At 47.2% G+C, this 71,184-nt stretch overlaps 1 protein-coding gene and 1 long non-coding RNA gene across 4 annotated transcripts; one reads left to right on the forward strand and one right to left on the reverse strand.

Moving 5' to 3' along the window:
- The first annotated feature begins 23,427 nt into the window (after window positions 1-23,427).
- On the forward strand, window positions 23,428-26,231 carry ACTL8 (actin like 8). Its single transcript, XM_053577421.1, has 2 exons — window positions 23,428-23,775; window positions 25,479-26,231. The coding sequence occupies exons 1-2, from the start codon at window positions 23,428-23,430 to the stop codon at window positions 26,229-26,231; spliced, it is 1,101 nt and encodes a 366-aa protein (XP_053433396.1).
- Window positions 26,232-53,583: 27,352 nt separating this feature from the next.
- On the reverse strand, window positions 53,584-59,552 carry LOC128575184 (uncharacterized). Of its 3 annotated transcripts, none has more exons than XR_008376942.1 (3): window positions 59,426-59,552; window positions 56,284-56,348; window positions 53,584-55,303 (listed from the first exon to the last, which is right to left on the reverse strand). It is a non-coding gene; the product is annotated as an uncharacterized LOC128575184 (long non-coding RNA). The 3 variants fall into 3 exon arrangements; XR_008376941.1 differs by having other exon boundaries at window positions 56,284-56,449; window positions 59,426-59,523; XR_008376940.1 differs by lacking the exon at window positions 56,284-56,348 and adding an exon at window positions 55,425-55,671 and having other exon boundaries at window positions 59,426-59,507.
- Between the last annotated feature and the right edge of the window lie 11,632 nt (window positions 59,553-71,184).

The raw sequence follows: 71,184 nt of genomic DNA on the forward strand, positions 1-71,184 counted from the left end.
GCCCTGGGGCAGTGTCCACACTCCTGGCTTCACGTCCCCCGGACCACAGGTTGATGGCCAAGATCTGAGCATCTGGACTGTGAAGCTTGGTGCAGCGGAAGGAACTCAGACGTCCACCTGGACTAAGGTTGGGGACTTGAATCTCTCCTGCCTCTCTGTGGTCCTGATTCTGGACCCTTAGTTTTTGCACCTCAACAGGCAGGACAGCAGTTGCCACCTGCTATGGCAATTTGAGGTGACACTGATGTGTCCGAGTCCTGCTTTGAGAGTGTTTGATGTATACTGTCTATGAGTCATACATCATATTTGGGCTCCTCTGTCTCTCCTATGAGACCATGATCACCTTGGAGCCAAGTACCCCTTTCCGAAGGACCTTGAACTGACTTTGTCCCATGTCGGCATTTCCCACGCTGTGTTCTGCAGACATGAGTGTTTCCAAAAGGCGTGTTCTGTAACCAACTGTGTGTGGGAGACGCTGTGCCAAATAGGCTTAGGGTTCTTAATGTGACAAAAAGCCCTGTGACTCTATAAGGGACACAGGGCAAGGTATACATTGTTCCTCAAACTAGTGCAACAGTCAGACCTTCCTCTCATTCTCCCAACAGAACACTGTGTATTATGCGGTTGAGAGAACATTCTGGAGCCCATGGGACTGGGGTATGGCTCTGGTGGCTTCCTCTACTTACTGGCTACATGTTACCTCTCTGAACTTTGGCTTGTTCATCTGTAAAGGGGGACAGGAATCTCCAGATTTCCCAGTGACTCTGAGAATTAACTGGTGTGATGGGGGTTAGTGCAGCACCTGGGCAGGGTGGGTGCCCAGCAAACAGAGCTAGTGCTCCCCATGGTGGTGGGATGTGCTCAGGGGAGCCAGGATGTGACCTGGCTGGGGACCAGCATAATTAAGAGGCTGAAATGCTAGTGGATCTCAGTGGGGTAGAGGATAGAGCTGAGGGAGGAGGTACCCCTCTCCCCAGAGAGGTGTTTTGAGTAGCCAGACCCTCAGGTAAATTCGCAATCTAAGCCACTCAGGTCTACATTGTAAGGGTAGTGGGTTTTCTTCCCGGATCTTAAAGACTTGGCTAATTAGGCCAGCTCTGCCTACAAGGCAGAGGTCACTCTGGTCTGTAATTCTGTGCAATGTAACTAAGGCCACTCTAATCATCCCAGCCTCTGCCTCTGTCTCTTCCTAAATTATATAGCAGAAGTGCTACGGGGTGTGGGTACCTGCCATCACTTTACTCCACCAACATTTGCCACTTCAAGGTGCCCAAGGAGCTCACCATCTAGGCAGGAAGACAGGCCAGCAAATACACAATTATAATAGGTAGCCAGGGTGGGGCTGGCAGCAGGTGGGGTGGGGGGGAACAGGGACCCACTGATGCTGGGAGGGAGGGACCTAGACTGTGCCTTGGGGTAGATGCCACGGTGCACCTGGCAGATGCTGAGCGTGAGCCTGGGGAAGGACATTTTAGGCAGAGAGAAATCACACACACACACACACCCTCCTTTTGAAAATGTCATGGAGTGTTCTTGGGAGCTCTATTGCAAGATTTTAGTCTGAGTTGTGACCTAATTTCTACCAGAATGATTGAGAAGCTTGAGATTGCCTCGCATTCATTCCAAACATGCTTTTCAAATGCAAAAAAAAAATATATATATTTTTTTCCCCCATCTATTTTTGTCCCTCAGGCAGAACAGATTCATGTCAATTCTACCATTTGTCTGGTCACAGGACCCTCTTATGTTTTCACTTTTTTATTTAAAAAAAAAAAAAATCTTTCGTTCCTGATCCCCGCTCGCTTACCCTGCCTGTGAGAACACATGTGCCTGGTTGACCTGAGATGTACGTGTGCTGATTCAACAGAAGTAGGCTCTTGCATTGACCGACGTCCCTAGGATTATGGTGTTAAGGCCTCATTTTATTTTACCATTTCCACTTAACACTGTTTTAAAGATGTGTCCATGTTGCTGTGAAGTCCATTCCAAAGTATGCTTTCCAAGGACACGTTCATGGTTCAGTTTCTCCCTGAGTGATACCCGCTCTTGCTGCATCTCCAATTCTCTGCTTTACAAATGATGCTGCAGGGAATGTCCTCGCAAAGTAACGTAGCAGGCGTGGAGGGCATGGTTTCTCTGGGGCATATGCTAAGCAACAGGAATGCCGAGTCACCAGGATATGCATATGGGATTTGCCAAGTTCCACCAGATGGTCCCACTGGGCTCACTCCCACCAGCAGGGCTGGGAGCTTCCTTTTACCCACATCTGCATCTGTCCTTATTGGTGATTTTCTAGTTTTTCAAATCCAGTGAGTGCAAAACATCTCATCGCTTTACCTGGTGTGGCTGATCAATGTAGAAGGTCTAACAGTTACACTCACAAACTCATACCTCATTGCTGAATATCACTATGGTCACCTTTAAAGCTATGCGCCAATGCCAGAGCCTAGTTTACCCTGCAAAGCAACTTTAGAACTATTTTTTCTGGAATGACCATTAGAGCTGTCATGGTACGGCACACAGAAACACGCAACAACAATTATGAACACCATTCAGCAAGACACTGCCACACCTTGACATGAACACAGCTATGAGGCGCTGATATACCAAGGTTATGAAACCTTCCCAAGTTGTTTGTACAGTGCTGCTGTACAATGTAAACACCGTGAGACGTTCACAAATTTAATTGTCAGACCATCGTATGATGACAGCGCTAATGGCCATTCCAGAAAATGAGTCCTAAAATTGCTTTGAAGGATGGATTAGGCACTGGCATCAGTGCATAGCTTCCCAAGAGGACTACTTTGAAGGTGACCATAGTGATATTCAGCAGTGAGCTGCGTTGTCCTTTTTCTAGGATGAGTTCATGAACTTAATTAACAGACCTCATAGGCAGTAGTTGAACATCTCTTTGTATGCTTCCTGGCTGTTTGGATGGCTGGTCTCTGAATGGATGAGTTACACGCCGTGTTCGTTTCCCCATCTTTTGGTCTTTATTGCCTTGTTGGTTTCAAAGTTCCTTATCTGTCACTTTAAGACACTGCTAGTGTCAGCTCTCATTTAATACATTTCTGTTAAATATATCTGTTTTCTCTCAACAGAAATTTATTAATATTACTATTATTTTTTTGAGACAAAGTCTTACTCTGTTGCCCTAGGTAGAGGGTCATGGCGTCATCCTAACTCATAGCAACCTAAAATTCTTGGGCTCAAGAGATCCTTTTGGCCTCAGCCTCCCGAGTTACTAATATTATTTTTATGTGGCTCCATCTCTCTCCCACCCATTCTCTCTTCCTCTCACCTTAGAAATTGCATGTATGTGTCGACTGTCTTGTTTTTAGAAGTCTTTCTTTACACCAAGGCCAAAAAAGACTCTCCCACAAGCTCTTCCCCTAGCTTTATAGTTTTCCTTTCTTAATTTAGTCTTTAATCCATCTGGATTCTATTCTGTGTTCTCTGATAAGACACAGTTACTTTTCTCTATACTATTAATCAGTTCCGCCCCGCCCACCGTCCATCCTTTCTCCTCCGGGAACCACCTTTCTGGGGCTGCAACTTTTCATGCACAGCAGGTGCTAGTCTGAGCTCTACCCAGCTGATCTGTGGGCCTGTTTTTGTAGGAAATCCTCAGCTGTTTGTAATACCATGCCAGAAGTGTCTCTTAATTTCTTAGAGGCCAGAGGTTTGGGTCTTCTTTTTTTAAGTTTGATCAATTGGCAGACGTTTCTGACATAGCATTAAAATTTCTGCATTACTTTGGAGAGTTAATGTATGAACAATGTTAAAATACTATTTAGATACTTTGGGGGGTCATTTTAATAATTTGAAACTTTTCTCCATACTTGGCCATTTGGGTCAACTCTAAAATAGTTTATATGTTTTTGATTGACAATATAAACTGCATTTATTTATTTATTTATGGCAAAGTCTTGCTCTGTTGCCCAGGCTAGATTGCAGCAGCATCATTATAGCTCACTGCGACCTCCACCTCCTGGGCTCAAGTGTTCCTCCCACCTCTTAAGTAGCTGGTACTACAGGTGTATGCCACCACACCTGGCTAATTTTTTGTATTTTTTTTTTTTTTTTGTAGAGACAGGGTCTCACTCTTGCTCAGGCTGGTCTCGAACTCCTGACCTCAAGAGATTCTATCTCGGCCTCCCAGAGTGCTAGGATTGTAGGTGTGAGCCAATGTACCTGGTTGGGATCTCAAGTTTTATTGGGATCTCAAGTTTTATTGTGTTTCTAGTTGGTTGTGGCTTGTGTAGAAGAATGTTATTAATTTTAAAGTTGATCGTTCTGAATATGTTCAGATTCTGTTGGATTTTTTCCTATAAATAACAGTATTATCTCACATGTGAACAGTGGCAGTTTCTCTCTTTTCCCAATTATTTTACATTTGATTTATTCTTGTCCTACCACATTTTCCAGGCCCTCCAGTGAGACTGTGCGTCGTAGCACCATAGTAAGGCTCCTTCCTATAGTCCCAGTCTTAAAAGGAATGAGACTGAGATTTTTCAGCGAAGGGTGGCATTTGTTTTAAGTTGTACTATGTAGCATGTTATCCAGTTAAGGAGATCATCTTGAATTTCTTGTCTGAGGTTTTAAAAAGAAATAGATGTTATTGTGTTAAGACATTTATATTCTACATTTAGTAAGTTTTACATATACCCTTATAAGATGCACCATAGGTGTAATCCCACTAATCACCCTCCGTCCGCCCTTCTTCCCCTCTCCCTCCCCTCCCTCTCCCCCTTCCCCATATTCTTAGGTTATAACTGGGTTATGGCTTTCATATGAAAGCCATAAATTAGTTTCATAGTAGGGCTGAGTACATTGGATACTTTTTCTTCCATTCTTGAGACACTTTACTAAGAAGAATATGTTCCAGCTCCATCCATGTAAACATGAAAGAGGTAGTGTCTCCATCTTTCTTTAAGGCTGCATAATATTCCATGGTGTACATATACCACAATTTATTAATCCATTCGTGGATTGGTGGGCACTGGGCTTAAGAAAATGCCAGGAAGGCTATGTTAACCAGTGTGATGAAAATATGTCAAATGGTGTATAAAATCAGTGTATGGTGCCCCATGATCGCATTAATGTACACAGCTATGATTTAATAAAAAAAAAAGAAAAAGAAATAGATGTTAAATTTGATTGAATATTTTTGTCAATCTATTGAAATAATTTGTGCACTTCTATGCTAACCTACTTTGCCTAAGAATACTCACAAAACTCTATGTGGCAGACTGTGTTATAGGTGCTTTATAAACATTAACTTCTTTAATCCGATAATAACATTTTAGAGTTAGGCACTGTTCTTACAGATCAGACAAGGTAGGCACAGAGAGGCTAATTAACTTACCCAAAGTTACACAGCTGGTCAGGCCCAACTCTTGAATTTGTGATGTCATGCGAATAGTACAAATGAATACACTTAAGCAAATTCTAAATATTTAAAGTGACAAAACAAATAAACTGTTAAAACATATTCTATCTTTCTATCCGAGAAGTATATCTCAATCAAGATAAACTGAACAAGATACCAAGATGACCAAATTTATTACTATACATTTTGGTATTCTGTTGATAAATCTGAGCTGTTGGGACGAGTAATAAAGTCATACAAAACTCATATTGTCTATTTATTCCATAAAACTTACTTTTCTTGCCTTCTATAAAATAACTAAACTCTGATGTAAGCAAGAGTTTCACATCGTTTGTGTTCTATCGATTGTAGTGATATAAAGGATTAAAAAAAACATAATTATGTTCGAACTATAATTAAACTTTTAACATCTAGACGTTAAAGTCAATGTAAAAAAAAGTCTTAAACTTTCAAAAAGTTTTTCATCTAAAATCCAGTAGTATCTGTAAATATTAAAAGGTAAAATATAAGCCAGCAAAGAATTTAAAATGAAAGTTATTAACATTTAAAGCGGAAATATAGTCACCCTTTGAAAATACAATTCTATTGTGGCGGGCGCCTGTAGTCCCAGCTACTCGGGAGGCTGAGGCAAGAGAATCTCTTAAGCCCAGGAGTTGGAGGTTGCTGTGAGCCGTGTGAGGCCACGGCACTCTACCGAGGGCCATAAAGTGAGACTCTGTCTCTACAAAAAAAAAACAAAAAACCCCCAAAAACAAACAAACAAACAAAAAAAGCTATAAAAAAAAAAAAAAAAAAGAAAATACAATTCTAGCATTTAGTGTCCTAGTTGCCGATACGTGTGTAAATTATTGGTATTGTGCTGCTTATTACATCCAGATCTAGGTGTATATAATACAAATGTCACAGTCATATGACTCATTCAGGGCTTTGCTATGTACCAGAGCTGTGACTCACTGCCGTCGGGAATACTTTCTCATTCAGGTAGTTCATGAGGGTCCTTACTCCTCCACACTGGAGCATGAAGAGAAACAAGAAACCCCCTGCCAGACCATCCTTGTCCTGGGGCCAGGTGGGAGATCCCAGGGACCAGCTGTCCCCTGCCCTGATGATTTGGGTCCTGGACATTGGCGTGTCCACTCTGGTCCTTGCGGAAGCTGGTTAAAGGCATCGCCTCTGCCCTTCCTTCTTTGCCTCCTCCCTCTAGGCTGCCAGGATCTTATTAGCCCTGTTTACATGGCCAGGATGTGGAGCGATTAATTTTTAATGGCTTGGTTTATTGCATGTTGGAACGGTTTATTGAGTAATTCCCACATTTAAGTGATTAATTCCCCAGAGTTCAGAACGACTGGTTAGTTTTACATTAATCGGGGTTTCTGAATGCCAAGAGACAATCAATCCTTCCTGCCAGGGAGAGTGATGTTAAAATACCTTAAGGTACAATGAGGTTAAGAAAAGGAGTAATTAAAACCCTGTCTTCCCCTCATGCAAATTTGATCTCTCTCTCTCTCTTTCTTTCTCATCTCTATCCCGGCTCTCTCCCCTTTCTTAATAAGGGGCCTCAATGGACCCAGTTGCTCATTAGGAAGATCAAATCTACCCCTGGCCCTGGAGGATCTGACTTCCCTGGTAGTGAGGCTCAATCCAGCAGTTGCTGGGAGGTGGGCTTGGCCACTCCTGGGTTTGGAGCTGGAGAGGGCTGTCGTGGAGTCCCTGGCTTCTGTCTGCCCACACTGGTTCTTGATTTGCAAGAAAGTTGGGTTACATCTGGCCTTGGAATAAAAAAGTCTGGTTATGCCATGTAGCCAGACAGAGCCCAGGTGAGCCTCAGGCATATCCCCACCCTCCACTGGAAATAGGGGAGGGTGTCTGAGAAGAGGCCTTGCCTACCAGCCCTTCCACAGAGGCTTGGGGTCTGGTCAGCATTGAGCAGGAGAAAAACGGGAGCTGCTTTTGCATCTGTTTGAGTCTCCTAAGGCTGTTATTGCAAATGACCAAATCAAGCAGCTTAAAACAGCCTGAATTTATTATCGTACCATCTGGGAGGTCAGATGCACAAAATGGGTCTTGCTGGACTATGTCAGGGCTGCCTTTTTCCTGGAAGCTCCAGGGAAGAACCCATTTCTTTGCTTTTTCCAGCATGTAGGGGCTGCCCACATTCCTTGGCTTGTGGCCCCTTCTTCCATCTTCAAGGCCAGGCGTGAAGCTGCAGCCTCACATCTTTCTCTGACTGTCTTCTGCCTCACTCTTCCACAATGAATGGACCCTTGTGATTACACTGGGCTCAGCTGCGTAAACAAGGATCCTCTTCCCCTCCCAAGGTCAGATTATTAGCAACCCTAATTCTGTCTGCAGCCTTAATTGCCCTTGTCCTTGCAATCTGACATATTCACAGGTTCTGGGGATTAGGGTTGTAACCAATCACAGCATTGATAGCATGAGCAACAGGACGGCTGAAAAATTGGGGGCATAGACTCTGGAGCTAAGTTATCCTGGGTTCAAGTTCTTGCCCTCCTTACTTTGGGGACTTTGGGGACTTGCCCTCCTTACTTTACTTTACTAACTGCTTCAGTTTCCTTACATATAAAACTGGAAGCTGATAATAGTACCTTCCTCACAGAGATATTGTACTAGGGAAATGCGGAGTGAATTGCTTGGCCTGGTGCCTGCATTTTAGGAAGTGCCTGAGTGTTGGCACAAACAGCAGTGCTGATATTCATTAACTGGGGTGGAAACTAGAATGATGTTTCCTGCTTCAAGAGGCTGTCTAGGGTTCAGTGAGAATGTAGACGAAACTGCTGAGCAAGTGGGAAATTCCCTGCAAATGTTTACAGTCATAAAGCAATTCGTAAGGACCTGGGATGGAGCTTTGATGAACAAACCCTTGAGAGCTTGTGTGTACAAATGCTGTGAAGAGTCGAGGGAGAGGAGACCCCAGGTCCACCATTACCAGGCGGTAGACAGCAGGAAGGAGCAAACAGGCGACTGGGTCTTGTCCAGATACGGTTCTGTATCTTATATCCTTCCAATGGTATTGCTAATCCTTTGAGCATCCATGAAAAGTATTTATTCTCATCTGAAAACCAAGGTTTAGAGAATTGATTAACCACTTAGTTAACCAGGACAGTGGTTAAGAGCTTGGGCTCTGGACCCACAGGCATAGGTTGGGGTCCTGGTTATACCCAAAGGTGGGTGGCTTCCTTCACTTCTCTAAGCCTCAGTTTCTCCATCCATAAGCTGGAGATGATACTGTGACTTTGTCACTGGGTTGTCAGGCAGATTGAATGAGATACTGTATGGAAGGTGCCATGCCCAGTGCCAGGCGCATAGTATATGCCCAGCAGGAGCTCTGTGTTTGTGGCGGTTAGAACAGCGGTTCTCAACTTGTAGACTGTGACCCACAGGAACTGTATGAAAGGGTCGTGGCATTAGGAAGGTTGAGAACCACGGCCTTAGAGGAATGAGCTCCTATTTGGAAGTGATCTGGCGTCAGAAGCTTTATGGAATAAGGTTTGGTTTGGGTCTTAAAGACGAGAAATGTGGAAAGTATTTTCAGCAGAGAACAAGATAAAGGACACAGTTCTCTAACAGCAAATGTCCCAGCGTGGCCGTGGCCTCAGGTGCGTGGAGAGGATGGTGGCTTGCGTGCCACGCTGAAGTTAGATTTAGTCTTGTTGGTGGTGGGAACTGTGGAAGGGCTTTGAGTGGGAAAGTAACCAGAAGCCTGTGTAAGAAACTCCTGTTTCAGGGACACGGGAGCAGAGCCCAGATGGAGCTGTCCTGCTGCCAGTGAGCCAATGTATTTTTAAAAATTTATTCATTCAACACAAACTGATTTAGCAAAAATATGCCAGTTACGTGCTGGAGATAAGGAAGGGAAATACAAATATGAACTTGTCTGCCAGGAGCCTACATTCTGGTGGCACTTGGAGAGACAGACCCTAGCCTGGAAGCACATAACATAATGATGTATGGTAGTAAGTGTTATGAAAATAATAAAATTAGTGGATTTGGTCTTGGCTTGGAGTAGAGTGGCCAAGGAAGGCTTTTTTGGAGAGGCGAATTGAGACCAAAACAGTGAGAAACAGATGGTTTCTGGAAGGACTGGAGTTCTTGCCAGAGAGTAAAACAAAGGCAAGGCCCAGGGAAAGGAGTCCACTGTGGTCCAGGGACAAAAAGCAGAGCAGAGAGGCCAGTGAGCTGGGGAGAGGGCAGAGGATGATGCTGGAGAAGCAGGAAGAGGCTTAATCACAGAGCATCTAGATTTAATGTAGCTTGTTCTGATTTTATTCAACTTTTTTCCTCCATTAGATTATTCCCAGCATTATAAAACCTTACCAAATTCTTTATCTTAAAAAAACTCCAGATCTCCCAGGGCTCCATCTCTCTTGCAATATGCATTGTTGTCTTTCTTTGCTCCCTTTTAACAGCAGAACTCATCAAAGTTCTCTCTACTTGCTGTCTCCAAATTCTCTCCTCCCATCCTTTCTTTTCCTAAAACCTTTTCATTTTGAAAACCACTCAGACTCAGAGAAGATGCGAGAATAGTTCAACGTATTCTCGAACACCCATCATCTGCATTCATGAGTTATTACCTTCTGACCACATTTGCTTTGACACTACTTCTATACACACATGCGCTGGTTTTTTTCTTGATCTAGTTGAAAGTAGATCGTATGACATTGTTCCTATAAATACTTCTTCACGTATCTGCTTAAAATCAAGGGTATTCTCTTTCAGAACCACCATAGAGTGATCAAATACAGGAAATGTAACATTGAAAATATAACCCGTATTCAAATTCACCATCTGTCCCCACAACGTTCTTTAAACATTTTTTACCTTAAAAGTTAGATGCAGTAAAACCCAGTCTTTTTGATGTATCATTCCAAGTGCTGACAGTTGAATGAATCACCACGATCAAAATGTAATACAGTTTCACCAGCCCACAAATTCCTTCCCGCCTGTGTCCTTTAGTCTTCCTTCTGCAACCCCTAGAAGTGACCAGTCTGTTCTTGTGACTTAGTTTTGGCTTTTCCCGAAAGTCATATAATTGGGAACATTAGTATGTAAGTCTGGATTCTTTCACTTAGTGTACTGATTTTGAAAGTTGCATGTTGTGTGTATTTATCAGTAGTCCCATTTTACTGCTAAGTAGCATACGTTGTATGGACGTACCACTATTTGGTTATCACGTCACTAGCAGAAGAACATTCGGGTGGTTTCCAGCTTTTGTTGATTATGAATAAAGCCTCTAAAAACCTTGGTGTAAGGATATTTGTGTGAATGTAAGTTTGTATTTCTGTGAGGTACTTAGGAATAGGATTGTTGGTTTGTATAGTAAGTATATGTTTAACTTAAAAAAAAAACTTCAAAATTATTTGCCAGGTTGTAACTTTTTATATTTCCACGAGCAGTATAATGAGAGTTCCATTCCTCCACATCTTTACCAGAACTTGGTATTACCCTTAAAAAAATTTTCCAATGTACTCAGCCCTACTATGAAACTAATTTATGGCTTTCATAGGAAAGCTGTAACCCAGTTATAACCTAAGAATAGGGGAAAGGGGGAGAGGGAGGGGAGAGGGTGGGCAGAGGGAGGGTGATTGGTGGGATTACGCCTGCCGTGCATCTTACAAGGGTACCTGTGAAACTTAGTGAATGCAGAATATAAATGTCTTAACACAATAACTAAGAAAATGCCAGGAATGCTATGTTAACCAGTGTGATGAAAATGTGTCGAACTGTTTATAAAACCAGTGTATGGTGCCCCATGATCGCATTACTGTACACAGCTATGATCTAATACTAATAAAAAAATAATAAAAAAATTTTTTTAGGGTGGCACCTGTGGCTCAAAGGAGTAGGGCACCAGCCCCATATACCGGAGGTGGGTTCAAACCTGGCCCCGGCCAAAAACTGCAAAAAAAGAAAATATTTTTTTTTTAGCCATTCTAATAGATAGGTAGTAGTCTCTCATTGTGGTTTTAATTTGCATTTCCCGAATGACCAATGATATTTAGCAAATTATTTACCATCTCTGTGGTTTCTTTGATGAAGTGTTCAAGTTCTTTGCCCATTTTTGAAAGTGAGTTGTTTGCTTTCTTATTATTGATTATTGAAAGTTTTAAAATATATTCTGGATACAAGTCCTTTATCAAATATGTGACTTGCAATTATTTTCTCCTTATCAGAGGCTTTTCTTTCTTTCTTTCTTTTTTTCTTGTAACAGTGGTGGCACTGTCCTCACACCTGTAATCCTAACACTCTGGGAGGCCGAGGTGGGTGGATTGCTTGAGCTCATGAGTTCAAGACCAGCCTGGGCTAAAAACAAGACCCCCATCTCTACTAAAAATAGAAAAACGGAGGCAAGAGTATCACTTGACCCAAGAGTTGGAGGTTGCTGTGAGATGATGCCACGGCACTACCCAGGATGACAGCTTGAGACTTTGTCTCAAAAAAACCCGAAAAACAACCGTGTTTCAAACAGCAGGTGTTTTTAACTCTGACAAAGTCTAGTATATCAACTTTACCAACTTTTTCTTTCATGGACTGTCTTCTTCTTCTTCTTCTTCTTTTTTTTTTTTTTTTGAGATAGGGTTTCACTCTGTTGGCTGGGCTAGAGTGCAGTGGCCTCAATATAGTTTCCTGCAACCTCAAATTTCTGGGCTCAAGGGATCCTCCTGTCTCAGCCTCCAAAAGTGCTAGGATTACAAATGTGAGCCTGGCCTGTAATCGGCCCTGGATTTTATGTTTGATGTTTCTTCTAAGAACATTTCTATTTTCTTCAATCTAAGGTCAAAAAGATTTTCTGTTATATTTTCTTATGGAAGTTTTTGATTTTTCTATTTTCTATTTACATTTTATATAATCTATTTTGAATTAATTTTTTTTTTTGCAAAAAAGGTAAAGAATGATTCTAGGCTGTTATTTTTTTGTGCAGAGAGGTGCAATTTTTCTAGAACTATTTGTTGAAAAGCCTATATGTTCATTACCAAATCGCACCTTTGTTAAAATCAATTGATGATATTTGTATGGGTTCATTCTTGGACTCTATTCTTTTTTTTTTTTTTTTTTTCTATTGTTGGGGATTCATTGAGGGTACAATAAGCCAGTTACACTGATTGCAATTGTTAGGTAAAGTCCCTCTTGCAATCATGTCTTGCCCCCATAAAGTGTGACACACACTAAGGCCCCACCCCCCTCCCTCCTTCCCTCTTTCTGCTTCCCCCCCCATAACCTTAATTGTCATTAATTGTCCTCATATCAAGATTGAGTACATAGGATTCATGCTTCTCCATTCTTGTGATGCTTTACTAAGAATAATGTCTTCCACTTCCATCCAGGTTAATACGAAGGATGTAAAGTCTCCATTTTTTTTAATGGCTGAATAGTATTCCATGGTATACATATACCACAGCTTGTTAATCCATTCCTGGGTTGGTGGGCATTTAGGCTGTTTCCACATTTTGGCAATGGTAAATTGAGCTGCAATAAACAGTCTAGTACAAGTGTCCTTATGATAAAAGGATTTTTTTCCTTCTGGGTAGATGCCCAGTAATGGGATTGCAGAATCAAATGGGAGGTCTAGCTTGAGTGCTTTGAGGTTTCTCCATACTTCCTTCCAGAAAGGTTGTACTAGTTTGCAGTCCCACCAGCAGTGTAAAAGTGTTCCCTTCTCTCCACATCCACGCCAGCATCTGCAGTTTTGAGATTTTGTGATGTGGGCCATTCTCACTGGGGTTAGATGATATCTCAGGATTGTTTTGATTTGCATTTCTCTAATATAGAGAGATGACGAACATTTTTTCATGTGTTTGTTAGCCATTCGTCTGTCGTCTTTAGAGAAAGTTCTATTCATGTCTCTTGCCCATTGATCTATGGGATTGTTGGCTTTTTTCATGTGGATTAATTTGAGTTCTCTATAGATCCTGGTTATCAAGCTTTTGTCTGACTGAAAATATGCAAATATCCTTTCCCATTGTGTAGGTTGTCTCTTTGCTTTGGTTATTGTCTCCTTAGCTGTACAGGAGCTTTTCAGTTTAATGAAGTCTCATTTGTTTATTTTTGTTGTTGTTGCAATTGCCATGGCAGTCTTCTTCATGAAGTCTTCCCCCAGGCCAATATCTTCCAGTGTTTTTCTATGCTTTCTTTGAGGATTTTTATTGTTTCATGCCTTAAATTTAAGTCCTTTATCCATCTTGAATCAATTTTGAGTGGGGAAAGGTGTGGGTCCAGTTTCAGTCTTTTACATGTAGACATCCAGTTCTCCCAACACCATTTATTGAATAGGGAGTCTTTCCCCCAAGGTAAGTTCTTGTTTGGTTTATCGAAGATTAGGTGGTTGTAAGATGTTAGTTTCATTTCTTGGTTTTCAATTCGATTCCAAGTGTCTATGTCTCTGTTTTTGTGCCAGTACCATGCTGTCTTGAGCACTATGGCTTTGTAGTACAGACTAAAATCTGGTATGCTGATGCCCCCAGCTTTATTTTTATTACTAAGAACTGCCTTAGCTATACGGGGTTTTTTCCGGTTCCATACAAAACGCAGAATCATTTTTTCCAAATCTTGAAAGTATGATGTAGGTACTTTGATAGGAATGGCATTGAATAGGTAGATTGCTTCGGGAAGTATAGACATTTTAACAATGTTGATTCTTCCTGTCCATGAGCATGGTATGTTCTTCCATTTGTTAATATCCTCTGCTATTTCTGAGGATTTCATAGTTTTCTTTATAGAGGTCCTTCACCTCCTTCGTTAGGTATATTCCTAGGTATTTCATTTTCTTTAAGACTATGGTGAAGGGAGTTGTGTCCTTAATTAGCTTCTCATCTTGACTGTTATTGGTGTATACAAAGGCTACTGACTTGTGGACATTGATTTTATATCCTGAAACATTACTGTATTTTTTGATGACTTCTAGGAGTCTTGTGGTTGAGTCTTTGGGGTTCTCTAAGTATAAGATCATGTCGTCAGCAAAGAGGGAGAGTTTGACCTCCTCTGCTCCCATTTGGATTCCCTTTCTTTCCTTGTCTTGCCTAATTGTATTGGCTAGAACTTCCAGCACTACGTTGAATAGTAAAGGTGACAGAGGACAACCTTGTCTGGTTCCAGTTCTAAGAGGAAAAGCTTTCAGTTTTACTCCATTCAGTAAAATATTGGCTGTGGGTTTGTCATAGATAGCTTCAATCAGTTTTAGAAATGTGCCACCTATGCCTATACTCTTCAGTGTTCTAATTAGAAAAGGATGCTGGATTTTATCAAATGCTTTTTCTGCATCTATTGAGAGGATCATGTGATCTTTATTTTTGCCTCTGTTAATATGGTGGATAACGTTTATGGACTTGCGTATGTTAAACCAGCCTTGCATCCCTGGGATGAAGCCTACTTGATCATGATGAATGACTTTTTTGATGATAAGCTGTAATCTATTGGCTAGGATTTTGTTGAGAATTTTTGCATCTATCTTGGACTCTATTCTTTTCCACTGATTTATGTAACTAACTATCCTTTCACCGGCACCACACTGTTTGATTACTGTACATTTATAGTGGGCCTTGAAATCAGATAGTGCGAATCTTCCAACTTTGGTCTTTTTAAAATTGTTTTGGCTATTCTAATTCCTTTGGCTTTTTGTATTTAGAATCAACTTGTTCCTATCTGAAAATACTCCTGCTGGGGATTTTGACTGGGATTGAAACTATAAATCAATTTAGGGAGAAATGACATCTTAATGATCTTGAATCTTCTAACCTGTGAATGCAGACCTATTTAGGTTTTCTTTATTTCTTTCATCAGTGTTTTATAGTTTTAATTATAATGTTTTGTTAGATTTATGCCAAAGAATTTCATGGTTTTTGATGCTATTGTAAGTGGCACTTTTTTTTTTTTTTAAGAGACAGAGTCTCACTATGTCACCCTTGGTAGAGTGCTGTGGTGTCACAGCTCACAGCAACCTCCATCTCTTGGGCTTAAGCGATTCTCTTGCCTTAGCCTCCCAAGTAGCTGGCACTACAGGTGCCTGGCTATTTCTTAGAGACAGGGTCTCGCTATGCTCTTACCTCAGCCTCCCAAGTAGCTGGGACTGCAGGTGCCTGGCTATTTCTTAGAGACAGGGTCTCGCTATGCTCTTACCTCAGCCTCCCAAGTAGCTGGGACTGCAGGTGCCTGGCTATTTCTTAGAGACAGGGTCTCGCTATGCTCTTACCTCAGCCTCCCAAGTAGCTGGGACTGCAGGTGCCTGGCTATTTCTTAGAGACAGGGTCTCGCTATGCTCTTACCTCAGCCTCCCAAGTAGCTGGGACTGCAGGTGCCTGGCTATTTCTTAGAGATAGGGTCTCGCTATGCTCTTACCTCAGCCTCCCAAGTAGCTGGGACTACAGGTGCCTGGCTATTTCTTAGAGACAGGGTCTCGCTATGCTGTTACCTCAGCCTCCCACGTAGCTGGGACTGCAGGTGCCTGGCTATTTCTTAGAGACAGGGTCTCGCTATGCTCTTACCTCAGCCTCCCAAGTAGCTGGGACTGCAGGTGCCTGGCTATTTCTTAGAGACAGGGTCTCGCTATGCTCTTACCTCAGCCTCCCAAGTAGCTGGGACTGCAGGTGCCTGGCTATTTCTTAGAGACAGGGTCTCGCTATGCTCTTACCTCAGCCTCCCAAGTAGCTGGGACTGCAGGTGCCTGGCTATTTCTTAGAGATAGCGTCTTGCTCTGGCTCAGGCTGAACTCCTGAGCTCAAGCAATCTACCTGCCTTGGCCTTTCAGAATGCTGGGATTATAGTCATGAGCCACCATGCCTGGCCCTTATTTTCCTTTTCTTGTCTATAGAGTCTAAAGTGATATCGCTTCATCTTACTATCAATCCTTTGTGTCTTTTCTCTTTTTTTCCCAGCCTGGCTAGAGGTTTGTCAAATGTATTGATCTTTTCCCCCAAAGAACCAGCTTTTGGTTTTATTGACTTTTCACTATTGGTTTTTTTTGTTTTTGATTTCTATTCACACACCACATGACAATATTTTGGTCAGTGACAAACCACGCATACAATGGTGGTTACCATCAGATTATAATATTGCATCTTTACTGTACCTTTCTGTGTTTAGATAATATGCTTACATAGTACTTACCACTGTGTAACAGTTGCCTATGTTTTCACTGTCATAACATATGGCACAGGTTTGTAGCCTGGGAACATTAGACTATACCATATAGCCTATGTGTATCGTAGGCTACACCATTTGGGTTTGTGTTAGTACACTCTGATGTTCCCATGACAACAAAATTGCCCAATGACACATTTCCCAGATCATATGCCTTTTGTTAAGCAACATGCAACTGTATTTTGATCCTTATTGCTTCCATCCTCTGTTATCTTGGGTTTAATGTGTTTTCTTTTCTTTTCTAGTTTCTTAAGGAAGAAATTTAGGTTAAAAAAATTAAAATATAAAAATTTAAAAAAGAAATTTAAGTTATTCATTTCAAACTTCTTTTTCTTCTTATATAGACATCTGATGCTATGAATATCCTCTGAGTACTGCTTTAGCTGCATTCCATAAATTTTGATACGTTGCCCTTTTTTCATTTAGTTTAAAATATTTTTCAGTTTTTCTTTGATCTGTGAGTTATTTAAACATGCATTTTTTTTAACTTCCAACTATTTGGGGATTTCCAAGATATCATTCTGCTTTTGATTTCTAGTTTGATTGCTTTAAAGCCAGAAAACATACTTTCTATGATTTTAATCCTTCTAGATTTGTTAAAGTTTGTTCATTGTGTATAGTGTGGCCTATTTTTGCACATGTTCCACATGTTCTTGAAAATAACGTGGATTCTGCTGTTGTTTGATGGAGTGTTCTATAAATATCAATTAGCAGATTAACGAAGATATGAAATTTGTAAACCGACTTGACTTTTCTACTTGTTCTATTGATTACTGAAAAAGGAGGTGAAATCTTCACGTTAGGTGGTAGATTTTTCTATTTCTCTTTGCATTTCTTTGCGGTTTTGCTTTACGTGTTTTGAATGTCTGTTGTTGGGTGCAAATGTGTTCAGGATCTTTGTGTCCTCGTGGCGAATTGACCCTCCTGCCATTGTGTAATGCCTTTTATTCTGGTAATATTCCTTGTTCTGAAGTCTGTCACGTCTGACATTAAGATAGCTACTGCAGCTTTCTTTTGATCACTTTTTACAGTTTTGGCCGGGCCCTGGTTTGAACCCACCACCTCCAGTATATGGGGCCGGCGCCCTGCTCCTTGAGCCACAGGCGCCACCCTCTTTTAATCACTTTTTACACGGTATATCTTTTCATCCTTTTACTGTTAACTGATCTTCATCAGTCTATTTAGAGTGGGTTTCCTTATCGATAGTCTGTAGTTTGTTCTTTCTGTTTTTGTTGTTACCATCAGAGAATCTGCTGTTCAGTTGGTGTGTTTGGGACTTTTAAAAAATGTAATTGTTGATGTGGTTGGTATAGGACTGTCATTTTACCTTTTCTTTTCCCCCCTCTGTTCTTTTTTGTTTGTTTGTTTCTCTGTTCCATCTTTTCTGCCATGGTTTGGTATTTGACTATCTTTTAGTATTCCTTTTTAACTTAACTCCTGACCATTTTGCTTTATCTCTGTTTGTTATATTTCTTATTTGTTGTTCTTGGAAGCACAAGACACACTCTTAACCTTTTGCAGTTTAATTAGAGTTAATATTTACACTTAGGTACTGTGTGGAAGCCTTGTAGCTGTGTGGTCTCTGTATTCTGTCTCCTTTTCCTCATTATTTATGTGTATTACAGTCTATATATATTAAAAACTCCATCAGACATTGTTACAACTTTTTGCTCTCAATGACCATACATATTTTAAGAGGAGAAATACGCTTTTAAAATTCTCAGATATTTACCATTTCTATTATTTTTTCTTCCTTCCAGAAGAGCTGGGTTCTGGTATTATTTTCTCATCAACCTGAAGAGCTTTCATTACCATTTATTTTAAAGCATTCCTTCTAGCAATTAATTTTCCTTCGTTAAGAATGTCTTATTTTGTCATCATCCCTGAACAATAATTTTGCTGGGTATAGTATTCTGGGTCGACAGCTCTTGTCTTTCAGGATTTAAAAGGTATTTGACTGTCTTCTGGCTGCCATTTTTTTTCTGATGAGAAATCTGTAGTCAAAGTTTTATTCCCCTATAGGTAATGTTTTATTTTTCTCTAAATCCTTTCAAGACCCAAAAAAAAAACAAAAACAAAAAAACAAAACACCTGATACTTAGCAGTCGAATTATGATGTGTCTGTAAATTTTTAAACATTTTTTTCTCTTTGGGGAAATCTACAGCTTCCTGAAGCTTTTCAGATTTATCTCTTCGACTAAATTTGGGAAACTTTTAGCCATTATGTCTTCAAAAATTTTCTGAGATCTTTCCCTCTCATTTCGGAATTCAGTAACGTCACAGATGTTTCTGTACTATCTCCATGCCTCTGAGGTTCTGCTTATTAAAAATTTTTTCTCTGTTTTTCAAGTTGAATGATTTCTATTGATGTCTTAAAGTTCTCTATCTCTATTCTGCTGTTGAGCAGAATTTACCTGTATTTTTATCATAAGTCGATAATTTGTAGTTGTATAAATTTATGGGGTGCAAAGTGATGTTAGAATTTATGAATACAATGTGGAATAATTAAGTCAAGCGGGTTAGCACATCAAATACCTAACATTTCTTGTGGTGAGAGCATTTGAAATTTACTCTCTTAGCCATGTACCATTTCAAAATACCCTATTATTAACTATATTCACCATGCTGTGCAATAGAACTCAAAATATTAATGCTTATAGGATGAAAATATTTGAACATTATGTTACAGGACCCTGTGTTCTGCTAAAATCCTCTGCACTCAGTCAGCCTGGTCAGGCTCAGCCTGTCATTCTGTCGTGCCCACTGTGGGTGGTGGTTTCAATGTCCAGTTCAGTTCAAAGGCCTTTGCTCAGCCCCACCCATTCCCAGGTAGGCCTCAGACCTTAGCCAGTCCATACACCAAATCAGGAGAGTCTTTCTCTGTCTGAAAAGTTCCCTTTCCTTTGGTATTCATCTCACATTCCCCGACTTGCATGAGCACCTTTTCTTGGTCTTATGGTCAGAAAGACAGGGTTTTGCTCAGGTGTGGCCACTGGTCAGCTCTGCTGGAAACTTGCCTCCTCGCAAAGCTTTGAGAAAAAATAGGAAAGTAAAAAACATAGCAGCCTCCCCTGTGCAGGTTGCTTCTTTGATTCTCCCCTTCAATCTGCCTGCTTTTCTCTCCGTTGTCCTCAGGTAGTTGTTTTTTACGTTTTGTCCAGCATATTTAGTTGTATTCTGCAGGAGAGAGGGCTGAAATGGGCTCACTCCATCTGGCCTGGCCCCAGAAGGCTGCAATAGTGTTCTTGATGACTTGGGATCAGAAAATTTGACATTGCATCTTTTAATTTTGATTGCTGCCTTAATGTTTTGTTTTGTATGCTGCTGTTGTTTCTGCAGGGTCTGGGCCAGTTTCATAGCACCTCTGTCAATCTCTTACTCTTTCTTGAATCATTTCTTTTCTGGCTTTTGTCCTAAGCTCTCCAGTGAATGGCTTTGGCTAGGGCTACTGATGACCCCTGTGTTACTAAGTCCAATGGATATCCCTGTGTCTTTATCCTCATCTGTCACCCCGTTTGAGTCTTCCCTTCTTAAAATGCTTTCTCTGCTTGACCCCTGGAATATAGTCCTGCTGGCTACTCCCACCCAGCCCTCTTTACTGTCCAAGGCCTGGCAATTAGACCTTGGATGGCCTCAGACATGAGTCTCTGTCTACTCTAAGTCCCTTCCTGATCATCCCAACAACTTTCACAACCATCCATTCAGTGAGTCCACTAGCTTGAACATTTTTACTATGTCTAACAGACACCTCAAACTTAACATGTTCAAAATAATCACTAATTTTTTCCTGAACTCCAAACTGTTTGTCCATTTCCATAAATGGATACTTCCTCATTCTTGCAGCTTTTCAGGCTCGACATCTCAGAGTCTTCTTTCTTCTCCTGGTCTCATGTTCCACAGGCCAGCCTTTCTTAAATGTACCCCCAATCTGACCACTTGGCACCCTCTTCCCTGCCACTGACTCAGCATGGGCCACTCACATCTTTCACCTCCTTTGATATCTCTTCTGCTTTTGCGCCCTGCAGTCTGTTCTTCATATCAGCCAAGATGATCCTTGTCCAACTCAGGTCAGATCATGCTGCTCCTTAGTCAACCCCCCTGGGCTTCCCACACCTGTAAGCACAGAGGCTTGCAAGGTCCTTCAGTATCCTCCCTTCACTTACCACATTTTCACTACACTGGCTGATGATAGAACACATCCGACCTCTCTTTCCTCAGGGCCTTTACAGTTGCTGTTCCTTTGGTATGCCATGCTTTTCCAGGTATTCACATGCTGCATTTTCTCACTTCCTTCACTTCTCTACTCAAGTGTCACCCTGTTGAGAAGCCTTTTGTGACTGCCCTATTTAAAATAATACCATGCGTCTGTGCCTCTTAGGCTCCTTTTTCTTTTACTGGGCTTTATTTTTCTCCACTGTCCTAATCCCCTTGGCGTGCTGTGTTTGATTTGGTGTTTATGGACAGATAGTCTTTCTTTCTTAGTAGCAGGTAAATTCCACAAGGGGAGAAATCACGACCGTCTAGCATAGTTTTTGGTACCTAGCAGATGCTCAGTAGGGATTTGCAGAATTGATGGTTCAGTAAAAATGCTTTCGAATATGTAGATTTTTATCTCTGTCCTCATTGTTGGCTCCCTGAAGCAATCCAACCTTTCTTCTTACAATCATAGCCCAGGGGTGGGGGATGTCAACACTCCCAGGCCAGGTCATTTGGACCACTAGCCTGGAGCCTGCCACCTCTCCATCCTCACAATAAGCACCTGGATTGACAACCCCAGTGGAGATCACCCTGCCAGCATCTCCCACGACTCCAAATGCCAGGGCTGAAGAAGGGTTTATCAGTCTCTGGCGCTCTTGTGGTGCGGAGGAGGTCGTTGGCAGAGCCTGTTTCCCGGAATGTCATCCAGGCAGCCAATCCATCACTCTGGGTGACTCAGTGGGAGGATCCATCACTCAGCCTGGCAGCAGGCAGGGTAGGAGACCCGGTCGCCTTGGCTCCATCTCTCTGCTCCTTCCGGTGCTCCCTGAGTCTGATGTCAGAGCTAATTAAAGTCAAGGAAGCCTAATCTCTGCCCCAAGGCTGGCGACAGCAGGGAGCCACTGGCTGGGGCTAGGCAGTGTGAAGCCGAGCAGATAGCTGGCGGGTGACAGCCCCAGAGCTTGACCTCTGAACGGCCTCCCTGGAGGGCTTGGTTTCGGGAAGCATCATGTGCAGTCTGGACACCCAGTCTGCCGTCTGTGTGACAGTCTATGTTCTGTCTGCAAGGTGATTTCATAAAACTTTCTCTGGATGTCCCTACACCTGCTAGATTTTTCCCTTAAAATTTTTTTACTTACTGTAAAATTTACTCTAAGAAGGGCACAGTGGTGAGAATTTGACAAAACACATACAGTCGTGCACCTGTCCCCCCCGTCAAGATACAGCATAGTTCCCTGACTGTCCCCAATTCTGCTAGGACCCCTGTGGTGAAGCCCTCTCCCCACCTCTGGCTATTGGCAGCCACTGACCGGACTTGGGTCCTTATACTTTTGCCTTTTCCAGAATGTCCTAGGAATGGAATCATGTAGCATGGAGTCCCTTGAGTCTGAGACGTATTCATGTCCTTGTGTGTATCAGTCGCTGGTTCCTTTTTATCACTGGGTCGTATTCCATTGAATGGAGATTTGTTTATCCCTTCCCTAGATGAAGGAGATTTGAGTTGTTTTTAGTTTTGAGCCATTATGAGTAAAGCTACTAGAAACATGTGCATAAAGGTTTTGTGTGAACATAACTTTTCATTTCCCTTGGGTAAGTAAGAGTGGAAATGCTAGATCGTATGCCTACTCTATGTCGAACTTTTTGTTCTTTTTTTTGGCGACAGAGTCTTCCTGTGTTCATAGCATGCAGTGGCATCATCATGGTTCTTTGCAACCTCAAACTCACACCACCCTCCTGCCTCAGCTTCCTGAGTAGCTGGAAATATAGGTGTGCACCACCATGCCCAGCTAGTTTTTAATAGAGACAGGGTCTCACTCTTTGCTCAGGATGGTCTCAAACTTCTGAGCTTAATCAATACATGGATATATGTGTGTGTGTGTGTACCCATATACATACATATACAAATATATATATTCATATTCCTGGGAAAGTAACTTTAACCTCTCTATTCCTCAGTTTCCCCTACCTGTAAAATGAATGTAGTGATGGTACCTGCCTTATAGATTGTGGCAGAGATGAAACAAGTCTGCGTATCAGGTTAAACCATATGAAGTTGCTGATCCCTGACTATTTTTCATGAAACACATGGCAATTTTACATAGTTCAGCTTACCATGCAGTGTTCCTTGTGGTACTAGACAGAGGCTGGTCCTGCAGAAGCACCACCATAGCTATCATCATCATCATCACCATTATAACAACTGCTGCTGTTGCTATGACATTGGTATTGTTGAAAGTGGTGACTCTGAGGCTGATGGTTCATGTTCCCCGTGACCTCTAATCAAGCAGCCAGCGTCTACCAAGGACTTTCTAAGTGACATGCTTCTTTCTGAGGCTGCAAAGAGTAACTTGATCCAGGCTCTGCTCTTATGGAGCAGAAATGCCCAGCTGGTGTGACAGACTTAGGTGCAGAGTACAATGGGCAAGCTTGGTGGGCAGGCCTGTTAGGTGAACCTTGTTGGGTGATTAGGAATTTGGGATAGGGAAAATGAGATGGGCGCACGTGACAGCTTGTGCAAAGGCTTGGGAGGGGAGACAGACATGCTTCAGGAGGAGGCTGAGATCTGACTCCAGGGTGGAGGGTAAGAAGCAGCTCATGGTGGCCAAGACTGGGTTCAAAAATAACCCCCATCCTTTCCCTCCACAGCTAGAGGAGACCCACAAGTAGAAGACATCTTTGCCTCCGCCATGGCCTCAAGAACCATCATCATTGACCACGGGTCTGGCTTTCTGAAGGCTGGGCTGTCGGGGTGGAATGAACCCCAGATGATCGTCCCGAGCATTGTCAACTACATACCATGCAGGGAGAACCCTGGCCCCAGCTATGCCCGGAGGCGCGTGAGCCTGGGCATCGACTTCGGCCGTCCCGACACCTTCAGCTACCCCATAGAGCGTGGCCGCGTCCTTAACTGGGAGGGTGTGGAGCACATCTGGTCATTTGTCCTGGAGAAACACAGACGGGAGCAGGAGGAATCTCCCGTGGTGGTCACAGAGTTCCCCATGACTGAGCCAGCAGACCGGCAGAAGATGCTGGAGGTGAGTCCTTCTGGGGGCTGCCCCTGCTGGGAAGGAGGGGTGGCCTGATACTGTGTCCAGGCAAGATTGGGCACCAGGAATACTGCTTTGCCACCCAGGTGTTTACTGAGTACCTTATATGTGCCTGGCACGGTGCTCGTGGAGGCTCCCCTGTAGATAGTGAGCCACAACCCTGGTGGTGGACAGGAAGCTGCTGGGAGAAGGTGCTAGATGTGTGCTCATGGGTTCCATGGATGTTCACACACTGTGTTCTAGTCCTCACACTTGACCATGAGGAGGTTAATAAATAATTACAGATAGTGACCAGTTCTAGAAACAAAATGACATGGGGTGATGGCCAACTGCTGGGGAATGGGGGAGCCTGTTGGGAGAGGGTGACCAGGGAGGGCTTCTCTGAGGAGGTGATTTCAGCCTGTGAAGCTGGGGCCCAGCAGGAGATCTTCAAGGCCTGGTGGGCTATGGGGAGCATTTGGGTTCTACTCCAAATCAAGGATTGGCCAACTCTGGCCCAGCACCTGTTTTTGTAAATAAAGTTTTATTGGAACATAACCACACCCATTCATTTACATATTGCCTGCGGCTGCTTTCACAGAGTGGAGTAGTTGTAACAGAGACTGTATGTCTTGTAAAGTGTAAAATATTTATTATCCTAGGTTTGCTCGTTAAATACATGATGCCTAGTTAGATTTGAATTTTCGATAAACAATAAATCATGTCTTAGTGTAAATGTGTCCGTACTGCATGGGGTATACTTATGCTAATACATGATTTGTCATTTATCTGAAATTCAGATTTAACTCAGCATCCTTTGTTCTTATTTGCTGAATTTGGCAGTTTTTACTATCTACAGAAAGTGCTTGCCAACCTCTGCTCTGTGTGACTAGGAAGCTCCCGGGGAGTTTTAATGGGGGAGTCTGATTTTCTATTTGGAAAAGAGGGCCTTGGCTGCTGTTTGGGAAACGGCTGATGGGGGGACAAAATTCTAAGAGTAGGAATGGAGGAAGCTTCCTCTCACTGAGGGGGGAAGATGGGCCCGCAGGTGCTGAAGGGGTGAGTGGCTAATGTTGCAGGGCAGGGTGCTACAGCCTTTCTGCAGCATCTGTGGGGTCAGAACCATAGGAGGTGCTGCAGAGCTGGGGAATTGGGGAGGAAGTTTCTGTAAGGACCCAGGGGTGATGGGCAGGGGGAGAAAATCAGCCCGGGGACTCTGCCAAATGCTAAATCCCAGGCTTCCAGTTTTGTATTGATGTTTGAAAAGTTTTTATTAAAAAAATAGTAATAATAAGGCTTTGCCTAGCAGGCCTTGAGTACATTTTCCTTTTTTCTCTCTTTCTACCTGTACTTTTTGGAGGTAGTATTGAATCTGCAGCTCTCATTTCTTTTCTAATTTGTTCTTTCTTCTAAAGAGGTGGTTCAAGCCGCAAATATGACCCTGGGCAGCACAGCTGCCTGCAGAGCCCCGTGCCCCGGTGTGAGGGCTCTTCCCATCACCCCACCAAAGTGGTCTCTTAAAGGCCACAACTGGACAAGCTTCTGATGGCACATCCAGTCTTTTTTCTAATCTCCAGAGCTCCTTCCTATTTCCACCACTGTCCTGGTGACAGCCTGAGAGTCCCCTGAGGTCATGCAGTCTGTGCTGACCTCAGTTTTAAGAGCTGAGTGGTTTGGGGAAAATCCCCTGAGCTCCTTCTCCCTTGTTGCAGATCATGTTTGAGTTGCTGGAGGTCCCCTCCATCCTCCTGGCTGACCAGCTGCAGATGTCCCTGTATGCCTCTGGCCTGCTGACCGGCGTGGTGATCGACTCTGGCTACGGTCTGACCCGCGTGCAGCCCTTCCACCTGGGCCGCCCCTTACCCGCCTGCAGAAAGATGCTAGAGTTCGCGGGCCAAGACCTCTCCGACTACCTCTTCAAGAGCATTTTCAAGGCAGATTGCAACAAGCACGATCTGTTTCAGCTGGAAACAGTCACCACAACGCAGATAAGCAAGTGCTACGTGCCACAGAATCTGGAGGAGGCCCTGGAGTTCCACCAAAGCCTGCCCAGTGGCTCTGATGAGATCAACACCTACCTGCTCCCGGATGGCACCCCTGTGGAGCTGACCCCCATGCAGCGGCTGGCTCCTGAGATGTTTTTCAGCCCCCAGGTGTTCAGCCATCAAGGGCCCAGCATTCCACAGGCTGTGCTGGATTCCATCCAGTCCTGCGAGACCTGGGTGCGCCCGTTGCTCATCTCCCACTTGGTGGCCTGCGGGGGCAACACCCTCTACCCCGGCTTCACGAAGCGTCTGTTCAAGGAGCTGACAGAGGATCACTCCTCCTCCACCAATGCCACCTTCTGGGTGGGTTCCAACAGAAACTTCAGTGTCTGGCTGGGAGCATCCGTCGTGGCTCACCTGTCCACATACAGGTCTGAGTGGGTGACCAAGGAGGAATATGACGAGAGTATGAGGCTGTGACCCACTGTTTCCTTCTTGGGGATGGGCTTAGGCCAGACAGGATCAGGTGGATTAATTTCAGCAAAATGCTCTGGGTAGGAATTGAATGGGGTGGGGTGGGGTTAGGGGGCGCTGAAATTCTGAGGTTATGAGGGATTTTTTTGTTTGTTTTTTGAGACAGAGTCTCACTATGTTGCCCTTGGTAGAGTGCTGTGGCGTCACAGCTCACAGCAACCTCTAACTCTTGGGCTTAAGTGATTCTCTTGCCTCAGCCTCCCAAGTAGCTGGGACTACAGCTGCCACAATGTCCAGCTATTTTTCTGGTGCAGTTGTCATTGTTGTTTAGCTGGCCCGGGCCGGGTTCGAACCCGCCAGCCTGGGTGCATGTGGCCGGCACTGTAACCAATGTGCTATGGGCACTGAGCCATGAGGGATTTTTTTTTTTTTTTTAGATTCTTAGGTTTTATCTTGTTTCAGGAGTGGGATCCAACTCAAGGGAAGATGGGATGTCATCCCCTGGATACAGGGGACATTTTTTCCAGGGTGCTCTGCTATTGGGATGCAAATGGCCACCTGCCATCTCCACGCCTGATGCCACTTATTTTTTCCTTAGCATCTCCCTTGGATTGCCCCTTCTTGATCATCAAGTAGGTTTTAATTGGGGTAACCCTCCTGTTCGGAGCCCTAGTTATTTTTGACTAGGGGACAAGAAGGGTAGGGATAGGGACAGTTAGAGATTTTATAGTCCTATAGCCCTTTTCTGGCTGGGGGTGGGGGGCATTGCTGCAGTGGGCCTGGAATGTCCTTTCCCTGGCCAGGCTGTTGTTTTATACGTGCAAATAAACAGCTTGTTTGGAAGCAGTGCTGGCTCCTGTGATAGATGGTGTAGGATGGGTAGCCCCTGACAGAGACTCGGGGAGAGTGAGCGTGAGAGAGTGCTGAAGAGCCCAGGGCCTGTGAACAGTGGCTGCCACTGAGCAGAACAAAGAGGCTGGAGTCCTCATTCCCCACTGACACATTCTCCCACTCATCCCAGCTGCCTGGACTGTGTTTCACGTTTGAGTTCTTATTCAATTCATATGCATCCAATAAATATTCCAGTACTGACTGTTTCAGGCACTGTGCTGGGTACTGAGGACTTCGAGGTTGAAAGATGAACAAAGTTCCTGTTTTTAAGATTATAGGATATTAGGGGGGTTTACTGTAGACCAGGCGTCCTCAAACATTTTAAACAGGGGGCCAATTCACTGTCCCTCAGACTGTTGGCGGGCTGGACTATAATTTAAAAACAAAAACTGTGAACAAATTCCGATGCACACTGCGCATATCTTCTTTTGAAGTAAAAAACAAAACGGGAACAAATACAATTCACACCGCCTCATGTGGCCCGTGGGCCGCAGTTTGAGGACCCCTGCTCCAGACAATAAATAAGTAACACATTTCAGATGATGAAGACGGAAATGAATCGAGTGTGGCAAGGTAATGCTATCTCAGATGGAAGGACAGCTTCTCTCGACAGGGGGACCTGAGACAGAGAATTGGTGGGGGCTTCAGTAACCATGTCCCCTCTTTTCATGGTGCATGGTGAAGCTGCCTCCCCAACAGTTAGGTGGGGCCACGTGGCTGAGTTTCAGCCGATGTAGTGTGTACTTACCCTTAAAAGATTCTGAGTAGCCTGTGCAGTGGAGAAGGTTCAAGGGAGGGCTCAGAAGTCTTGGGGGATGGCAGAGCTGCTGATGGAAAGAGCCAGAATGAATGAACTGGACAGAAGCCCCTCCCCACCCTCATCCAGACCACCAACCTGCGCTAGCTGGGACTTGAGGAAGAATCCATTGTGTTTGGCCCCTGAGATTATGGAGCAGCTGTTTTGGTTGTTCTGACTAATACAGAGAATGGGGCCATCATTTATTTATTTTATTTTTTAATTTAATTGATTTTAATTTTTTGTTTGAGTCAGAGCCTCAAGCTATTGCCCTGGGTAGAGTGCTGTGGCATCACAGCTCACAGCAACCTCCAACTCCTGGGCTCAAGCGATTCTCTTGCCTCAGCCTCCCAAGTAGCTGGAACTACAGGCACCTGCTACAACGCCTGGCTATTTTTTGGTTGTAGTTGTCATTGTTGTTTGTCAGGCCCAGGCTGGATTTGAACCTGCCAGCTCTGGTGTTTGTGGCTGGCGCCTTAGCTGCTTGAGCTACAGGTGCTGAGCCAACCATCATTTATTATGTACTTAGCCAATTTTTTTTTTAAGTAGAAGAATTAGGGTTTGAACCCCATCTGGGCTTATATTCCCTGTGGCATCAGTTGTTTCTGAAAGGGGTTCTTGGCTCCCTAATATTAAGAGCTGGAATAGAGTGACTATAGAGTGTGTATGTGTGTGAGTGTGTGTGTATGTGTGTGTGTGTGTGTGTGTGTGTGTGTGTGTGTGTGTGTGTGTGTGTGTGTGAATTAAGCCCAAGGTACCTGGTGGCTTGGGGGAAGGTGGAGGAATTTGGAGGGCAGAGACCAGCTCACCTGGTCTTTGAACATAAGAATCATGTTCTCTTAGCCACAACCTTGGCCCGTCAGCAGTCCCCAGGGGAAGGAGCGGGTGCCTAGAACAGGGCCTCTTGAATAGAACAGCTCAGAACCAGCCTGGTGCAGGCCTGAGGACTTGAAATCAAATCCAGTGACAGGCTGGCTCCGTCATTAGCTATGCTACTTTAGTCAAGTTGTTTAACCTCTCTGTGTTTAAAAAGGTATGAAATAGGGAGAAATACCTTCTTCTCTCAGAGATTTGGTGTTGAGGATGAGCTAAGGCAAAAGACAAGAACGCCCTTTAAACTATGAAGTGCTATTGAAATATGAGGTGTGACTTTAATTTTATAATTTGATATCACTCCTATTAATCATGACCATTAATAACAGAAGCTACTTTCACCTTGCCAGGCAGGCTAGTGAGAGCTTTACAAATGGAGTTACATTTAATCCTCACATGAATGCTGGGAAGGGAGTGGTATTTATCCCCGTTTATAAATAAGACCGAACATTAGATCAAACATGGTAAGTAAGCCCTTGCTCAAGTTTATACTCAAGTTCAAGCTAATTGTGAATGGCCAGAGATAGGAATGGATTCAGCATTCTTTTAAAAAAATTTTTTTTCCCACTTTGTTTTTGGGGATTCATTGAGGGCACAAAGATCCAGGTTACACGAATTGCATTTGTCAAGCAAAGTCCCTCTTATAAATGTGTTCCTCCCCAAGAGGTTTGGATTCATCATTCTTAAAAAAAAAAAAAAACTAGACTAAAAGTGGCTGAAAGAGATAAAGATTTATTTGTCTCAGGTAATAAGCAGATAGTTCAGGGGAACAGTGGCATATCTATATCATTAAGGACTTTTCTGTCTTTCCATTTTCCACTGTTAGCAAGTAGGCTTGTTGGATCATGGTCACAAAATGGCTGCAACAGCTCCAAGCATTACACCTATAATCCCTACATGAAAAAGGAGGGTGAAGGGAGTGTTCCATTTAAGCGTCTCTCTTTTTATTAAGAAAGCATCACACCACAGACTTCTGTTTATGTCTCATTACTAAAAGAAAGAGTGGCACATAGGCATGGGTGAGCAGATCCACAGTATACATTCCTTGGCAGAACAGGAATTTGAACCTAGTTTCATCCATTCTAAAGTCCATGTTATAACCAGTAGTGCCATGCTGCCTTCTCAGCTTTCTGGGCCTCACTCGCCCCCCTGTCCTGAGAGATGCAGATGTGTGATTTTTTCCCAGACTTTAATGAAAGCCCCCTTTGGGTGGCAATCAAGGTGTGGACATCCTGAGCTGTAATTTTTGGACTCAAAACCAGTGTATTTGTGTACACCTGAGCCTTGAAGGGCAGAAGGAGTGATACTCAGAAATGAGTAGAGGGAGAGGAAGGCCTGGAGAAGAGATGGGCAAGGGGTATTTTCATTCCTTATTTAGCTCTGGGCAACTGTCATCAGAGCGCTTTTTCTCATTTCATTCCAAATGTAACATTTAACCTTTCTGTTCAAGCATCAAATCTGGCTGCCTGGTGTATAATTACGAACTTTTCTTCGCTTTCTCTCCCCCACCCCCACTCTGAAAGCTTTTAAAACTCCCTCGCTGGGTACCATCTCACTCCTCCGACTCTCCAATTAAATTAAAAATAGCAGCTCCATGGAGCTGTGCAGTGCCGTCAACCTAACTCGGAACTGCTGGCACTCCTGGCCTGGAGGGGCAGCGCATGGTGCCCAGAAGATGCCTGCTGGCTCTAGCAAGGCCTGGCAGCTGCTCAGAGCTGGGGGAGTTTTATCCTCCATGAGGGGTCTGGGGCTGCCTGCCAGGGACATCCAGGTGCAGGGGGGTGGGAGGCAGAGTCTTGGCAGCTGGGCTGGGGGCTGGGTGGGGCTGGCAGAAGGGACAAAAGGAAATGCCCCCAGGCGGGCCATCCCTAGTTGTGAGGGTGCAATGCTGCCAGTTTCTGTTGCCAAGGCTGGGGCCTTGCACCCTTGCATTTGCACTTGGGTGAGATTTGGACGCCCAAGTTCCCTGAGATAACCCTGGTAGAAGCTTTGGATTCTGCTTATGCTGAGGACCAAGGTGATGCAAACAGTGAGCACATTCTTGCATCCAGGAGAGACTTTTCTTACCTCTCCTACTTGTAGAACTCTTTCTACAGAGAGGCAGGTGGTGAAATGGACAAGGGCAGGGATTCTGAAGACAGACGGCCTGGATTGGAATCCCTGCTCTGCTGCTTCCTGGTTCTGCTAACATCCCTGTGCATCAGTTTTCCCATCTGTAAAATGGGAATAATAAAGATGCTTCCTTTACGGTGGTTTTGATGATCACCATGTGGCTTTACTGAGTTAACATATATAAAACACTTGGCAGGTGCTGGGCATGTAAGGGTTAGCTGTTATTATCCCTGAACATACCAGCCTCTATTGACTAAGTCCTTAGGCAAACACCTAGTTCCTCTATTTGTATTTACTTGCTCACAGGTAGATAGGTGCTGGCGATGGAGGAAAAAAACACCACAACGTGCTACTTTCCCAGGGGGAAGGCATTTACAAGGGTAATTTCTTTCTTTGTCCGAGTACTGTGGTATTATTGTTTGTATCCCTATGAAATCCATGTTGGAACTGAATCCCCATTGTGATGGTATTTAAGACATGGGGCCTTTTGGGAAGTGATTGTCCTGAGCCTCTGCCTTTGGGCCTAGGATTAGTGCTTGTCTACGAGGCCTTAGAGTGCTGTGTGGACCTTTTGTTCTTCACCAGGTGAGGCCACAGAGTTTGTGCCCTATGAAGAACACAGCACCAAGGTGCCATTTTGGACACAGCATCCCTCACAAGAGAGACATTAAATCTGCTGGTGCCTGGATCTTGCACTCCCAGCCTCCAGATGGTGAACAATAAATTTCTATTATTTATAAATTACTCAGTCTGTGGTATTTTGCTATAGCAGCAGGAATAGCCTAAGATGTTGAGTGATGGGGTCAACTTACATTCTGGACACAGAGGTACAACAGGGGTGGGGAGTGCCTCGCACAGAAAGAGGTGGACAGCCAGAGGGGTCTTCTGGAGGAAGGGATGCTTGAGACGGCTCTTTTCAGAAGAGCAGGACTCTGCGCACGCTGTTCCTCCACTATCACCCTCATTATAACCTGGGTCGTAGGGATAAATGGATGAGTCATTTGGAATGTCTGGGGGCTGGGAAAAGATGGAGGTGATTGTTGGCAGGGTCAGCTCTTGAAGGGTGTCAGGTGTCACACCAAGGACAGAAGTGTCAGTGGAGTCATGATGTCACTGGAGGAAGTGGAGCTCTGAGTATAGCTTGGAGAATGGCTCAGAGAGGAATCAGATCAGAACAATAACATAAACCAGAAAAATCGGTATTCTGTTAGACTCTAGGCTAAAACTGCTGCATGTCTGGGATCTCAGTCCTCCCTGGGAATTTGGTATTGATGCTACTTGGGGTAGTGGCGGGTTCGAGGAACTGGCATATCTTCCTTCTTATTGTCCAACAGTGGTTGTCAATTTTAGATCCTTGGGGATGGCAGAAGAGTAAGCCAAGAATATAGAACTTGAGGGGAGTCATCTCTAAGGGGGAAGAGTGAGATGAATTCACGTGGAGGGTGAGCTTGGCGGCTTTGCCCTTCTCTTCAGCACCTTGGACAGCTCCTGGAGGCTTCTTCCCTCTTTCCATGCCTCATTCATGATCTGTCCCAAAAAGCCAATCCTTGAAGTCACAGAGACCCAGGCTGGAATGTCTGTTCCCCATTTGCATGCTGTGTTGCCTGGAGTGAAGATCTGCCCCTCTCTGGTCTTGTGGTCTCATCCGTAAAGTGGTGATAATACCAAACTCATAAGGCTGACATGGGAATTAAAAGTCTTTTATCTACTCAATGAATATTTATTAGGCACCTACTCTGTGCCCTGGGTCCTTTGGTAGGCTCTGTTAATTGAAGAATGTTTCTAAAGAGGTTTAGCAGAGAGCATGGCACATAGTAGGTGCTCGGCAAAGGTTAATTTTCTCCCTGGGTTGAAGGGAGGACTAGCAGGACTAACAACACCAGGAGGCTTTGGGATGCTGCTGTGACCCCAAAGCTCATTCCTGCTCCTAGCAAACATTCCCCTTTTATCCCATATTTTTTGGTTAACTTTTCCTCTAAGGTGTTAGGATCTTGACAGACAACTCCTCTGGGGGATCTTTAGAGTTCCCAGAGGCCCTAAATCAGAATGTGAGAGGTGGGTCTCACTCTTTTTTTAAGTCAGAGTTAATTACACTCACCCCAGTTCAAGCCATTCTCCCGACCCCCCCACCTCCTGTTTTAGGGTCATCCTCTCTGCAATCACCTCCCTCCAGTGAGAGAATGATGCTTAACCCAAGAAGGATGATGCTGACGGAATTGAAGACACACATCCACTTTGACAAGCTTTTGCTAACCCCGGCCGGGTGCTTCTAGAGACAGAGGACAGACCTGATTCCCACTCGCTCAGGTTTGGATGGGGGTAGACACACCCCACAGGAGGTGGGAGAGCAGGCCAGAGCCACCCCCTCTGTTACCCTGTGCTTGTGGGGATCACAATATTGGCCCAGCTCTCCAGGTTAGCAAATCAGGTTCCCCTTGGGGCTGAGAGCCCTGGCACACTGTTCCCAGCAGAGACGATCAGCTGGGGGAGGGGGTTGGCCATAATCCGTGTTTAATTTCTCCAGGGCCTCCATTATAAATTCCATAACTCTACCAGTCAAAACATGACTAATTCCTGGGCCTGCAGCCCCCACCTGGGAGTAGAAAACCCTGTGCTGTTTTTGCTGCCTTTTATCACCACTAGTAAAGGCTTGGCACTTGGAATTTAGCTGCTGTGGGTGGCTTTCTTATGCTGTGGGCTCTCCCCCTCCCCCACAGGGGTGCTATAGAATGAAGGCTGACTTGCTGGGCTGCTTCTCCATCAGCTTTGTAATATTCTCAGCCTGGAAAGCCAGGAGTTTGGGGGGGCAGTTTGCAGAGAAGGGGCAATAGCATTCAGGGTTAATTGGGCCTTTGATGATTCTGACAAGGGTGGGACGCTGCATGATTTATGGAGAAAAGAATGGGTTGGTTGAAAATAAATAGAGCAAAATTGCAGGTGTGATGTTTAACCTTCTGAAGAGGACGTGATTCTATATGTATTCCCTTGCCTAGCCGCACAGTGCCCGCTGGGCAGGCAGTGAAACAGTGCACAGCATTACTGCACCTCCCATCCTCCTACACTAGCTGTGAAACCCTAGGCAGATTACTGAGCTTATCTGAGCCTCAGTTTCCATATCTGGAAAATAGTACAGACTAGCCACCAGTCCCAAGGGCATAACAGGTTCATGAGTGGACAAGCACAGGGGCTGGCCCTGGAGATTGGGGAAACAGTCCCCTCCGGTTCCATTATTTTATCTAACATCTTAGTCATTACATAGTCATTAGAGATGTTCCTGGAGGGCCTGGCTAAGGTAGGAATTTGTTGTCTTTGCAATAAGCAACCAATTTAGCTTTTATTTCTCTAAAAATAGTGCTTGTTTCCAACTGCCTGGCCCTTTACCTGGAGTTAATGCAGCCTCACTTTAGGGAGGAAACGGTGGTGACTTTGACTCAGGGAGTCGGTAGGGGCGGTCTGTGGATATGGATGGGGAGATGTGTGTTGAGGGCTGGCCCTGTCCCAAAAGAGAAGGGTGGGGACAGTGGAAGGTGACGATGAGATGAAGAGGTGTGGGTCTGCCTGGTGAACCCCAGGAGGGGCCATTCAACCAGAACCTGGTCAGCCTAGAAATCTGAAGGGCTGAAGGAGGAGCTATAGAGAACCACATTTCAACTCTGGCTCTGTCATTCTCTACTGTGTGACCTTAGTCTGATTACTTAGTGTCTCTGAGCTCCGAACTCCTCATCTCTAAAATGGGGATAATAATAGTACTTACCTCATGGTGTATAATGGATTATAGGTGCTTCTGTAAGCAAATGCCTAGTATAGTGCCCGGGATTTAGTAAGTGTATTGGCTGCTGTTGTTATTACTGTTGTGATTGTGATTATTAGAATTCATCTTCTTTTTAGCTGCCGTAGGAGGAGAGTATTGGCACTGACAGACACGGTTGTTGTTCCAGGGTTCGGTCATGGCTGGAGGCTGTGAGTAGATCAGTTTGCTTTAGGGCAGTAGAATCTTGCCAGATGTGGACTGGAGCCCTCAGCAAGGCCCAGCGCCCTGCAGGGCTGAGCCACACATCTCAGTCCAGGCTCTGCAGACCAGGCCTCCCCCCTGAGCTGCTGCCTCTCTGGCTCTCTCCTGCCCTGAAGTAGTTCTCAGTTTTAACGTGAAAAGCCTCTTCCCTGATACCTTCTGGGGGATTGGCATCGTAGGAGAGAATGTCAGTGTCAGCCAAGGACTCCTTTAGGAAAGACTGTTGACCTCGTGACCAAGACCTTGAAAGTCAGATTTCACCTTGGAGAAGCCAGGTAGCAACAAGTAATCTTCCTGTTGTCCAGAAACTACCACTTGTTCGCTACTCCACAGTCATCCCCAAAGGTCACCATCTCTCACCTGGGCTCCACCTGCCTTTCCGCTTCAGGTGGCCCACCCTCCCATGCCGCTCAGTCTCTTCTCAACACACAGGCCACACAGGAAGCCTCGGAAGGGTTCTGCCATGCCGCACGCCCCCACAAAGCCCTCCATCGGCTCCCACTCATGCATAATAAAGAGCAGAGTCCCCCTCCGTCCAGTCCTGCAGGGTCCTGCTGGGTCTGGCCCCTGCTGCACCCTGACCGCCTGTCATCCTCTCCTCGCTACGTGCCCTGCTGCTGGGCTGACCTCCCCACTACTCCGCAGTGGCTTTGGGACCCTGCCGGGCTCACCCTTGGCCCTGCCTTTGCCCTTGCTGCGTCCTCTGCCTCCCTCATCCTCCCAGACACCTGCTCTGCCTCTTGCTCCTTCACATATGCCCGCATGCCACTTTCCTGGAGAGATACCCCAAACTCTTCACTTCTCCTTAAAAAGGAACCACACCCACATCTCTCTTTCTTCTCCCTGCTTTCTTTTATTTTTATTTGTTTCATTTTATTTTTTAGCTGGCCAGGACCAGGTTCGAACCTGCTACCCTCAGTATATGGGGCCAGCGCCCTACCCACTAAGCCGCAGGCGCTGCCCCTTTCTTTTATTTTTTAAATAAATGTGTGTCTCTCCACTAGAACATAAGCTCTTTGCAGGCAGGACTTTATGTGTTTACTGCCGTATCGCCAGTGCCCAGAACGCTGCCAGCCCATAGTGCTTGCTCCGTAAATGTTTGTTGAGTGAATCTTCCTCCCCTGGGAAGTTGTCTATAGTCTGCACAGAGGATGCGCAGCCAGCTCTTCCTTCTCTCTCGAGGACCAAGCAGAAGCATGCAGCTCCAACATCCAGCAGGAGGTATGGAGCTAAGCCGCTTATAGAATTTTCTGGTATTGAGCTATAATGGATGTATTCTTGAGGATAACGGATTAAGCTGACTTCCCAGGAGGTTTGAAAGCATGTCATCTACAGGGATGTGTGTTTAGTTAGCCGCCTGGTAGAGCTTTCAGCTGTGGGGAGATGGGTCTGATTCTAGAGAGAAGAAAGCCCAAGAAGTGATGGATGCATTCAGGGTCACCCACTTACTGACAGCAGAACCAAGGTCCAAATCAGGTCATCTTGCTCAGCAACCTTGCTTCCATCATGGAACACATATGAATGGCACAGGCTGCAGCTTCAGGCTGGTGGCTCCTCTCCCTGAGGGGCTCTATCTGGACCTTTCATCACACCACCTGATCTTCCCACCCCAGATCCCATCGCTTAGTTTTCTATCTCCTGTTCTCCCTCGTGCTGGAATATCCCAGTCACCCCCTCCGCCTAAGTGCCCCCACCTCCTTCCATTGCTCCTGGACACCTTCCATCGCTCCACCTGCTCCCTTTCTTGTCAGTCTGGCTCAAAGCACCATCACCTATGCAGCTTGGCCTTTGCCCCCACCCGCGCACCCCTCGGCCCCCGCATGCAGTGAATTGGGGCATCATAGGCTGAACTTTCTCTCTCTCAACTCAGCTGTAGCTACTACAGCTCAGGGAAGGCATCTCAGAGTCCTCAGGCAGCCGGAAAAAGGAGCGGGGAGACCTTAGGCTGTGTCTTTAGATGGGAGACTCAGGTTGACAATCTGGCTTCCCTCCTGTGAACCTCATTTTCATCATTTATGAATGAGGATGAGGAAACACACCTTGTCGTTACTGGGAGGATGTAATGAGCCCTGACACGTGAGGTGCCCATCGCCACATCTGGACCTTTGTGATCATTCAGAGAGGAGCTCATAGAGCTGTGGTCGGAGGCCTGAGCTCTGGGGCCAGAAGCCCTGAGAGCAGAGCCTGACCCTGTCTTTCTCCAGCACTGTGACCTTGGAGAAATCACTTGGCTTTTCTGTGTGATAAAGTTAGCATTTGCCTGATGGGATTGGAGCAGGATCTGGTGAGAACACACAACACAGGGCCTACCTGGAAGAAAGACTTTATCTTGCTGTCATTGTTAGGAAAAACACTGGAATGTCATAGAAGAAAATGGGGGGAGCCAAGGTGTCTTTCAGTTCTAATTTACAGATGGGGAAACTGAGGCCCAGAGTGGTGGGGCGGAGACAGGTATAGCTGTTTTGCCCTCTCTTCTCAGTTCCACTGCCACTGAGCTGTTCTGCCCTTCCAGGGCAAGGGGCAGTGGGGGTTGGTGCCCGTGTCCTGTCCAGGGGGGACTATAGCTGCCACGCCGTTCTGACCCCACTTGGGAGACTCCGGTGCTGGTTCCATGAAAGCTGCTTCTTTTCCCCTAAATGAGGAAAAATGCCTTGGATACGCCTTGTGCCACCACCACGCCTAATCTGCAAACCTGTAATTCCCTGAAAGAGGGAAGCAAAAGAAAAAAAAAAAAAAGCCTATGCAGTCTGGCTCACTCCTGGGCCAAGATTTAGAGACGGGAGCTATGGTGAGGTCTCACATTACTGAGCCTTCATTACTTTTACAAAATATGTTCTGGTGGGTTCACCTGCAGCTAAAGTGCCGTCGTAAATAATTAAACTCCACTTGTCAAGGGGGCTGAGCGTAAGGGTGGTGAAACCATGGCACGTGGTAAGGAGCACTGGGTTGGGAGACAGGAGTCCCGGGACCCTGGGTTGTATCTGACCCCCGTGCCTTTGGGTGAGTGGCTTCACTTCCCTGGGCTTCCCCAAGTGTAGGGCGAGGAGGCTGGAGCAGGTGGTCTCCCGGGTCCTGGCCAGCTCTGACAGTCAGCGTCGCTCGGCTCCAGTGAGCCTGCGTTCCAGGGAAGACAGGGCCGGGCCTCCCAGTCTTCCTTCCTTCTTTCCTTCCTCCCATTTGAACTGTCATCCCCTTGGAAGGCAGGTGATTACAGCACGGGCAGCCTCTGCTCTTTAGAGTCTCACAACACAGTGTGGGAAACCATCCAGGAAACTGATCACAGCATCAGAGAAGCTCAGAGCCCCATGGATGTGCAGGAGAGGGGCAGTGAGCCAGCCTGGGAGGGCCTGGGAAGGCTTCCTGGAGGAGGTGCCACTGGGCCGAGTCTGGAGAATGGAAGGAGTTAGATTAAGGGAGAACAATCCAGACAGAGGGGACAACTTGTGCAAAGGGGCGGAGAAGTGTCCATGAGTTCAAAGGCTGGTGGTGGCTCTGTCAAGAGCAAATGTGACCTTGGAGGGTTGGGGAGTAACAGGGATGGACCCTGGGGCTTTAAATGCCTGGTTGAGGAACACCACACTGCTTTATTTCAAAGGTGGTGGAGCATCCTTAGCTCTGAACTTTGGCCCGTGATACACAGCCTCTAGTGCAGCCTGCTTGGAGTTTAAATAGGTGCACCCTCCCCTTACCCACCCACCCCTTTTCCTCTCTGGGATTAGGCAGAACTTGGTGGAGTGCATTAGGTGGCCAGGGTGTCTGTAACCAGTGGCACAGACTGGGGTACTTAAACAACAGAAATGTATCTTCTTACAGTTTTCAAAGTCCAAGGTCAAGGTTTCGGCAGGGTTGGTTTCCTGTGAGGTGTCTGTTCTTGGTTTCAGATGGTTGCCTTTTCCCTGTGTCCTCACATGGTCTTTTCTCTCTGCACATTCCTGGTGGCTCCCCCTCTTCTCATAAAGATGCCAGTCAAATTGGATCAGGACCACCCCCATGGCCTCATTTTAACGAATCTACTCTTTAAAGGCCCTGTCTCCTTCTGAATTACTGGGGGTGGGAGCTTTAGCAGATGAAATTTATTGGGGGGGGCAAGTTGGTCCATAACATGGAAGGTCCTTTCTGTTATTTATGGAGGAAGGGGGAGGGTGTCCCTTGAGCTCCCGGGGAGATTTCTGTAGGTGGGAAGATTCATAGAATGTTCCAGCCAGATGGGGCAGACTTTCCGCTTCCCCTCGCTTCCCAGTTTGACAGATGGGAAAACCAGAGCCCGCAGAAGCGCTTCGGCTCACCCAGGGACTCAGCAAATGGGCACACTGGCGGTGAGAAGTCAGCTTGGGGGCTTGCTGGCTGAGTCCCTTCTACCTCTCCCCAGGGCCTTACAGGGAGTGGAGCCCTGTGCAGCCTCCGTCTTTTCATACTTGGTTCACTTTATTGAATTTTGGCCACTCTACTTACCAACTGGATGTCCTTGGAAAAGTCCCCATTGCGTCTCTGAGGGCCTCAGGCTGCTCATCTGTGAGACAGGCCTATACTCCCCTGCCTAGCTTCTAGAGTTCTTATAAAGATTCAGTGGTGTCCTGGATCGGAGGGCATCTTTAATCTAAGGTCAGTTGCTGTTACTAATGTAATAATGTCTTCTGGAGGCATAGAGATGGCCCAATGACTGAACATCACCCAGCCCTAGTGCTGGGGACTAAGTGTTTGTGCCCCCTCCCCAAGTTCACATGTGGAACCCAAATCATCAGAGTGATAGTATTAGTAGGTCCTGAGGGCAGAGCCCTCATGGAGTCAGTGGCCTCCACTGCGAGGGTCACAGCTGGAAGGCACTTCCTGTGAATCCGGAAGACGCCCTCCCAGGCACCTTGATCTTGGATTTCCCAACATCCAAAACTGCTGAGAATGAGTCTCTGTTGTTTAGAAGCTCCCCACTTTATGGTATTGTGTTGTAACAGTCTGAACAGACTAAGATACCTGGCCTAAGGGCCCCAGCTTTGGAGAACTCACTGCTGCCTCTGTTTCCCTGAGCTCTCCAAGGAGCTGTTTATCTACAGCCTCTTCCACGTGGCAGGATAAGTCTGACCTGTTCCAGCCCATTTGCAGCCACCCAGCTTGGTGGTGGCTGGCTGGTGGCGATAGTGACAGGTACAGTGGGTACCAGCTGGGCTCAGCTCTTAAAGGGGCAGTCTTAGCTCTTTGCTGGGGTTGTTCCCTAAGGCCGTGTCTGGGTCCCCATGTGGAGTCCCCAGCTGAGGTTTTGGGAACAGGTGCCTTGAGCAGGCCTCGGTCAGACAGATGGGAGTCCTGCCACAGAGGTGGGGTAGGGGGAAGTCCATGGGAAGGGGAGCTGGTTCTGGGAAGTGGATCCCAGGGCGCTGAGATCCCCTCCCACCTGAGAATCTTTTGCTTTAAATTCTCTCTCCCTATCTCTGCATGTAGAGAACCACGGAGCCAAAGGCATGTTTTCTATTCCTCCCCTTGCTGCCTTGTGGGGTGACTCAGGGCAGACGCACTTCTCTTGAGTGTGTTTCTTGTTTGCAAACTGCAGACAGCGATGCCTACCATGAGGCCTGACTGTGATTGTCATGGAGAGAATAACTGGGCATAAAGCCGGATGCTCCTGCATTCAGGTTTGTTCCAGCTGTGCTGGCCTTATTTCTGACCCTGGCTCCCCATCACATTGGTCAGATGAGACTTTCAGGGTGAGAAGGGGGAACAGCTGGGTTTCCTCCCCTGTGTCTTGTGCTCTATGGGCCAAGTTTTTCACTTTGCCCTGGATAAAATCCAGAGCAAGTCCCACTGCCTCCTGGGTCACTTTTAGGCAGTAAAAGTTCCTATGGTCACTTCTGTAATGTCCAGGCCCACAGGACAGTACAAACTTGCAGATTCATCCATTGAAACTCAAGTCTTCTCCAGTCCCTCCATTCAGGTTGGCTGGGGTGCTGGAAAGGGGTGTGTGGCCAGGGTCTCAATTTCACCCCACCTTGCTAGCAGCATTTTCTGAGGGTCCTGCCTTTTGGGGTCAGAGGCAAAGAAGTTGGGAAGACAGAGGAGAGAGCAAAGACAGCAGAAGCTTTACCAGACTAGCACTGCTGTAAGTTGGGACCAGTGTGCTCTGGGCTTGGCACATGTTGAAATCTGATGCTTTCCCTCGTGGCAGATTTTTGTGGGTTCTTCAGAGCCTCATCCCTTTCTGGGGCTCCCTAATCTGCAGCTCCTTTGGCTGACCTGTCATAGGTCCCCAACTGCCTCCTGCTGAGGTCTGTTTGTGCCTTGGGAACCCTTCTAAGCACCCCCAACTCCCGTGCCCACCTCTGGTCCCTGGAAGATGCTTTTCCCTGACAACACCAGGTTTTATGTGCCTCCTCTACCCCCCACATTACCATGGTGACTTATCCTGGGAGAGGCACACACCAGGTCTAGCTTTCTAAGCAGTCTTGCTAGCCAGGACAGGGCAGGCCCCCCGCCCTTCTGTCTTGAGAGGGGGCACTCTCAGAATTCCCACAGCTTTCCCCAGGGATCCCCTCCTTATCTGCAGTCCCCTCTGGCCTCTTCAATCACTTCTCAACTAAAGACTGGGATGTGAGTGACTCTTATTGTCTTGGGGCCTCATCCAAAACTGAGACCAAAGTAGCTCCATTTTAACACCTGGTTACCTCAAACATATTCAAGTATTTATACCCCAGGACCTTTGCACGTACCACCTCTTCTTCCTCTCCTTGAATACCTTGTCTCCAGATCCCTGCCTGGTGGAGGCCTCATATGATGATCTCAGCTATGATGACTTCAGATATGCATGTCCCAATCCCCAGCCAGTCACCCTGTGAAATCATCCTGTCCTTTTTTGTTCTGGAAGAATCATGACCTGGAATGATTTGTTTGCGTGTTTATTTTCTGTCTCTACACCACCACCCACTTTCTCCACTGGTCTTAGCCCACCAGCTCCATGGTTTTGTTTGCCACCGTAGCCCCACCATCAAAGGCAGTGCCTGGTGTGAAACTGACACCCGGTGAGAAAGTGAGAACGCCTAGGGTGACCGTCCCAGTGAGTACCAGGTACCCACAGTCTGGTATGTAGGATATGATCAAGATACCCAGACTCGTCAAGGGGCTGAGGGAACAGGAATAGCAGATCTCTGCCCATGTGTGTGATGCAGGCAGCAAAGGTATGTGTCTGGTCAGAATGGCATGGGCCACACTGTCCAGCTTCCCCGAGAGCCAGAACTCAGATGTGCAGAGCCCAAGTGGGAACTCAAGGGCTGGGGGGTGGGGGATGGGTGTGAATATTGAAACAGGAAGAAGCGGGTTCGACTTGGTTGGGCAGTTATAGGTGGGGTGCTGCTGGCCTCCCTGCCCCCCTGAGATTGTCCAGGAGTGAGGGAGGCTCAGGGTGAGTGGGGTGGCTGAGTGGGGACAGTAGAGCTTCCCCTAGAGGAAGGCCAGCCATCAGGCCTTCACAGCGGGCTGGCCTGTGGGATCAGACCAGGATGGGGGGCGGGGTACACCTAGACCCAGAGGCAGGAGGGAGGTCTGGCGGAGAGAGTCAGTCTAGGTCCCAGAGGAGGAGTTAGATACTCAGGGCGGGGGCCCTGGTCCCAGCTTCTTTTGGCTGTCCTGGCTGAAGTCCATGTGGAGGCAGTAGCCAACAGGCCTGGGACACACTCTGTACCCAACCTATGGCTCACAAACACTTTCCCTCTTCCTCATCTGGTTGAGATCAGGAGTTCAAAGGTGGCAGCCTACCTGGTGGGGAATAGGGCAGCTCTGAGGGCTGTGCTGGCCACCACCTTGCAGGAAGTGGAGGCAGGTGTGAGCATAGTGCCCCAGTGCACAGCCTGGACAACCTCAGACTCGGCTGCTCTTGGGATGGGCCAGATGTGCTAGAGTCCATGGTCTGAGGGCAGCTCTCAACCAGTGAGGGAGGAGGCCGGTGGACAGCAGCCTCCGTGCTCACCTGTCCGTCTTCCCAGAGCCCTAGGGACTCAGAGGGTCCCAGTAGGGTTGGGCCCACTTGAGTGGTCTCTGCTCATTAGTGCCCCCCACTGGCCTTCTTCCCCTCTTGCTCCCTGTGTTCCCATCTCTCTCCCTGCTTCCCTGAGTCCACCTCCTTAGAATCTGCTTTTGAGGGAACCCAAATTAGAAAGGTGGTTGGGAGAGTCTCAGAAGATGGAGTGTTTTGTTCCTCTCACAGCAAAATGCAAGTTCAGAGTCTTAAGCAGCACCCCCCTCCCTCAGGCCCCAGTAGGGGAGGAAAGAGACTGGTGGGTTTGTGGGTCCCTGGGGTTTTTGGGGAAGCGTGGGGAGTGGGAGAGAGGAGCTGGGTCTCTGATGTCAATGCCTGGCTGGGGTCTTGCTTACAGGGCACAAAAGGTTGGTGTCTATGCTCCCCTAGGAGAGATAGTCTCCAGCTCAGCTTTTGCCAGGAGCAAAATTCAGAAGAGACAGCTGACCCAAGTCTGGGGTTGGGCATCCTACAGGGCAAAGGCCTGGGGTCGACACCACGCACACAGAGGTGGCAGAGTCCTAGGGAGCAGGTGTCCTGGCATCAGGCTGGCCTTGTCCAAGGATAGTGGGTGGGGCCGGAATGGCAGAGCCGCCCAGCCAGAGCCTGTGGGCGGGTGGGGGTGTGGAATTAAACACACAATTGGAGGGGAAGACACTGTCATCCAACCCCGACCCCACAGCCCTTCCCGGCACAGATGGTGCAATTAGAGGATTGGACAGATTCTCTGCAGAAGATGATGCCACTTGAGGAAAGGAAACAGTTCTGTGGGGGGTCTTTGCTCTATTTTAAAAGCAGCCAGCAGTGTATAATTCCTTCAAGTAAATTGTATATTTAAATGCTTGGGGTGGGGATGCAGCCGCGGTCCTTGCTTCTATGTGGAAATTAGGGTGATGCTGGGCCCTTGGATCTGGAACTCCTGCTGGGGGGAGGAGGAAAAAGAGGAGGGAGCATAGAGCCATGTGCTTGGGCCCCCTTGCCCCCTCCCTCACTGGGGAAGGGTGGGCAGGCAGATGGCATCTGCCTATGTTATCTTGTGAGGCAGGATGGGGCCCACCTCTTACTCTCCCTGAGATGAAGATTACAGAAGATGAGGCCAGAGTAAAGGGGCCAAGCGTCTGTGTTCTATCTGTCTTCCCAGGTCCCCTCAGTGGCCGGGCCACCTCTTACTGCTCCTGTGTCTGCAGGAGGCAGCAGAATCTTTAAGCATTAGTGGGATCACAAGAGGCTGGGGGCCCTATCAATTTTGTTCATGTGGTATATAGCAGGTGCTCAATAAATATAAGTGGAGGGGAGTAGTGAGGACTCCTTGATGAGGGCTGTGGCTGCAGCTCCACCACCTTTTGGGAGAAGGTTATTTAAGTGTCGGATCCCCCCCACTCTGGCCCTTGTGGGGTGGGGAGAATAGTGCTCAGTTGGGGAGTTTTACAGGCTTGTCGGCTGTGGGCCCAGCTTGTGGCATCCTTCCAAGCTTCAGCCAGACCAACCCCTCGAGGAGTAACTCTGGCTGGTCTTCCCCAAGGTAGGCGTTCAGATGGCAGGGTCGGCATCCCCTGGGATCTTTCCACCCTGCTTCTGTCCCGTGGCCTCTGAGTCAGGGTGGTGCAGGCCATATTCTGGGCCTTTGGGACCATGGGGAAGAGTCATTAGTACTCCCTCTATAAGCCTGTGTCCCTGCCCCATGTACCTCCCAGCTCATACCCTGAGTTCAGACTCCACTTGCAGGCCAAGGAGGCAGAGGAAGGAGCCTGGTGTCACCTTTCCCGACCTGCTGTGACCAGCGCAGGTCCAGGCTTGTTAAAGGGGCAGGATGGAGGTGAGGAGCTCTGTTGACCTCTCCACCCTGCTCTGATGCAAGGGTGCAAATATAACACTTTCTTCCATGCCTGGAAGGTATAGACAGGGAAAAGAATGATGTTTCTCTGCGTGTGTATGTCCCCAGGTTTCTCCTCCCTGGGTGTCTAAGGCTACGGTCCCTCTCTGCCGTGCTCCCGTCAGCTCAGTTCCCACCTGCCTTTATCCTTCCAAGCTTCGGCCAGACCAACCCCTCCAGGAGTAACTCTGGTTGGCCTTCCCCAAGTCAAGTGTACTCAGTACCAAATCCCCCCATCAGCTGTCTCCTGGCCTCTCCCGAGCAGGCCAGGTCAGGGGCCATGGGGTCAGGGTGGTCTTTCTGGGAGGTAGGGGCCCAGAGAGGGCTGGACACCAGCTTATCTGAAAACTTGTCCACCCCCTGTGGTCTCCAGTACAAAAAGGTCTCCTCCAGGGGTCTTGGGAAATATGGAGCAATTTCCACCCCAGCCAGGGCCCCAGCACATGTAATAAATGTCTGTAAATAAATGGGAGCATCTCTTCTGTGGTTGAGGCGGTGGCCCAAGGTGGGGTAGGTGGGCTTGGGGTGGGGTGCTGGGCTGTCTGTTTCCTTGTACAGTGTTCCAGGATCACAGATTTCCCTCCACCAGGGGACCCTGGACTCTCAGATGGCATGTTGGATGCTAGGAGATGTGTGGGCATGATAGAAAGCCTGAGTTCAAGGCCTGGTCTGCTGCTTGCATCCCCTAATTGGGTCTCGGCCTCCGTTTTCTACTTAAACACTGGGAGTAGGGAGGATTGGACCAGATGTTATATAAGGGCTCTTCAGCTCAGTTGAAGATAGACCCATAAGACCATATATTATGAAAGAAAGAGAGAAGGAGGGAGGGAGAGATCAACTTTAGGGAGTTGGCTTATGCAATCATGGAAGTCAGCAAGTTTGAAATCTGTAGGGCAAGCTGGCAAGCTGGAAATTCAGGTTGACATTATAGTCTGGAGTCTGAAGTTCACAGAGCAGTCCAGCAGGGAGTCTATGCTGAATTCTTGAAGCAGAATTTCGTCTTCTTCTGTAAACCTCAGTCTTTGCTCTAAGGCCTTCAACTGATTAGACGAGGCCCACCCACATGATGGCAGGCAATCTCTTCTACTTACAGTCAACCGATTGTGGATGTTAATCACACACCAAAAAATACCTTCACAGCAACATCTACACTAGTGTTTGACCAAATAACTGGGCACTATGGCCCAGCCAACTTGACAACATAAAATTAACCATCACAGCCCATTTCATCCATAGATAATACAAACCCCTTGGACTTCTTGTGTTCTGCCTCTCAGGCGTAGAGCAGGTGATAATGACTGTGAGTGATGGTTTCCCTGTGAATGTGGAAGCTCCACAAGGTGGTCTTTTGTTTATTTCATTCACTGCTGTGGCACCCAGCTCCTGGCACATAATAGTTAAAATAAATTTTTATGGCATACAAGGTTCCACAAGGGCAGGGATTTGGGGTCTGTTTCATTCACTGCTAGGTCCTCAATAGACGTTTCTGGAGTGAAGGAGTGACTGCTTCTGGGTTGTCTCTAGAGCTGAGGGACTCAGATGAATTTCTGCTACTTCCTCCTTCCTTTTCTACAAGAACCTAAACTGAAGCCCTGCCCTGAGTTTGCCACCCGTCTTCTGATTCCCAGATGCTTTCCTCTTTCCTCTGTCCTCCTCCTCTTTTGCTAGTCAAGTGCAACCTGGTCTGCTCTCTGAGGTCCTGCCCCAGCCCAGCTCCCGCAGGAAGCCAGGCCAGCTCTGCCCAGAACTGTCCATCTACCTCCCCAGACCCTGCTGAAGGTGGGTCACCCTGCACAGCACCCATGGAGAGTCGAAGGGTCAGAACTTGGCCAGTGAGCTGTAGTTTGTTGAGCCAGGTGTGGGCTATGCTGTCCTTGGATTCTGAGTGAAAATAATAGCCCTCTACTGACCTACAACAAACTTCTGAAGAATTGAGGTTTCCCCTGTAGTGTAACCAGCCCCCTGCAAAGGCTACCTCTTTCCTTCTTACCAGTCCCTCCTTGTCCCATGTTCCACCACACTCACTGACCATCCTTGACCCTTTGTGCCTGTCATACCCCCTCTGACCTCAGGGCCTTTGCACATACTGTCTTCAGTCTGGAGCTTTCTTCTTTTTCCTCTTTGGGAAAAATTCCTTCCAATCTCAGCTTCGGCATCATTTTCTCCAGAAAGGTAATTCTGACCCTGCTGGCCTCCTTGTCAAGGTCTGATTTCTCTATGTGAAGTTTGTGGGTCTGCTTTCCATTAATTTGAGTGATTACAAGATTTCTATCTAGTTTCTAGACAAGCTGTGAGCTCTGAGAGCAAGGCCTTATCTGCCTGGGAATGGGCTGCCTGTGCTGTACGTGTTTGAGTGAGGGAATGAATGAATGATCTAGGTTCTGTGAATTCCTCATTTCTTCAAGGATGTAGAGTCCTTGCCTCTCATGCTGGGCTCTGCCCCTACTCCGCTCCCTGAGTTCATAGATGTCTGGGGCCCAGTCCTGCCTTGGTGGGAGTTTCTGTTTTCCCTCAAATCCAGTGCCAGTTGGGATGCCCTGGGCAGAGATGCCTTCCCTCTCTGGTCCTCCATGTTCCTCCCTCTCCTCCCCCTGGACCTCCCCCAATTTAGGGAATGGAGTCAGCATTAGAAATGAGGGAACTGTGGCTCAGAGGAGGGAAGTGATGTGCCACCTGTCCTCAGGTCGTGATGGATCTCCTGTAGTCGTGTCTCCTCCTGCTACCCCATTGTCTCTCCTGCAGCACCACCAACCTGAGCCTCCTAATTGTGCTGCCCGCCTGCCATCCCCCATCTTCTCTCCACCCAGCTGCCAGAGGGATATTTTTAAAATACAGATTAGATCATGACATTTCCCAGTTCCAAACCCTCCAGGGGCTCCCAGTGCAGTTAGCATAAAACTCACAGCCCTGCCCCAGGAGTTGGCAACCTTTTCTGTAGAGGACCAGACAGTAAATATTTTTGGCTTCGTAGGCCATATGGTCTCAGCTGCAATGATTCGACGCTGCTGTTGTAGCACCAAAGTAGTCACAGAAAATTCGTAAGTGTGGGCCATGGCGGTGTTCCAATAAAACTTGATTTATAAGGACAAGTGGTGGGCCAGATCTGGTCCACAGCCACCTGGCTACAGCCCAACTTGCAGGGTCCTGTGTAAGCCGACCCTGCTCCCACCGTCCCCATTCCTGTCCTCCTTGCTGCCCCTGACCAGGCTGCTCTGGCCTCCTGGGTGAGTCTCAAACACGCTGGGCTTATCCCCATCTCAGGGTGTTTGCACTCATTGTTCCCTCTGCCTGGAATACGATACGCCCAGATCTTCAAAAGACAAATGTCATCTCGCCTAAAGGCCTTTTCTGACCAGTCTAGCTAAAAATCCCTTCCTCAAGTCTTGCTTTACCGTGTCCTGTTTTATTTTCTTTAGAGCACTATCAGTCTTTGCATTTACTTATTCATTTGTATTAATATGTATTAAATTAACCCTTTCATCTGTCCATTCATCTGTTCACCTGTCCATTCATCCATCTGTCCATCCATCCATCTGTCCATCTGTTCACCCATCCATCCTCCCATATATCCATCCACTTTGCATTTATCCACTTAACTATCTGTCCACCCGTTTGTCCGTCTGTCCATCCATCTGTTCATCCATCCATTCATTCATCCATCTGTCCATTCATTCTTTTGTCCACCCATTCATCTGCCCGTCCATTCATCCATGGATTCAACTGTCCATTGCTTGTAGTCTGTTTGGGCAGCTATGACAAACTACCATAGAGTAGGTGACTTACACACAGTGGAAATTTATTTCTTACAGTTCCAGAGGCTGGAAAGTCCAAGATCAAGACACGGACTGATTTGTAGATGGAGTCTTCTTGCTTATGTCCTCATATGGCAAAGGAACAAAGGATTCCCCTAGGGCCTCTTTCATTGAAATGAGCATTGATCCCGTTCACAAGGGCTCCACCCTTCTGACCTAATCACCCATAAAAGCCCCAGCTCCAAACACATCACATTGGGGGTTAGGTTTCAACACACAAATTTGGGGGGGGCATACAAATATTCCGTCCATAGCACTACCCATCCACTTGTCCATCTGTTCATCCAGCCACGTCTAACTCTCTCTTCTAGAATTTAAGCTCCATGAGAACATCACTTTGTCTCATCACTGACATAGCCCCTGCATCAAGAGTCATGGTAGGGTGTGGATATGGCAAATGCTCAGAAGTGTGTTAACTGACTGTCCAATGGACTTGCCTGTCCGTGGTCACAGAGACGCTGCCCTGGCTTAGGTCAGCGTTCAGGGCACCCCCACGGGGACTCTCCCATCTCTGATGCAACCACACCCCATCCTCCTTTCCACATGGCACAGCTCTCTGCTGACTCTCAGGACCACCCCACCCTTTTCCAAGGAAAAAGAAATGCAAAGAATCCAACGAAGTTTTCATCTTTGGGAGCCTCCCTGTGAGCATGTCGAAGGCTAAGTTGAGGAAGCTTTGCTCTGGGGCCTGAAGCGATGTGGAAGCACTTGAACATGGAGTGTCTCCCGTGCAAGTGTTTAATTATCCTATTACAGGACAGTAGCTGGGCATTAGGATTTTTTACAATTATTAATGGAGTATTAAACAATGAATTATCATGAACAATTAAAATTAATTACATTTCTTGGAGTTAATTAAATTATTCCTTTGATAGGACAGTGGCTAAGAAGACATAAAAATTAAGAACCGGTGTTAGAAAAGTCTGCCAGAATGGGGTGTGGCGAGGCAGGCTGCGTTTCCCTCTCTAGCCAGGGGGAGGGGCTCAATGAACAGGCTGGGGCCTTGGGAGTCTCCAGTTCTCCCGGGATGAGGATGGGCTGGCACGGGGGACCCAGACTGCCTGTTGAGAATCCCCCCAGGCTCAGCTCTTGGCTTATCCCTTCCTCTCTACCTTCCTTTCCTTTCTTTATTCCTTCCTCTCTTTATTTTTTTCCTTCTCTTTTTGATGTAGGCTAGGCATTTCCTAGGCACTGGAAGCACAGAAATAAATCAGTCAAAATTTTGTCCCTGTGTCAGGTGTGGTGGCTCCCACCTGCAATCCTAGCACTCTGGATGGGAAGAGCCAGTGGGAAGATCTCTTAAAGTCAGGACCTGGAGACAGCCTGGGCAACAGCGAGACTCTGTCTCTACTAAAAATAGAAAAATTTGCTGAGCATGGTAGTGTGAGGAAGCTGAGGCAGGAGGATCACTTGAGCCCAGGAGTCTGAAGTTGCTGTGAGCTAGGCTGCTGACATGGCACTCTGACCTGGGCAACAAAGTGAGACCCAGTCTCATAAAAACAAAAAAAATTCTGTCCCTTGTAGAATTCAAGGTCAAAGAGAGAGAACTAGTTCTGTATTAATGTGCAAGAGGCAGGGGTTCAGCTTTGGGATCTACCTATCACCAGCTACTTGACCTTAAGCAAATTACTTACTTTCTCTCTGAGCTTCAGTTCCCACATCTGTAACATGGTGCCTACCTCATGGGGCTGTTGCAGGAATGAGTGATAATAAATGAGGTTCTGACTGTTTCTTGTTGTTTCAGGACACTACATTTGGGGGCTACTTGTTACTATGTGTACAGCATTCAATACAGTGCCTAGAATATAGTACATGCTCAATAAAGACTCATGAGTATCATTATCATTATTGGCTATTTATTTATTTAGGCTATTTATTTATTGAGACAGAGTCTCACTATGTCGCCCTCAGTAGAGTGCTGTGATGTCACAGCTCACAGCAACCTCAAACTCTTGGGCTTAAGTGATTCTTTTGCCTCAGCCTCCTGAGTAGCTGTGACTACAGGCACCTGCCACAATGCCTGGCTATTTTTTGTTGCAGTTGTCATTGTTGTTCAGCTGGCCTGGGCTGGGTTCGAACCCACCAGCCTTGGTGTATGTGGCTTGTGCTGTAACCACTGTGCTATGGGCTCAGAGCCATTACTGGCCATTTAATTGCTGTGACAGGTGTAAGCAAGGGAAAGATACCTAACCTGGAGAGATAGCTTCTCTTTTGGGTCAGAGAAGCTATTCCAGAAAAGAATAGCTTTAAACATGGGTAGACCTTGGCTGGGTTGCAATATGAAGGAAGAGCATTCCAGGCAGAGGGAACAGCATGTGCAAAGGCCTAGAGGCATGGCCCATGCAGTGAACCACAGCAGTTCTGCACTCTGGGACTGTTGTCTGAACACCGCAGGGTGAGGAAAGATGCAATGTGGACTGTGGGAACCAGCCTCCAACCCTGCATTGTCTGTGTTGTCCCCTCCCACAATGGGTGTATTGGGCTGGACTATAATGGGTACTGCAGAAGGGATGGAATGTCGCCTTGCAGATCTGTAAAGGTGCTGTGGCACCCTCCTTTTTCTCTTGCTTTTGGATCAGTTTATCTGCGGGAAACCAGCTGCCAGGTCCAGCAGTGCTGTGGGGAGCCCATGTGGTGAGAAACAGGGGCCTCCTGACAGCAGCCAGTAGGGAACTGAGACCTCCAGCCAAAGGCTACGTGAATTGGCCACCTTAGTAGGGTCCTCCATCCCCTGTCAAGTTCATACATGGTGTGGTTGGCTGCAGCCCCAGTGGACACATTAACAACTGCACTAAGGACCTACAGCCAACACGCTCGAGCCAGCCTGCTTTGATGTCTTAACTCACAGAACCCGGAGGAGAGGAGGAATGTTTCTTGTTATTTTAAGCCACTACATTTTCAGGCTACTTGTCACACAGCAGTTGATGACTGTTACAAGTGCTTAGCAAGAGCCCAGATTGGGAAGTGTCTCGTGGGAGCAGCAGGTCAGCTTCGCAGGTCAGAAAGATCACTCCCTGCTGCACGGAGGATGCCGTGCTGAATGAAAACCAGCCAGTAGCTGTTGCTCATTTATTAAGTTCTGGGCACGGCTCCAAGTGGCACCCGTGTGTTAGCTTGTTTAATTCTCACAACCACACTAGAAGCTAGGTACTGTTATTATGCTAATTTTAAGGATAAGAAATCAAGAAAGGTTGGAAAACATCATATCACACAACTACTAGGTCATAATGAAGCCGAGGTTTGAATGCAGGCTGTTTCTGGAGGCCGAGCGTCCTATGGGCAGGAAGGATGCTGAAGAGAGTGACAGGCGAGGGGTGGTGAAGCGGAGGACTTGGTACCCGATTGGATGGACAGCGAGGACAAAGGAAGGCACACATAGCTTCCTGTCTCAGCCCATGTTCCCATCTTAGACCTGGGGTCAAAGGTCGTTCTGATACCTGAGAAAAGGAACCTTTAGCAGGAGCGGTTTTGGTGGCAAAGTAAGGGAGTCTTTTGGGGTTGTGTTGAGTCTGGGGTCCTAAAAGGTATCTAGGAGCTTGAGGAAGATGCTAGGGTTGGAAACCTAGATGTTCCCTGGCATCACAGCTCCCTCTTAGCTCTTTCCAGACTGTGCGGTTGTGCCCGTGGCTGTGTCCCTGACATTTCCACACCTTGGATTTGGGCCACTTCCAGTCCTCCAATGCCAAGTATGCCGCCCCGGGGAATGTATGTGGAAAAATAAGCAATCTGAGCTCCAGGCCTTAGATCTGATTGTGGTTGTGGGTGGGTGGGATGGGTGATGCAGTGGACAGGTGGGCACCCAGAGCCACGCTCAGGAGTGTGGTTGGGACCCACGATTTTGCCCTGTAAGCTGGGATTCCAAAACTGACAGCCACCTGCTCCTTTCCCAGCCCAGTGACAGCAGGTCCAGGCCCCTGGAGCAGCCAGTCTGTCACCTACAGTGGCTGCCAGGACCCGGGGCTCACAGAACAGGGCCTGGTTCCTGACTGAGGCTGAGAGATACCAGTGATCCTGGGCCCGGGGCCAGGTGGGGTGTTGGGAAGCGCGCTCCCCTACATGCAGCTTGGGGCTCTCTTCCCGTCACCCCTCCTGCCTGCTAGGGTTGGAGCACCCGCTTTTGCATTAGTCTTGCTCTGCTGCTCTGGCCCTTGCCGGGTTTGATGCTGTTGGGTTCTGTGAAGTAATTCCCCAGGACAGATGGCCAGACCCGCATGCACAGTTCTCTTCACATGCCTACGTGGGTTGGCAAAGACCCAGACCCTCATACCTGCTGAAAGAGCCCCCTCATGTGACTGGGGCCAGGTCTTTGAGAAGGGCTCAGGTGAGCCTCAGGGGCAGCCCAGGGCCTAGAGAACTTCAAAACACAGTTAAGAGCCCAGGAAAACCCTTTAGAGCAGAGATTCTAAGCAGGAAGGAGGGGGCAGGGAGGGAGTTTGTTCCCCAGGGGGCAGTTGGCAATGCCTGGACGTGTTGTTGGTTGTCATAATCGGAGGTGGAATGTTACTGGCATCTAGAGGGCAGAGGCCAGAGATGCTGTTGAACATCTTATAGGGCACAGGGCAGCTCTACGTTCAATACTGGTGAGGTTGGGAAACCCTGCTTGGGGGTTCATAGCGTCTAGGGGTGGACAGTGCTGCTATGCAAATCGTGAGGACATCGTGAGGTTCGAAATGGATGTGTGCTTGCCCAGACCTGCTCCTGGACAGGACCTGGGCCTCTAATCTGTGCTCACAACTTGACTTGGGAGAAGGGAGATAGCCCATGAGCCTGGAGAGCTGCAAGCAGCCACCCTTCTCTTACCCACCCCTTTTGGCCTGGGGCAGAAGTTTTCAGACTGTGTTTCCAGAGCCTTCTGTACACCAAGAGGGAGGCTGAGCGAGTGGGGCGTGGACCCCTCCTCTTCCCAGCTGCTCTTTTCATTATTTGGAAATCTAGGGGCTGTCTGTATAGTGAGTATGAATTTTCCAGCCACCTACTCTGGTGCACAAAGAACTGTAACTTTATTTTTCGATCACGGAACTGAATTTTGGTCCCAAGTTTCCTTTCTGCCTGAAGGCAGAAAATGTAATCTCAGACAATTCCAGGTAAATTCAGTCATTGCAGGTTTAAACTCAGTCGATTTGGGACTTCCCTCCCTTCCTGCAAGTCAGGGTGCCGTCTAAGTTCCAGAGGGGCGTCGTGGCACCTGCAGGCAGTGCTCAATGTCTGCCATCATCGCCTGTCCATGAGAACCTCTGCCGGGTGGGCAGTGGCCAGCCCCAGCCTTAGGTGGGGCAGCTCCTTCCGGAAGGCGTCGCACTCCTGTCTGACCTCCAGGACTCGGCTTTAGGTCTCATGCCTGCCTCTTGGGAAACAAGACGGGGGTGGGGGGAAGGGTCTTCTCCTCCTCTTCCTCTTCTTTTCCTCCCTTTTCTGCTCCTTTCCCCCTCCTTGGTGGAATCCAGCAGATTTTGGTGTTCTTCCCTGAGAAGCCCAGAATTTAACCCCAATTCCCGAGGGCCAGCGGTCTGTGTTTGCAAAGCGCTTGGGGATTCATCTGCTGGTTTTAGACATCTCAGGTGAGCTTTTCAGTGGCAGAGCTTTGAGCTTTTGCATAACAAGCCATGTTTACCCAAGAGCTCTGCCTCTCCCTCCCTCATTCCCCATCCAGACGCTCCAGGAATCATGCGTGGCCACATGAGGGAGTCAGGTACCCTGGGCTCCCATGGCAGGCAAGTGGGAGATGACCCACCTTTCTCTGGGTGGGGCGACTGGAGCTCAGAGGGGGATGGACATTTGCCAAGGTCATTTGGCCAAGAAATGACAGAGGCTGGCTTAGCACTTCCAGTGGCTGAGGGTAGCAGGGATGGAGAGGTGATGTTTGTGGAGAGGAGTGAATATCCTGCCAAAGGGGGCTGTGGGCTGCAGGGGTGTACTTCCTTCCCACCACTCTCCCACTCACCAGGTGCATGAGCCTTTAATCCTCACTGTGAGTCCACAAGACAGACAAGGTTATTCCCATTTTACTGGTGGAGAGACTGAGGTTCATGTCCTGGCATGCCCAAACCCCACTGTAAATCAGTAACCAAGATGGAAGTTTTAAAAATTGCTGTTTCTTTTTATAAAAAACCTGTATATGCTCATTAAAGCAATTTAAACAACACTGAAGTATATAAAATATTAACAGCCTTCCCCACCTTTCTTTCACTTTTTTTTTTGCAGTTTTTCGCTGGGGCTGGGTTTGAACCCGCCACCTCCAGCATATGGGGCTGGCGCCCCACTCCTTGGAGCCACAGGCGCCGCCCCCTTTCTTTTGCTTTTTGCCGTCCCTCGCTGGCGCCTCCCTGCTATAACCAGTCTCCTTCTCCATCTATAAATTTATATGCAAGCATATATACGCATACTGGGGGGCAGCGGGGAAAGAGGAGGCGCCACTATTATGTTTACGCTGCAACTTTGTTTTCACCTTAATATGCTTTTTCCCCCAGCAATATATTTTTGGCTTCACAATGTATCCTGGACGTCTCAGGTCAATAAGACTGATGTTACTCTCGTTAATGGCTTTCTACTGGCCCGTGGCACGGATTGGTGGACTTACTCCGCCTGGCTCCCTTTGGAGACACGTCTCAGCTGTTTCAGGGTTTCTGCTCTTTCAACACTGTGACAGCCACCGTGGAATGAATGTCCATCGCTCATGGTGCTTTTATGTCTGAGGATCGATTCCTGAAGTGGGGCTGTGGGTTAAGGGTTATAAACATTTTATGTTTTTAGAGATACCAGAGGCAAGATTAAAATCCAAATACGTCTGACTCCAAAGCCCAGGAATGAACCAGGATAAAAGGTGGTGGAACAAACCTTGGAGGCCCCAGCCTGGGGGCAGAAACATGGGCATCCCACTACAGTCTGGAAGGAGCCTCTGGCTGCAGGCCACCGCCACAGTGACCCCACCGCAGACATAGCCTGGGCACACACGTCCTCCTCCATCCTTGGAAGCAGCCAGGGAGGTGGGTGGCCTTCCCTTGTCACAGATGGGGAAATGCCTGAGCAGAGGAGTTTGGCCACCAGAGCATCAGGGGCAAGTCTGGAAGGGAGTGTCTGCAGGCTGAGTGGAGAGGAGACTTTGGCAAGGCCATGTGGCAGGTAAGTTAGACCGGGAGTGGGATTGCCATGCTGGGATTTTGAAGCATTGCTGTGGATTTTCCTGTGGGGAGCGAGGGCGGGCAAAGGTCTGGAGACTGTGCACAGCCCGGGCCCCGTGTGGGTCCGGTGGGGCCCCTCCCCTCCCTGTGCACAGGATCACGCACGTTCCCTCTGCTCCAGCTGTCAGAGAGCATGGGTGGCCTGCACAGCTCCTGTTAGTGAGATGATGGATGTGCTTTTTGCCTCGATGAGAAGGAGATGAAAGAGAGGATGGGGAGGGGATGGTGCCAGGACCACATGCAGGGAGAAGAAGGTGGGGCCCACAATGGGCCCCTCCCACTTGTCTCATTCATGGAGCAACTGATGGGGTAGAGGGTGGAGGGTGGAGGGCAGAGCAGTGGTGGGGTGTGGGGTGGAAGAGGAGGGGTGATCTCCCTGACTGATGGAGAAGGCACATTGTCTGCCTTCAAGGAACTGTTGTTTGATTGGGGAGGCCCGGCTTCCACCTCAAAGAGCTCCCAAGTTTTGGGGGGACCTCTCAGTCTTAAGGAGAAAATGATAGAAAAATACACACCTGGGGAAGCCTTGATGTGGTTTTCAGTCACTGAAAACCCCACTTGAAAACACTGGAGGTGGCACCTGGATCATGGAGTGCTACAATGTGGCAGGCAGCGTGGCTTTGTGGGAAGAGCTTTGGCGTCACACTGGCTTGGGTTGGAATCTCTGCCCCAAGGCCCACGCTGTGCAACTATGACTAAGTCATTTCGCCTCTCTGAGCCTACGTTCTCACTAAATACACAGTTAATATTTAAATGAGTTAATACCCCTAAAGTTCCAAGCACTGTGCTAGGCTGTGTGCGGAGCCACCCAGAGCATGGTAGCTACTGTGACTAATCTGATTCGAGAAGGTTTAAATCTTGGGGGGCTTCCTGTAGGAGCAGTGTGTGGAGGCTGGACTTTGAGATCTTGGTCTCCCTTTTCCCTTCCTCTGGAGGATCTCAGCTGCTAGGTTGTTCTCGCCCCTCGTGGGCCTCATTGTCTCTCTTTGAATCTTTCCCAGGCTGCTGAGCCAAGTGCTCAGAGCAGTGATGGATTCAGAGCAAAAGGATGGGTTTAAAGGCTGTAAAGGAAGAGGTGGTGAGCATGATTAAAGGAGAGAGAAGACGCTCGCTGGGGGAGCTCATAGTGCAAAACCACTGAGTTTGAGCAGCCCTGTGCTTTCTGGGCACGCTACTCTCTGCAGTGACACATCAGGTGCTCTTGGTCACCTGCCATGGTGACCAGCATTCAGTGCAGACAAATTGGATGCCAGAGCTGGGCCAGGTAGGAGAGGCGGAGTGTTAGCAACACCTGGAACAGGTGAGGCGGCAGCAGTCTGGAACCACAGAGGTCAGGAAAGGCTGAGAAGCTCCACGAGTCTTGGAATATGGCCTGGGAGTCAGGCAAAACTGCTGGGAGCACATTTTTGGATGGGGCAGTGGGTTTAAAGGCTGGACACTGCCTGAGCCTCTCCCTGAGCTGGGTTCTCTGGCCTTCATCTCCAACAGCCTGGTGCTGGGGATGGGCATCCTCTCTCGGGCATGGCTTAGGTCCTGTGGGACAGGTGGAGCTCATGTAAATCCACGGAAGTTGGAGAGTCAGAGACCCAAGGTCTGGTGCAGCAGGAGAGAAGTCCCCCCAGGGGGAGGGCTGCCCTGGTACACTGTTCTTCTCCTTGTCACCTATTGACTAACTGCTAGGCCTTACACAAAGTGCAAACTATGTGCACTTTCATGGTCCATCTTCCCCATCACTCTCAAGTGGTGCAATCATTCTCTGCCCTTTACAGATGAGGAAACCAAGGTCCAGAGAGGCTAAGTTACTTTCCACCAGGTCACACAGCTACTCCCTGATGGAGCCAGGGTTCAAATGCAAGTCTGTCTCATTCCAAAGGCAGCGTTCCAAGCTAGCCAATCCCAGAGGAACATCTAGGGGTAGGCTGGGGCCAAACCGTCCCAGGAAAGTGACATGGGCAGTGGGTGGTGTGGGGAGTCAGTTCTAAGATATGAGAAGTTCAAGTCCTCTGCAAGGGCAGGGTTTGTCTGCGCCTTCAGCCCTTCCACTGACTCAGAGATCTGCCTCTAGGAGGGGGTCTCCTCTGGCTTTGAACCATAAGGAAGTGTCCCTTCCGGGCCAGGTTTATCCTTGCATGCAGTGTCCGTGGTTCTGCGCCTTGGAATGCTCCAGACACAACCAGCTCTGCCGGCTCCTAGAGTGGCACTGGGCACAGCTAGTGATGGTGTCAACCACTGTCCACTGGCTGTGCCCACTTGGGTCAGTTCCCTCAAGGGGCCTCCCTCTTGGACTTGCCTCCTGAGTCTCTCTCTTAGGCCTGACCCTGATGTTTTTTGTTCAGCCTGCAGAGTTCTTGCCTTTGGCTTTAGAATCCCCTTCCCAACCCAACCTACTTCTGGACCCTCAGAGCACAAGTCCTGCCCAATGTGGTTCCAGAGACTTCCCCTGGGCCCACCGGCCTCCCACCCATCCTATTTTTTGAGCTCCATGTTGACTAGAACGGTGATGGGAGGGGTTAAGACAAGTGTAATGCACAGGAAATGGAGAGACAGAGAAACAGCCCATAAAGCTGTTCCCTCCAAATCCCCAGGACAGGGCTGCTCGCAGATAAATGGGCAAAATAGCACGAAGGTGCGAGCTGACTCGGAGTTATTTCAAAGTGATTATCTGGGATAACAGTAATTATGTTCAAGAAGAGAGAAGGTCAAAGTGGCCGTCCTGCTGCTCCACTCTAGCGAGACTCTTGCCAAGAGAGCGCAGTCGTGTGCAGAGGGAGCGGCAGGGAGGCAAGAGGCGGGAGGAGGAGGTGGAGGAAGGCCCAGGACAAGAGGCCAGCTCTTGACCAGGGACTCAGAGGAGGTCATCCTAGGCTTGGGCGGCTGGAGAAAGTGTAGCTGTCAGAGCCTGGGACCGCCCTGGAAGCCCTGGCTTTGACTGGTTCTTGGACACACTTTGTCGAATGGGCCTACGGACGTCCCTCTGCAGTGGACGTGGGTTGGGATGAGTCCTCCCCTCTGCTTCCCCTTCCCTTCTCTTCTTTGTCCCTTCCTTCTTGCCTTGTTTCCAACATTGTGCTATGCACAGGCCCAACACTGTGGTCACCCATCTAGTCACTGCACTCTCCTGTACCCGGACACCTGTCCATTCTTTCACACTTCCTCTCCCCAGCCCCCACCCCCACCCCCACCCTCCTGTCCGTATCTACCTGCCACCTTCCCACATTTTCAGTCTCCCAACATCTCCTGTCTACCCCTTCACTCTTCCAGCTCCTCATGTTAACACCCGTCCACATCCCACCTGCCCCCATGTTCACATGTCTCCCCATCCCTCCCCACCATTCTCCTAGCCTTCCACTCATCAGCCCATCCAATCTTCACTGCCACCTTCCACCTATTCATCTTTCTACCAATTCACCCATTGCCCTTCCCGTCTTCCTTTTCGTCCATCTTCTGCTATCTGTTCATCTGCTCGTGCTCATCCCCACCGGCTATCATTCACTGGGTGTCCTTTTGCCCATCTGTCTGTCCCTCCTCTCCATGCAGTCATCTACTCATCTTCCTGTTCACCCCTCTACCTGCCCACCCACCTACCCACCCACTTACCCATCAACCACCCCTCCACCTAGCCACCCCTCCATTCCTCCACCCACCCTTTCTTCTTACCACCTCTCTGACCACAGGTCCTTCCGTCCACAGCCATTCCTTCCTCTCCTGTGGATACCTGGGACCTATTCGATATCATCTGACAAGCCCTCTCATTTCCGGCTCCCTTTCTTCCACTGAAGCTGCTCTGCTCTCCTGTCCTCCTCCTGAACTCTGATTGTTGACATTACACCCACTCTTCAAGGTCTATTTTAGGGCCTCTATTTCAAGCAAGTGCAGCGCCCTGGAAAGCACACAAATCTGTAACCAGAGAGTAGAGTGTTAGGATCCTGGCCTTAGCTGTTCATTGGCTGCCTGACCTTGGGAAGGCTACTCAACCTCCCAAAGTCTCAATCTCCTCATATGCAAAAGAGGTGAGTAATACCCACTTCATGATGTAGTTGAAGGGTTAAATAACATTGTCTATAAAGTGCCCAGCAACATACACGGCACCCAGGGGACACTCAGCAAATGCTAAACTCCATTGAGAAGGAAATGCAAAATTGATTAAAGACTCTCCTGTGTTCTCAAGGTACACAGACGAGAGAGCCAGCTGGGGACAGACACGCTTCCTGAGGCTGACTGCTTCTGCTTTTGTTTTCTGCTTTGTGTGGTTTCTACTCTAACCACTGATATACCCTTCAGAGGTTTGAAAAGCAGAGACAAAGAGTGGGCAGTGTGGACAGCAGGACATGGTTAAATCAACTTCATCTCAGCAGGAGGCCCAGGATAAGACCATGGGCATCATGCCAACTGCTCATTAGAGATAAGAGACCAGCTACGACCCACATAGCAATGACTCCGGTAGGCTGGGGTTTGAGATTCCCAAAGCTGGATGTCCGTGGGAAAGTCCTTTCACCGAACCCTGTGGTCAGGGAGGCCCCCTGCTGAGATGAACCAGGTAGCCAGGCCCCCAGAGGTAATGTGCCCACCATTTTTTAGCCCCCACGGTGGAGCATCCCCAGAGAGGTTCAGAAAATCCAAAGCTGAGGCTGTCTTCTGAGGTGAGATGTCCTTTTTTGAGTGAAGATAGATTTTTTTCTCAGTTATCCACCGGCCTGGGGAATCTTGAAATCATGCACTTGGATTAGTGACCACATCTGTTGCAAACCAGCCATCACGTGGTGGGGCATGTTTAATAACGATCTCTCTGGGACATTAATAAAAACAGGACCTGGCTTGTAGCATTTGCCAATTTCTGCAATGTAAATACTTCCATCTTGCTGGATTTCAGGCCACTGATGACCACTGAGCGTGGAGTGTGGAAGGGAGACTCCGCAGAAGCCACCGTAACGCATTTTGACCCCACGCATACAACAGACATAAATAACCTTAAGAACAGATACAGTAGTGAAATAGAGTAGAATTATTATGAAGTGATGAGTTTTGAGTGTTTATTATCTTTGTATGAAATGTAGTGTAGTTTATGATCACTTGATACAGTTGTATTTTTAATAATAGTTGTGTTTGACCCCTGACTCACAAAATGTCTGAAAATCTAACAACTGATTTTCATGAGCCATGGTGAGCCAGCTCCAGCCCACCATACTTCTTGGTTCAAATGAATTTTTTTTTCCCCAGCACTCTCAACTTCAGGAGGGTGGACAAGATGATGTAGAAACATGAGCAGGAGAAATGGAGAAAACCCCTTTGGTCTTGAACTTCTGCCAGGGTATTGTCCAAGGTGATCGAACTACAGGTCTGACTGTGAGAGGCAGGTGGAGAAATCGGCTTTGGCCTATTGGACCTGAGTTCAAATACCCCATTTACCACTTGATAGTGATATGAACGTGGGCAAATTACTCATTCTCTTGGAGCCTTTTGAGTCAATGAAATAATTTATTAACTCAACGAAAATTTATTGAGCACCTGTTACATGTCAGGCCCTCAAAATAGAGTTGTAAACTATCAGGAAAAATATCCCTCTTTGGATATGTTTTTACAGGGTAAAGCATTCAATTGTCTGCTACACACCATGTGCTTTTCAATGTGCCTCATTTATTATTTACATATTATTATTTAGATATTATTTCCTCATCCCACAGAGATCGGATGAGGGAACAGTGGATGAGATTCTGGTCTTTTTCAAGACAAGGACTTATTGCAATCGAAGCACTGTATTCCCTTTCATAAGGGTTTGGGATTTGTAACTTTTAAAAATTGAAATTGAGTCCCTTTCCTGGTGTGGTATGCCTTATCTGGATTTCACATCATCTGTATTATTAATGCTTTCTCCTTCCTTCCATCTGTCTACCCGTCTACTCATCCTTCCCTCCATCCACCCATCTATCCATTTATCTACCCATCCACTCATCCATCCATCCATCCATCCATCCATCCATCCATCCATCCATCCATCCATCCATATCCACCCACCCATCTGTTCATCCTTCAGAGAGGAAGGTATCTCCAATTCTAATATATCCTTCACAGGTAGCTCAGTTAGTATAATTCTTGGCCTCTGTCCATTCTACCCCAGGGAGGTGGAGTAATTTATCTGACTGGTGAATTTGACTTACATAGCCTGGTCCTTCCTCTCTTCTTCCCCCTTGGAGCTTGCTGTTTGTAAGGAGTAAACATTATCTTCTGATCTTCAATGACCTTTGCTATCCAATATAGTAGTCATTCACCACATGTGGCTATTAGCATTTGAAACGTGGCTAGTTGGAACTGAGATGTGTATTAATGTAAAACACAGTTTGGAATTTGAAAACTAGTGTAAAAAGAATGTAAAATAGCTCATTAATAATTTTTATGTTGGTTATATGTTAAAAGGATAATGTTTTAAAGATACTTGGCTAAATAAAATATATTATTAAAGTCAATTTCACCTGAATCTTTTTTCCAACCGGGGCCAGTTCACTCCTCCTTATGCAACTTGGTGGTCCCCTGCTCCCAGGAGGTCACCATATTGATACTGAACTTAGTGCAGACACCCGATCGGCATTGTGCACTACAGCCCAGAACTCCTGGGCTCAAGCAATCCTCCTGCCCCAGCCTCCCCAGTAGCTGGGATTATAAGTACTTGCCACTGTACCTGGCTGATTCTCTTTATAATGTGGCTACTTAGGAATTTTAAATGATGTATGTAGCTTGCAGTATATTGCTCTCGAACAGTGCTCATCTAGACATAAGCTTTGTACCTGTGAGGGGCTGGGAGGTGGGTGGCCTGCCTCCCCCAGAGCTGTCTGTGACGAGCAGGGCTGGTCTGCCTAATTCTGGGGTTCACCGAACAGGCCCATTTGGCTTTCATACTAAGCTATGTTCTGTTTTCCAAATTAGCCTTTATCTATATGAAAGGTGACATGTTAGCCTCCGTCTGTTGCTCTTTTGTCTTATTTGCCAACGTGTTGTGAACTTGGGTGGAGAAGAAGAGAACTATTTCTGAGTCTCTTCAAGGACCTCCTGCCATTTATCCAAACAGTATACACTAATCACTTAGTTGGTGCCCTGGCCTGCGCTGAGCAGCAAACGAACAATTCAGCATGACGTCTGAACCGAACTGAAACTTAAAGGGTTATCGAGCTAGACACACACACACACACATCCTAGATTATGATTCTAGGGAGGTCCCTGGATTTCTGGAAGAACATCCCAGAGGCCTTCTAAGGATCCCAGAAAAACAATTCCCTGGTTAAAAACTCTTAGTTTAGAGCAGGGCTGTTCATCTACAGCCTACTGCTGACACTTTGAACTGGGTAGTTCCTTGCCGCAGGGCTATCCTGAGCATCGTGGGTTAGCAGCACCTCTGGCCTCTGCCTCCTAGATGCCAGTAGCGTGCACCTGACCTCTTCCCAAGCCAAAAATGTCTCCAGACCTATTCAAAATTGCCCCAAAGACCCCAGAGCTGGAGGGAGCTGCATCTGGCTAGATTCAGACACTCATACCAAGAAATTGTCCCACTTCTAAATAGATGGCGAGCTCTGTGAGGACTAAGGCCACATCTTATTCATTCCTGAATGTCCCCCACTTCCAGTGCCATTTGTAGCATGGTGGGCACATGACAGTTTTATTGACTGGTGACTAAATGTAAGAATTAAGGCTCCTGCATTTTTTCCTTTTCACTGGCATGTTAAAATTCACTCTAGCACCCAGTCCTAAATTTCTTATTAGGCCCTGGGGGATGTGCCATCTTTAATTATTTTAAACTCAGACTGTGTGGAGACATTGCCTTCACTTTCCATCTAGAAATCATCACTTTTGAGTAAGCAAGAAAACAATGTCTTGCAAAGCCTCAAGGCAGATGTTCCTGGAAGCCTCCTGATCCCCTCCAGCTGTGAGTCTGACCACACATTTGGGCTGCGCACACACCTCCTGCCCCATGCCAAGCAAATGGCTCCGCTGCCTCAGCACACACCCAGGATCGGGGCTTTGCAGGGCCTCCAGAGAGCTCATCAGGGGTTGCTGCGTCCCAGGACCCTGGCTCACACAGGAGTTGGGTGAGAACGGGCTTCCTGTCAAATAAATCAAAAGTAAATCAGACAATGAAAAAAGCACAGGCATCCATGTCACCCAGACTTGACACTTTCATCTGCTGTGTGACTGCTTGCAAATGGCTTTCCCTCTCTGAATCTCATTTGGAAAGTGGGCATGTGGGTTGATTATCTCTAAGAAACTTTCTGCACTGATAGTTGAAGATAATGTTTTAGTCCTCGTGACTGGCGTTGCCTCTTATTTTGCTTTGTCTAAGCAAATTTACTTCCCATTGTATAGGGATTTGGGCATAAATTATTCCATGTCAGTCCTAATGTCTGTATTTTGAATTTTTCACTCTGGCCACCTTCTGTCTCTATGTCCTCTCTCTTAATTTCTAGGCTCATCAAATAACCAAGCGCTGGTAGGTGTTTTATAATTGAGTATCGTATTTCATTCTCACTTTGTCTCTCTCTGCATCAGTTTCCCCATCTGCGCAATGGACATAATAATTAGTTCCTACCGAATAGGGCAGCAACAATCACGGTTATCACCTTTCTGTAGGTGAGGACACTGAATCACGGAGAGGTGACATGCCTTGATCCAGGTGACATAACAGCTCGTTGTAGAGCTGGGCTTAAAACCCAGGTATTCTGGGGCTCAGGTTTTTAATCCATTTTGAGACAGGTCTTCAGAGCCTCTGTGGGAAGCCTGCTATGAGTTTGCATTGAGATGCATATATGTGCAGTGGGTGGGCCCGCAGATAGGGGCCTGCAGGAGAGCACGTGTAAGTGTGATGCTTTAGAGTTCACTGTACACACCTGTGTGTTCACGCAACAAACACTGATGGAGCACATGGGATGTGTGAGGCACCACATGGGAATAAAAGCACCGCCCTCAAGGTGCTTACAGTCCAGCAGCGGGAGGCAGGTTATAACCACAGTGGTACGTGCAGAGTATGTCAGAGGTGAAAGGTACACTACTGGGGGGAAACAGAGCAGGCTGAGTGAGCAGAGGAAGAAAAGGGGAAAAGCAATTTTAAGTAGGGAGGTCAGGGGACCCTAACTAAGAAGGTGATATATTTTAGCAGACTTGGAGGAGGGGAGGGAGTTGATGGTATGGGTGTTTTCGAGAAAAGTGTTCTTGGCAGACAGAACAGCCATGCAAAGGCCCTGGGGCAGGTGTGTGCCTGGCACAGAGAGAGAACAGCAAATCAGTGGGGCTAGAGTGGAAAGAGCAGAGTTTTAGGGGTCAGAGAAGGTCAGAGTGAGGACTCAGGTCTTGATTTCAGCTGAGTAAGGTGGGAGATGCTGATGGTTCGGAAGGAGCACAGGTGGGTGAGCCAGGCCACTTATCTGGGGGGCCTATCTCAGATAGAAGGGGCTCTAGGACTCCTTACCCATGGTCCAATTCAGGGATTTAGGAACCCTGCGGCACTCTCTCCAGGAGACGCATCTGGAACCCAGCACTCAAGCCCAAGGCTGTGGTCCCCAGCTCCAGCTCCCTAGACACATCAGCTCCTCGAGTCTGAGTTTCTCCTCCCCTCCCCACCAGCCTGGAGTTTTTCATCTTATGCTTTGTCCCCTTGGGCAATTATTTATTATTTCCTTCTCCAAAGTGTTTGAGACACGGCTCTTATGAAAGATGCTACACTGAATAAAGTGGGACGGCATCATAATTCACCCTCGCTCCAGCAGAAATATTTGAACGACAACACATTACTGTCCAATTTCACTGCTCTCCGCTTCGTGGGAGAGGCAGGAACCCCCACCCAGGGTGTTTTGAGCACTTTGTGGAATTGAATGAAATGGGTTTGGCTGCTCTGGTGCTGAATGGGGAGCCCCAGGGAGCCCCGGGTGGGGGCCGATCATTCAACAAGGTGGAGAAGGCCTTACGCTCTGCTGCCCTGCCTCCTCCATCAGACTGGGAGGTCCTGCAGAGCCCCAACTTTTCCTCCTTGCTTGGGATCTCCCATAGTGCCTGGATCAGGATGCCTGGTGAGGTATGGTGGGAAGAGCAGAGTTCTGGGCTCAGGCTGGTTTAAGTCCCAACTCTCCCTCTTGCTGGCTGTATAACCTTCAACCAGATACGTGGGCCTCAGTCTCTGAGCCTCTATAATGGGGGATACAAGGCTTAGGCTTGAGGATCACTTTGAAATAATGTGTATTAGTTATCCTTGGCTGTGTAACAAACAGACCCAAGGTTAGCAGCTTAAAACAGCAAACATATATTCTTGTAACAGTTTCTGTGGGTGGGGGGGTCCAGAAGCAGCTCAGCTGGGTGATTCTGGCTCAGGGTCTTTCTTCAGTCAAGATGTCCACAGGGCTTGGAGCCATCTGAAGGCTTGCCTGAACCAGGAGGACCTGCTTCTAATATGGCATGCTCACATGGCCATTCCTCGAGGCCTCCTCACTATTTCCTTATAACTCAGACATAGGAGTGAGCTATGTTGGTCACAGAGTGAGAGGGTTATGCAGATGGCAGCCACAATATTGTCCCCATACCCCCAGAGGGTTTAATAAATTTACAGGGTTGTACAGTCATCACCACAATCCACTTTTAGAAAACTTGCTGGGTCATACCCCAAAGTTCCCTTGTGCCCATTTACAATTAGTCTCAGTTCCTACCCTTAGCCCTCAGCAGCTACTGCTCTGCTTTCTGTCTGAATAAGTTTGCTTTTTCTAAACACTTCATTTAAATGGAATCACAGGATATGTAGCATTTTATGCCTGAATTCTTTCCCTTAGAAAACATTTTTAAGCTTCATTCATGTTGTCACATGAATTAAGAATTCATTCTGTTTCATTGCCAAGTAGCATTCTGTTGTATGGACATACCACATTTTGTTTACCCATGTGTTTGTTGATAGGCTTTTAGATTGCTCCTAGTTTTTCCTCTGATGAATAATGCAGCCATAACCATTCATGTGCAAGTCTTTCTGTGGACACATGTTTTCATTTGTCTTGGATAAATTTCTAGGAGTGGACTTTCTGGGTCTTGACAAATTTTTGTTTATCTTTCGTAAGAAACCACGAAACCGTTTTCCTTTTAAACACCTACCAGCAATTCACAAGGGTTCCAGTTCCTCTGTATCCTCGATGCTTGGTATAATCTGTCTTATTGATGAAAGCCATTCCAGCAGATGCGTAGTGCATTTGCACCTGCATTTGCATTTCCCTAATGATTAATTGTGTTGAGTTATTTTCTCATGTGCTTATTAGCCATTTGTATATCTACTTTAATGAAATATCTATTCATATCTTTTTCCTACTGGGTTCTTTATGCCATTACTAAGTTATACAAGTTCTTTATATAGTCTGGATACAAGCCGATTGTTAGATATGTGATTTGCAAATATTTTTTCCCAGTCTGTAGCTTGTGTTTTGAGTCTCTTGGTGGTGTCTTCGAAAGTGTAAAGGTTTTAAATTTTGACGAAGTCTAGTTTATTAGTTTTTTCTTGACATTGATTACACTGTATTTATTGTATATAAGAATTCTTGGTTCAACCAAGGTTATAAAGATATTTTCCCTATTTTTTTTGTCTGAGAGATTTATAGGTTTAGTTCTTTTAGGTCTATGATCCATTTTGAGTTTATATTTCTGTATGGTATAAAGTCAAAGTCTCAAGTGACTTTTTTTTTTAATATGTGAATATCTAATTGTTCTAGTACCAGTTGCTGAAAAGCTCGTTGTTTCTCTGGAGGAATGTGTTAGGATCTTTGCTGAAAATCAGGTGACCATAAATGTAAGGATTTATTTCTGGACTCTATTCTATTTTGTGAGTCTGTCTGCCTATTCTTTGCCAATACCATACGGTCTTGATTATCATGGTTTTATGGTAAATTTTGAAATCAAATAGCATGAGTCCTTCATGTCTGTTCTTCTCTTTCAGAATTGTTCTGGTTGCCTCATCTCCTTTGTGTTTCCCTATACACTTTGGGATTGGTTTGTCAAGTTCTACAAAAGGCCAGCTGGGATCTCGGCAGGGATGGCAATGCCTTTTACAACCTTAGCAGTATCATGCCATGACTTGTTGCTTTGATCACGGAACAAGTATGTCACATCATCAGTGTCTTATAAGTCTCATGCTGCCACTTGTTCTTTTTGTCACATAGGCCAACTCTGGCACGATGTAGGAGGGGCCCACACAGAGTGTGGGGTCCTTGGGGCCATCTTGGAGCTGGACCACCACCTAACGGTGCGAATATGCACTGGACATAGTGCAGGCGGCTGACCCTCACTCAGCCAACCTACTTTCTCAAGTTTGCTCATCCTTCTGATGATACAAATGTGAGAGTTGAAGTCCAGTAGCTGGGGAAGGGGCACCTGGCCATCTGTCCTGCAAGTTTAAGTTTGCTCGGTGGACTTGAATATTTTCAAGGGGACTCTGTCCCTGCCTACCAGACCAGGAACTCCCTAGGTGCAACAATTTGCCACCTCTGAAGTTCTGTGAGGTGAAGTTTTGGCATTCAGTAGAAGCAGGGGGACTTGTGTGTTTCAGTTAATTAGGACGCTGTATAGCTTGCTACTGAAGTACTAAGGCACCAGCTATGGCCACAATAGGGCTGCATAACAAATCCTCCAAAAACTCAGTTGGAGACAATAATAATCAGCATTTCTTCTCAAGCTTGCAGGACTGAGGTTCTCGGGTCTAGGATGGGCTTGTCCAAGGGGCACTGTTTCTGCCTGAAGGTCAGGTGCATCAAACCCCACATTGCAGGTTGGGCTCAGACCTGCATCTCCTGTGCTCTTGCTAGGACTTGGGCTGAGGGGCCAAGCGTCCAGGGTACAGTCTTCTCAGGATCACTGGAGTGCAAGGGAGCAGGTGTGAGTGCTGGAACCACTGCACGGTCATGCCTGTCAATCCACAGGCCATGTCACATCACACGGCGACACCCAATATCCCGGTGGAGGAAAAAAATCTCTGCTCTTCTCGTGGGTAGTTCTGCTTTGGCACATAATAGAGGGTGTGGATGTATAATTTTAACAGAGGGAGGACATGAGGGATTGTGAATAATGTGTAACTTACTATATGCATGAATGATTTGCCTTAAAAAAAGGAAAAGTGAGCATGGATGCCAGGCTGTCCCCAGATGATCACGCTCGGCGCTGGTAGTGAGGGGGCTTTCTGGGGAGGACAGAAAGGGCCAAGTTCCTTCTAATGGACCCTTGAGAGTCACCTGCACTCACAAGCCCTGCTCCCTGCCTGCAGGTCATAGCTGCGCATTGCACATGTCAGCGTCCTGTGTTCTGAGTGCCAGGATGAGGACCCCCTGGTACAGTCACTGTCCCTGTGTCACTGTAGCTGACATCACTGAGCAACAGCCATGTAGCCAGCACTGAGCTAAATAACCAGCTGGATGAGCCTTCACAACAACCCTGAGAAATAAGCAGAATTATTGTCTCCATCTCACAGATGAGATGAGGAAAATAAGAGACAAAAAGGTGATGTCCCTTCAGATCACCTAGCTGGGAGGGGAAGACAGGCCTGCCTGATCTTAAACACATGGAGCTGACCAGTAGGCTTCCCCGAGCCTCCCTTTGGGCAAAGGTTACATGAAAGTGGATTTGAAATCAAATCTGTGGAAGGACTTTGTGGGCGTGGAGCTGTCTGGCTATGGGATGTGCGTTTTCCTCCTGATCAACGGAAGTGAGCTCCCCATCTTTAGAAGTATTCGAGCAGAATGCAGAGGATCACCTTTCAGGGATGCTGGGAGGAGTTTAGAGGAGTCAGAGGCTGAACCCATTCATATGAGAGATTCTTTCCAGCACTGGGCACTGAGGAGTCTAACAATCATGTTCAAGGTCACTTGGTAAGTTAATGCCCAAGGTCACAATTAAAATCCAGGTTTCCTGACTCTCAGACTTTGGAATATGGACTGTTATTTCAGTAAGTCCCTTAGTAGTCACCTAATCTACCACCAACCCCATTTTACAGAGATGAAGGGTGACTGAGGGCCACAGAGGGGATAATACAAGGACACCTCTATTCTTGGTGGCAAAGCTGGGATTGAGCTCCCGTCTTCAGCTTCTAGCTGCTTCTCCTTCCATGCCCCAGGCTCTCTAGGATCTGAGAGCCTGCCGCCTCTGCCTGCCTGGGCCAGGAGGGAGTTAACAAGATAACTAAGTGACAGCCACACTACACTCCACAGCGGAGGTTTCTTGTTTAGGAATGCAAATGCCTTGCAGGGCCAGCTCAATGCTTCACATTTTTTACACCACACAAATTACTCTTTTTTTCTTCCCTCCCTGTAAGACTTGTCTGGGATTGTTTGTACTACAAAAACCGGAGGGAATTGAGCCATTTGCTGGAACAATCCTGCCAAATCCAGCCTCTGGGACGAGGCCTGCTTCCACAATGAGGGGGAGCTCACCCCCTCATTCCTTCTTCTAGCTGGCTGTAGGGCCTCCTGACCTTTCTATCTGCCTCTTCCAGGGGGGCGGAGATGGGCCAGAAAAGCAAGCCTGGCCCAGGAAGGGCACTATGCAAACATTATTCCCATTGCATGGGCGGGAAGACTGAGGCCTCCCCTTCAAATCCCATTTCTCTCGCACTTTGGGACACAAGGGCAGATCTCGAGTTTCTAACAGCTGGCAAATTCTTACTCTCATTCTCTGCCCCCCTCCCTCAGTTGCTTTATTTCTCCGCTGTTGGCAAATCACTCAATGATCAGGAGTCATCCTGTGTGCTCAACGATGTGTGTCCTTTTGGTTATCAGCTTAATCCTTACTGGGAGGATCCTTACCTCTATTTCACAAAAAAGGAAACTGTGGCTCAGAGAGGTAAAGCATCAGCTTGAACCACAGGAAGTTGTCATTTTTGTAGGTCTAAGAAATGGTTGTATATGTGGTATTTTCAACTTAATAACTTGCCCCAGATAATAAGACTTACTTGCCATCGAGGAACAATAAATGTATCCACCATGGTTTAGATGAACTTTCTTACGGGTGATGTACTTTTAGCTGAATTATTGACTCCTGTTTCAATGATGGGAGCAAACATGTCTGAGTCAGCCTGTGTTGCCAGAAGCCACATACTTCTCAGTAGTTACCTGGGCTCGGCCAACACGTATCTTTGGTTTCTTTAGTGCTATTGAGGCATGAGACCCACTTCAACCATCCTTACTCAGCTGGGTTGGTTATCTGTGGCTGTGTAATACATGGTTCCAACTTACTGGCTTAAAAGAAACAACCGTTTTTGTCTCCCCATTTCTGATGTTCAGGAATGTAGGGGCAGCTTGGCTGAGTGTGTCTCGTTCAAAGTCTTACAGGAGGTTGCACTCAGAGAACCAGATGGGGCTGCAGTCATCTGAAGGCTTGTCCGGGGCTGAGGGACCTGCTTCTCAGAGGGTTCGCCCACACAGCTC

This window comes from Nycticebus coucang, chromosome 22 (assembly GCF_027406575.1).
Source record: "Nycticebus coucang isolate mNycCou1 chromosome 22, mNycCou1.pri, whole genome shotgun sequence".
Lineage (NCBI taxonomy): Eukaryota > Metazoa > Chordata > Mammalia > Primates > Lorisidae > Nycticebus > Nycticebus coucang.

Bases quoted from the DNA above. Each gene is read 5' to 3' on its own strand.
- ACTL8 (XM_053577421.1), top strand. From the start codon at position 23,428: ATGGCCTCAAGAACCATCATCATTGACCACGGGTCTGGCTTTCTGAAG. The intron at 23,776-25,478 runs GTGAGTCCTTCT...CCCTTGTTGCAG, and splicing joins ACCGGCAGAAGATGCTGGAG to ATCATGTTTGAGTTGCTGGA.